The 72,089-nt window shown below is 43.4% G+C and overlaps 1 long non-coding RNA gene across 1 annotated transcript; it reads right to left on the bottom strand.

Annotated features, from left to right (window-relative positions):
• Positions 1–19,415: 19,415 nt before the first annotated feature.
• Positions 19,416–57,039, bottom strand: LOC147355515 (uncharacterized). Its single transcript, XR_015143983.1, has 4 exons — positions 56,951–57,039; positions 37,201–37,288; positions 28,757–28,823; positions 19,416–19,820 (listed from the first exon to the last, which is right to left on the bottom strand). It is a non-coding gene; the product is annotated as an uncharacterized LOC147355515 (long non-coding RNA).
• Between the last annotated feature and the right edge of the window lie 15,050 nt (positions 57,040–72,089).

Genomic DNA, 72,089 nt, shown 5'->3' with positions numbered 1-72,089 from the left:
AGGTGACATTGGAGGCTTCTGGGTGCTTGCAATATTTTTTTTTCCTTGCCCTGGGTGATGGTCATATGCATATTTGATTTCATTGTTAAATTGATCGTGTATGCATATTTTCTGTGTGTATGTTATACTTCTAAATTAAAAAAAAAAAGCAAAAAGTTAAATTTTGGCTAAAATATAAATTTGTCAGATGTACATTTGCTGTGTGCAGCTCAAAATTCTGACTAGCAAAGAGTGTGATAAAACAGAGAAAAGAGTGCGGACCTGCTTCTCTGCCTAAAACCTCAGGTTCACTCATGAGAATGATAGTTGACGATTTTGGAATTGCTGATATGTCCCAGGTTATCATTAGATGCTTTTTGTTGTTGTTGTGTTCATTCATTCATCTGTTCTTTATTTTTAAAACTTTTTATTTTGTATTAGGGTATAGCTGATAAAAAAACATTGTGATAGTTTCAGGAGAACAGTGAAGGGACTCAGCGATTCCTATACAACTATCCATTCTCCCCCAATCCCCTCTCCCATCCAGGCTGCCTCATAACATTGAGTAGAGTTCGGTTATCCACTTTAAATATAGCAGTGTGTGCATGTCCACCCCAAACTCCCTAACTATCCCTTCCCCTTGGACTAGGTGCTTTAATACACTCTTGTACATAAGCCAGAGAAAACCCCAAGTGGGTATGATGTCCATTTTCTGGACAAAGACACAATGGCTGGTTAAGTGCAGCTCCAAGGTCACACAACATTTGAGCCCAGTCTGTTTGACTTTGAACTTCCTCCATAGAAAAGCCCTTGGCACGGGGATCCTGAACATCAACAAGTTTCACCCATCTCCTGTGCTCTGGCTCCTCAGATCAAGAATGGGCAGCACCCAGGTCACCACCAGCACAAAAGCACCATTGTCCAGGCCTCGTTCTCACTGGGGAAGTGCCCACCGCAACCACTGGGGGACTTGGATAGGTGTCAGGCCCCCTGATGGAAGGCTCTCCGCTTGGCTGCTGGCTGTTGACAGGCTGAGTGGCTGCCTTGGCTGTGCCAGGTTGTAATAAAGCTGCCTGGCACCCAAGATCTGCCGACCAAGGGAGTGCAAGGACAGTGGAGACTGCCTCCGAATTCCAGAAATCACAGGGTGTTGATTCTGAGGCCAGCCTCCCATCGCCCACTGCACTGGACGCTGCTGCTGTCTGGAAGGGCTGAGTCTGGACAGAATCCAGGTTAAATAATAGTGTAATAAGGAGCAGGTCTCTGTTTTGAGTTTTGCAGATTAGGCCATTTCAAAGGGACAAGAGGGGTTTTAGGACCCTTATTGGGGTCTATTATAACATGACCTACTAAAATGTACTGGAGAAAAATCTCTTGTTGAAAAAGAAAGAGGAGGAGTTTTGCAATGTTTCTTTTGAGAAATTATTTAGCCTTATGACGGTACTTCTTTTTTCTGGGTACTAGAAAAACAGAATACTATGTTGTCATTAGTAACTTTGGGGGGTGGGGAACAAAGGGGGATGTTCTCAGTAATGACAATGCTTACATTGTCAAAACTCAAATCCATTACTGTCTTCCCACTGCTCTGCAAGGGAAGTGGGTCAGATATCATTAAATTAAAAGATGAAATTAGGCATTAAAGGGGATCTTTTCTAGAATTCATGTTTAGAGAGTAAATTATTTTCTCTTTGCTTCACATTCAAAATTGAGGAAGAACTTTTTAGGGAATCATGATTATGGTAAAACTAACATGTATACCACTGATATTAACATTAAGATGATGAAGATGGAGAACGGGAAAGGGACAGGGAGAGACAGAGAAGGAGGAGGAGAAGGAGGAGCAGGAGGAGCAGGATCGGGGGAGAGTGAGCGTAAATAACTGTGTGTCTTAAGCACCAACTATCTCATGGACAGAGGAGCCTGGCAGCCTACAGTCCATGGGGTCGCAAGAGTCCGACACGACTTAGCAACTAAACCACCACCACCATGCATGGTTTATTATTCAAGGCTCTTTCTTACCTAGTGTTCCCTTGGAGGAGTTGCCCTCCACAGTTCCAGAAGGGAATGCCATATTGTATATTGGCATATGTTGGCAAGGTGATTATATGTTGGACACCCAGCCCAGGTTGGGTCAGTCCAACTTCTCTGTCCTAGGAATTTGGAATCGGGGACTCTGAGATAACTGACTTGGCTCTGCTGAGACTTGAAAGCTGGGGGAGACTGTTAACAGCAAAGAATAGCCCTCTACAAAGAGAGAAAAGAAAGTAAGAGTTGTGATTGGAGATGTCCTGAGCACCCAGAGGAAAGGACAGTGGAAATCAGGCTTTGTGAGTCCCAATTATATTACTATGTGCAATTTGAGGGCTTTCTAGATCCTTCTCCTTTCTCCTCAGTTAATTTCAACGGATTTCTACTTCTTGTAACCAAATGATCATGGTATCATCTCTGAGTCTTTCACCACCTTATCCAAGTTTTACTAGCTGATTGAAAAAGTACCTGAAGCACAGAGTGGGTAAACTATTTGCTCAGCCACATCATCAGTACTGCAAAACGGAGGCAAGAATCAAGGTCCCCTACAGCCTGAAATCTTTTCCTTACTAAAGGTGAAGCTGAGGAAATCCATAGTCATCTGTGCTCATATCCTGGCCACTCTATTCAGGGCTCCTTTGGTTGCCAAAAAAAAAATCATATTCAGGGTCATGTGAAAATTTTTTAAGGAACATTTTCTCATATAAGCTAAGTCTATTAGTTCCAGCCATGATTGCATCCATAGGCATAAGCCATGTTGGCTGAATCTATTTGTCTCCCCCTCAGCTCTACTTCCTGCTAGCTGGCTTCATTCTGAAACAGACTGTCTTCACTGTGAGACAGATGGCTGCATATAAGCTCCAGGTTTCTATCTTTTCAGTTTATCAATTCAGGCTGGACCAAGAAAGAGGCTTTGCTCATTTTTTCAGCACTCTTCCCAGGAATGACTCTCATTGGCCTAATTTGAGTCACATGTCCATTCCTGAGCCAATCACTAGCCAGGAGGAGGGCATGCTTTGATTGGCTGGGACTAGGTCATGCCCCTACTCGAGAATACAGTGGTGGTAGTCCGCCCACATTTACCATACAACAGGAGAGGGGTGATAGGGACTATCCTGGTTGTCCAGTGGCTAAGATTCTGCACTCCCAGTGCAGGGGACCCAGGTTCAATCCCTAATCAGGGAATTAGATCCCACATGCTGCAACTAAAGATTCTGCATGCCACAAGGAAGACCGGAAGCAGCCAAATAAATAGATATTTTAAAAAGAGAGAGAGAGATGCTAAGAGAAAAACTGCTGGGTCTTGTTATGCAAAGAAAGGAGAATGGATAGTGAGTGGATCAAAGTGATAGACATCTAATACCTATGTGATCAATTAGTCCTGTGGTGGACCTATCATTATACAACATTATCTGGAATTCTCCTTTGGGTCAGTGGGCTTGGAGGGGGATTTTAGGAATTAGGCAATGGTAGATGTTTTGATGTTTTGAAATAGGTTAGCTCATAGTTGCCTTTTACAGCTAAGAAGTGAAGAGACCTGCCCCAGGCACACATCTGTTGGGAAAGAGGCAGGCTTGTTCCTGATACCCAGGCTGGGACACCCAACTTGGCCTCGTACCCTGGCGTCTTCCTTCCCAGGGCCACTTTGGCTCACCCAGCAACAAAGCATCTGGCAGTTTCAAGATTTCTCACCATTTCCCAGCAAGACTTCTGGCATTGCCTTGACCAAAAAGGATATTCCAGACACTACAACGAGATGATATCAGAAATCTAAATGCAAAACAGGCATTCCCATGTTCCCATTAGTCAATGTGACTGCATGTTACAAATCACTGCTTTCACATTTCACTGTTACCAACTAGTTCTCTTTTTAAAAAAACATACAAAGAAGGGAAGGGACGGGTGTAGTATCGATGAAACCGTTCTTTTGGATGTTAAAGGAAGAGAAGTCACCTAGACGTGTCATGAAATGAAATCTTGAAATTTTTTCTAAAGACCTTTGAAAAAAATCAACTATTATTTGCTTTTGACAGTTGAATCTTAGATGAGACAAAGATCTAGGGACAGAAAATCACTACATTTAGTAACATTGGCAAGAATTGGGCAGTGGGTCCACCTTTTCTGACAAGAAATAGTTGGTGTATTTTTCCACAGTTTCTACCTCTCCCTTCTTCATCATTACGCAGCTGAGTCTTAGTAGTCACGAATCATTACACATGTACTCTCAAAATCCAGAGACATTCATCATGGTAAATAAATGTAAAATGGTAAATAAAGGTAAAATAAAACATTGTATATGTATGGCTGAGCCCCTTTGCTGTCCATCTGAAACTATCACAACATGGTTAATTGACTATACTTCAATATGAAATAAAAAGTTTTTTAAAAATAAAAGTAAAAAGGTCATATAAAAAAAGTAAACATTGCCTCAAATTGTTGCATGTTTTATGAAAAAATGATAGAGGCCATAATTTCACTAACAGTAAAGAATGTTTTTTCTAAGTTGGATAGGCAGACCTATAGTCTTTTCTCACTCACTGTATTTGAGGAAGGTAAGTTCATGACCCAGTGATGACATGAGAAAACTGAGGCTCAGGGAGTAAGCAAGGCTTGATCAAGATTGTACAGTAAGCTAGTGTTGGCCACGAATGAGAACCTGGGCTTATTAACCCTGGGTTCCACATGCTTCATTATCTGGCAGTATGGGCCCTCATCCAGGAGATTTCCTATCAGATCAAAATTAATGGCACCTTTTGTAATGAACGTTCTGTAACCTCCCTTTACTAGGCTGGAATGAAAATGATAGATTATAAAAACTATGTATATAATTTAGAGATAACGTAACCTACATACACACATAATTCATACACACACATACATAACTGCAGTATAAATGAGAAATAGGACACAGAGGATGAATGACAAATAATCCTCTATGTAGAAGTGCTGTGAATGCAGTAACTACTGTGGCTGATTGCTATGAGTGTGTGGTGCTGCGCTGTGCAGGCAACTCAATTCCTATTAATGGCATTTCCATCTTGTCCTGAACGCAGCCAAGTTCAGTTTTTCCTTGGATTACATGGTAGTGGCAAGTTCAGAAAAATTCAGGATACATGGAAACTGAGAAAAAAAAAGATATGCGATTATATTTATAAAACAGAGTTAGGTTTTGGGCTCAGATAATTATTGACATGTTTTCACCTATGAAAATGTCTAGTGGTGGATTTGAAAGTCCTGTGAGACACAGAGTCATCTTTTATAGGGTTCTGTTTATTGCAGAACATCTCAAATCCCTGACCCTTGCCCATTAAATGCCAGTAGTGTACCCCGCAATCACTGAGACAGTTAAAGAGTACCCCCACAAACTTCTGGCACTCTTCTTAATTGGTAACATTACTATCATTGGAAACCACTGTTGTAGACCTTTCTCAGCTTTATTCTGGACTACTTGGTTGGATCTATACAGCTGAAGGGGCTTCCCAGGTGGCACAGCAGTAAAGAACCCACCTGTCAACGCAGGAGACTCAGGTTCGATCCCTGGGTCAGGAAGATGCCCTGGAGAAGGAAATGGCAACCCCCTCCACTATTCTTGCCTGGGAAATCCCATAGACAGAGGAGCCTGGCAGGCTACAGTCCATGGGGTCGCAAAAGAATCAGACATGACTTGGCGACTAAACCACCACCACCATACAGCTGCAGAGACGCCCCAAAGGATCATGAGATATTTTGGATCACTGGAAGCTATGCCTAATGACCCCAGTTCCTGGGGATTTGCCCAATCTGTTCAAATAAGGAGCATCCTACAGAGATTACTTGGGAATGGATTCAGAGGAAATTCTGGGACGACCTGGGAATAATATTTCAAATGCCCACATATGTACTCTCAAGCAAAAGCAAACTCTCCCAATGGAAACCAGTAAGAATGGGTGGGAATTGGGGGCCAGCCCTCAAAGCCTTTAGCATGGTGAGAAAAGATGATTCCAGAGGAATGCCAGGGCCCAAGAAACAGGTAAAACAGAGCAGAAGTCCTTTGCAACCAGAAGACAGCCAGGAAGCTGGGCCTGAGGCTATTGTTATGCAAATGAATGCACAGAAAAACCCCACGCTCCAAGTATTCCCTTGAACAGTGGCTTAAGAGAGCCCTCAAAGATGTTTTTACCACATGTGCAAGAAATTAAAATTAGGCTTAAGCTCATCTGAAGAGCCACTTTGACATTGCCATATGGTGGGAGCAAAGCTGCGTTTTGGATTTAGCAAACATCTTAAACTATTTTTCAAATGATTTAGGTTCAGCAAGACCCAAAATGTATTTTTTTTTTCCTTCAAGTACCTTTCCCCCTGATTTTAAACCCTAGGGTATTTTGAAGAAAATTCAAGCCACATGGTTGTGTTTCATTTACACTTAACTCATCAACATATTGTTTTGCAGGAGTCATTTGATGTCCAAAAGGACTTTGTAAATTATATGCTAAATGTATGTGTACACACACACACTTAACAATACTCTCCCGAGGAATAAGGAACTATGTTTTGCTAAGAATTAACACCAAAGAAACAAAGTCAGATGAATCCCTTCAAGTTCTCAACTTGGCAAAAGAAAGTCCCCCCGTCCAGCTAAAGGCAAACACCAAATGTTTGTGTGGCAGAACAGCCAAGTCCCCAGGGGCCGGGGAGAGTCCCATGACTGTAGGGTGCATGCATGCTCTGACTCTTGGCGATCCCACGGACTGAAGCCCACCAGGCTCCTCTGTCCATGGGATTTCCCAGGCAAGAATACTGGAGGGGGTTGCCATTCCCTCCTCCAGGGGATCTTCCCGACCCAGGGATGGAACCTGTGTCTCCTGCATTGCAGGCGGATTCTTTACCTTCTGAGCCATTGGGAAATCTGTAACTATAGGACCAGGACAAAAAGATGTAGGGAGACTCCTTGAGCATGGGAAGCCAGAGACTTTCCAGACTCTGGGAAGACTGTGAATGGTCTCAGCTTTGCAAAGAAGTGTTAATGAAGGACTTAGATCTATACCTTTATGGAAATCTATCCTGCCCATGCTGGTGGGTTGCTCTGAGATAGATGGATGGATGGACAGACAGACAGGAAGAAAGAATAGGTAGAGAAAATAGAGAGATAAATACATATAGGAAAGTGAAAGTGTTAGTCATTCAGTTGTATCCAACTCTTCACGACCCCATGGACCGTAGCCCACCAGGCTCCTCCGTCCATGGGATTCTCCAAGCAAGAATACTGGAGTGGGTTGCCATGCCCTTCTCCAGGGGATCTTCCCAACCTAGGGACTGAACTCAGGTTTCTGGCATTGTAGGCAGATTCTTTACCATTTGAGCTATCTGGGAACACATATGCATATATATTTATGTGTGATGTATATATTTATATATATTCACCATCATTATTGTCATTATCTAGGAGGGAAAAAAATCCTTCAAAAAATAAACAAACAAATCTTACAAGTTGCATCAATATAGAAAGTAGATGAAATCAGTATTTTTCATAGATTAAATTTATGGCATTCAAAGGTTTATATGTCAAACATAAAATCAGACACTGGGAAAATGAGACTGTTGTGATGAACCTATACAGTGAAATCAGTTATTAACTCTGACATTCGGAGTCTTGTACAAATTCATTCAACTTCTTACTGTATAGTTATTAGTTATCACAAAGTTACCAGCACACTATGGATTGAGAGATTGGGCTTCCCAGATGGTGCTAGTGGTAAAGTGCCAGTGCAGGCAACCTAAGAGATGCAGGGTCGATACCCATGCCAGTGTTCTTGCCTTGCGAATCCCAGGGACAGGAGAACCTGCTGGGCTACGCTCCATAGGGTCGCAGAGTAGGACGAGACTAAAGCGACTTAACACACACACAGTAACTGCAAATGGTAACATTTAATAAAAAAAGAATAGAATCTCAGGATGTCAAAGGACAGCAAGAAATTCACGCTTTAGGATTGCATCCCTAAAATGCTTAATGAGTATTTCTTGTATAATACATACAAGTTAGCTAAGAAGTAACTTAATTTACTTCTAGAGCAGTAAGCACCCATAATAAAATGCTGCCCCAATGTCATATGGTCCACATTCAATTTTTACTGCAACCCAGCATCTTAAGGCAAATCCTAGCCACAAGGATATCTCTACCCTCATGACAAAAACCAAATCAAACCAAACAGAACTCAAATGAACTAATATTACCACTGATTCATAAGGACGTGTTTCATAGAAGTAGCTGAAAAGTGGATCAATGGCAGCATAAGCAATTAAGATATTTAATTATCTCATGTGTTATTAATAAAGGCAAACACAAGAAAGATCACAGGATTGTTGTCTTTAAAAGAAGCACCATATATGCCTTCTACATTGTGAATGAGTTTATGTTTGTTTGCTCACATGAAACCTTCCTCCAAAGTGTGGATGGATTTGATTTGACAAGAAGATGACCAGGTATTACAACAGAGAGACAGAAAGGCAAGAAAACATTATCCTAACTGCCAACATGCCCCATGATCTGGCATTTGCAATTTAAATCTCGCTTCCCTTGCCACTCCACTCACCTGAGTCAGAGGCTTCACCCTCTGCGCCACCACCAACAGAGAGCATTCAGCTGCACCAACCAGGCTCCAAGTCTTTGCCTGAGCTGTTCTGTATGACACTCTTCTTGCAGATCCTGAAATCCAGCCTATCTTTCTGTATGCTAAGAACTGGCTCAAAGGCCTAATTCTCAGGAAGCTTTCCCCAATCCTCTACACTAGAATTAATCACTCTTTGAGTGTCTCCTTGTAACTCTACCATAATTACTATTACTCTTATTAATCATTGCCTTAGGTGATTTGATGACTTGTGCCAAAACCTGTGCGGGGAACCTCACAAACATTATGTCATTTAATACCCACAACAATCCACCGAAATCATTTCTTCTTCCTCCTCCCTGTTCTTCTCCTTCTTTCTCCTCCTCTCCCTCCCCTTTCCCATCTTCTTTCTCTTCTTTTTCCTCTTCTCCTCCTCTTTCCCTTCCTCTCCTCCCCCCTCCTCCTTCTCTTCCTTTTCTCCAACATCATCAGCATCATTTTCTCTCCAATCTCCTCTTTATTCTCCTTCTCCTTCCCATTCTTATTTATCATTATAATTCTAATTTTGTAAGCAAGAAAAGAGAGGTTCAGAGAGGCTTAGCAACTAATTTAAGCTCGCACATCAAGCTAAGTGAATGAACCAGGCTTTGAATCCTAGCTGGACGTGAACTGCTTCTGTCAACTTCTGCTGACCATTGTACTCTATAGCATCTCCATACTCCATGCTTTAGCCAGGCTTCACAGCTAACCATACACCTGCCATCTCCCTGCCAGCCTATCAGATATTTATGGGCAGTGATCTTTGTACTCTTCATCTTTAAGTCTCAGTAAATATTAACACTTATTTTAAAAACTAGTTTTGAAGGGGAAAATCATTCCTGTGGCTAAATACACACACACACAAGGTAAAATGGGAAATAGAGTGAAAAGTCTTTCATCCCTGACCACCCCCTCCCCCAGGCACCTGGTTCCCCCTGCTCTGACCCAATTAGTTACATTGACTTCTTATTCATCCTTGTAGAAATACAAGAAAGTATGTAAATACACCTCCTTCCTCTTTTCTATTTTTCAAATTTTATTATGATTATGCCACACCATGAGGCTTGTAGGATTTTAATTCCCAGATAGAACCCAAACCCTTGGCAGTGGGAGTGCAGAGTCGTAACCACGGGACCACCACGGAATTCCTTCTTTCCTCTTTTTTAAAACATAAATTGCAGTAAGCTGTAAACAGGGCTTCCCAGGTGACTCAGTGGTAAATAATTCACCTGCCAATGCAGGAGACGCAGGTTCAATCCCTGGGTTGGGAAGATCCCCTCGAGAAGGAAATGGCAACCCACTCTAGGATTCTCGCTTGGGAAATCCCATGGACAGAGGAGCCTCGTGGCCTACAGTCCATTGCTCTTGCAAAAGAGCTGGACATGACGTAATGACTGAACAACAACAGTGTAAATATCGTTCTGTGCTTTCTTGTTAACTACTTATTCTTGCTGTTATTATTAGTTATATTTCATCTTATTGACAAGGCTATCTAAAAAGAAAAAAAAAACTTGTTAATCTTTCCTTCTATACTGAGCATAAATATTTACTGAGGTCTGATTCAATTTGGAAGGAAAAGAAGAACGCTTTCTTCTAGTATCTTGGTGTGTTCATTACTATCCTCCCAATTAGACAGGAGCCCCTCTGGGCAGCCCTGGGATCTAGTTCACAGTCCTTTCTACCCTCTACCCAATTTGGAAACCCTCGTGTTTGCTGGGCTTCCCTGGTGGCTCAGAGGTTAAAGCGTCTACCTGGAATGAGGGAGACCCAGGTTCGATCCCTGGGTCAGGAAGATCCCCTGGAGAAGGAAATGGCAACCCACTCCAGTACTCTTGCCTGGAGAATCCCATGGAGGGAGGAGCCTGGTAGGCTACAGTCCATGGTGTCGCAAAGAGTCGGACATGAGTTTGTTAGTCTGGCCTAAACCCCAGAGGGAGGGACTGAAGGTCCAGGCTCCAACATTCTGAACGCGGCCAGAAGCACTAACTCATGATGTTCATGCCTTTCAGCAGGTAGGTCTGGGTAGCATGCAGTGGATTTGGAAGCTTGAAACTACACAGAGGCTCTTGGTCAATGCACAGCGGCTGCCCAGCTTCCGTATGGAGCTCTAACGCACCCTATCTTTAATCTTGTAAGTTCTCTCTAGTTTTACCTTTGATTGGCAGTCTCACTTCTACTTTCTGTTCCTATTGTGAGAAAGCCAGAGGGTCTCTGAGCAAATTGATGGCTTTCCCTTCCATTAGGTGGTCCCATCAACACCACTTAAGTTGAGGAAAGAAGCAAATGATGTGGCACCATTTTCTGCTTCTGGTAGAATATGCCTTCATCCTGTTCCCATGGTGGTTTTTCCAAATCCTTAGAATGTAGTGAGGTTGACAGCAAGGGAGGGGCAGGGGGCAGCTGAAGTACACAGGTTTCCAGCAACCGGAGAATAGTTTCCTTACACTTCTCTCCTTTCACCAAACCTCTTCTCTGTGTCTCCTCCAATTTTTAGACCTTATGCCCCTGTTCTACCACCCAAGATGCCTGGCATGGGACTGGCAGTCTCTGACTCAAGAGTTCATTTTTTACACTCTTTCTACCTCCCGAGTCCTAGCCTATTGCCCACACTAAAAACTGATTTTACCATCAGCCGCCTACTCAAGGTTACATTTTCCGGTGCAATTTCCTTGAAATAATCCCTCTCTCCCCCAAGCAATCCTCACGACTGGAGTTTACACCTCTTCTTTTCCCACCCCTGCCCGCTGGATCCCTCTCCACATAATTCCCCATTTCCCCTCCCCACGATGACCCTACTTTTCCTATAAAGATTTGCAATCTGTAAGTGTTTGGGAGAGCTGATGTCTAAGCTAGCAGCTTCTGTTAAGTAGGTTTTAAGGGCCCAGACATTTTTATATGAATTCAGATGGCTGGAACACCCAGCCACGAAGGGTTTTATGTACTGTTGGCATAGACTTCTCTGCCAACTAAACTTCAAGACGTTTATAGGTTTGGTAGAGTTACGCGGCCAGTCTTGGAAGGCTTTCTTGCAGTTATGTAATCATTGGAAGAAAAAAGAATGGTGTGGGGTGTGTGTGTTTCCTGCCTCCTTGCTTTTCGTCTTTAAGAGAAAAAAAAATCTTAATACAAAGGAATGTGTGAAAGGCCCAAATGTAAAAGCTTCAGGGCCTTTGGATGACGACTGAGGAGTGAAAGGCCAGAATGTGTTCAGCGCAATTGTCTACGTTCAAGCGCTGACAAGATGGAACAAGTCTTAAGGCTCCCCGGGGATTCTGGCAGAATAGCCTGCTAGATCATTCTCTCTCCTCGACTGTTTTAGAACATGCATCCCCACGTGTATTAATGAATTGATTCTGTAATGACTTTTTCAAGAGCTGCCTTTCCTGGAAAAACAAAAGCTTCATGAGGCTAAGATGTTTGTTGTTGTTCTTTGGTGCTGTTCAGTTGCTAAGTCATGTCCGACTCTTGTGAGACCCCATGGACTGTAGCCTGCCAGGCTCCTCTGTCCATGGGATTTCCCAGGCAAGAGTACTGGAGTGGGTTGTCATTTCTTCCTCCAGAGGCTCTTCCTGACCCAGGGATCAAACCCTAGACTCTGGCATTGGCAGGCAGATTCTTTACCGCTGAGCCACCTGGGAAGCTTGATCTCATGTTTAATCACTATACAGGCAGACCTCAGAGATACTGTGGGTTTGGTTCCAGAACATCACAATAAAGTGAGTCCCACAAAGTTTTTGGTTTCCTAGTACACATAAAAATTACGTTTACACTATACTATAGCCTATTAAGTGTGCAATAGAATTATGGCTGGAAAAAAAACCGTTTCCATATGTTAATTAAAAACTCTTTATGGTTAAAAAATGCTAATCATCACTTGAGCCTTTACCAAGTCATAATCATTTTGCAACAGTAACACCAAAAGTCGCTGACGGCAGATCACTGTGACAAACATAATACGAATGAAAAAGCTTGAAAATTGTGAGAATTATCAAAATGTGACATGAAGACAGGAAGTGAGCAAAGGCAGTTGGAAAAATGGTGCCGACAGACTTGCTCAACACAGGGTTGCTACAAACCTTTCATTTATATAAAAAAAGCAGTATCTTCAAAACGCTGTAAATCAAGGTGTGCCTGGATAGCAGTCCAGTAGCGTATGTGACATGCAGTAGGAGTCCCCCAAAATATCTGTCTGATGAGTGAACACATTTGGATCCATAATTACATTCCTAGCGTCCAGCATGCTTGGCACATAGGAGAAGCCAATAATATTTGTGAAATAAATGAGTGACTGAAGGCTTTTTTTCAGGTCAAACTGTTTTGTCTTTTGAAGGATTCTGTACTGTTGTCCTGAGCATTGTGACTGGCACATTCTGGAATTTCTGAACTCTTATTGTCCACTGAACTGTCCTATTAACTATAAAGCTCACACTTGCACAGTGGTTGATAGCTACAAAGAATTTTCACAATTTAAGAACTGTATTTTATTAAATTCCCACAGTGACACCATAGAGTAGGTTTTATTGTCATCTCTTTTATATGGGTCAAAAAACAATTGTTCAGAAAGTTAAAGGGAACTATCAAAAAATCAAAACAGCACATAGATTGCTAAGCATTAGGCTGGATGTTTGACCTTTTAAGTGCAGAATTTTTCATTTATAGTAGTTTGGTTAATCTACAGCTATACCAGGTTAACCAAAAGATCTCTGAGGCTTATCAGAATACAAGCTTATTTCTTGCCCATTTAAGTGACCAACTTCTCCCAGGTTTCCCAAAAGCTATCAGTTCCCAGAACTAAAAATCTTTGCACTCATAACTCCTTGAAGTTCAGGCAAACCAGGATGTTGGCCACCCTGTTCACTCAGTAATAATGCAAATTGGGACAGTTTCCCACCATTTTTAGGTACGCCTTCTGGAACATATGGCTTCTGAGATCCTAACAGGAGAAGAAAGGACTAGGGAACCACATGGAATATTTTTATGGGCTAGGTGTACAAATAGCTTACATGACTTCTACTCAGTTTCCATTGGCTAAAACTCAGTCATGTGATAGCAGTCTAGCTGCAAGGGATTCTGGGAAATGTCATTTTCCTGTATGTATAGGAAGTGTTTTTACTTTACCATACACTGTTGTGTCTCTCATTTGGCATTTTCTACAAGGTTCAATATGGTCTCTAGTAATCTGAGGAAGGTGGAGAAGAAAATGGCAACCTACTCCAGTATTCTTGCCTAGAGAATCTCGTGGACAGAGGAGCCTGGCGGGCTGCTGTCCATGGGGTCGCAGAGTCGGACACAACTGAAGTGACTTAGCATGCATGCAAGTAATCTGGGGAAGCACAAACTGTATGTTTTAAAATATAACTTTTATTGTATTTTGTGCTCTCTAATAATCAAACAATTCATGTTATTATGTGAAACATAGAAAATACAGCTAAAGAGAATAAAAACAAAATCACCCCAAATGTCATCATTGCCATAATATATTAACATTTTTTAATATCATTTTTATACTTTTTTCTATATATGCAACCACACTTTTTCCCCACCAAAGTATCATAGCATATTTACATTTTATATTGTTTTCTCACCATCTGTAACATTTTCTGGATTATCTTTTCATAGCTATATACATACTTTTTAATGACAGAACAGTATTTTATTTTATAGATGGACCATAATTTATTAAGAGAATCTCATTTTTAGGGACACTTTAGCTAAGTGGACAAGCTCTGGAGCCAGGGTCCCTAGATCCAAATGCTGGCTCTAATATCATTGTTACACTTGAGTAAAAGAAACCCATACTCTGACAAATATTATATGACTTACATGTAAAATCTAAAAAATAATACAAATGAATCTATATACAAAACAAAAGCAGAACTGTAGACATAGAACACAAATTTGTGATTACCAAAAGGGAGAGGAAGGGAGGGACATTCCTAAGAGTATGGGATTAACAGATACAAATTACTATACAAAAATAGACAAGCAACAAAGATTTACTGTACAGCACAAGGAATTAAACTCAATATCTTATAATAACCTATAATGGAAAATAATCTGAAATATATATATGTATATATATATAAAACAATAATATATAAGTGTATTGGTCACTCAGTCAAGCCTTACTCTTTGTGACTCCATGGACTATGGCCCACCAGGCTCCTCTGTCCATGGAATTCTCCAAGCAAGAATACTGGAGTGGTAGCCTTTCCCTTCTCCAGGGGATCTTCTCAACCCAGAGATTGAACCCGGGTCTCCTGAATTGCAGGCAGACTCTTTACCATCTGAGCTACTGACTAAACAATAATTCAGTGAGCAGCTTTTTAACTGAATATCTGTTCAAATCCATAATTATTTCTTTAGGGCCAAAAAGAAAAAAAAACCACATTTGCTAGGCAGGAAATTTTAGGGTCAAAGAGGGTGCACATTTGAAAGTCTTTTGATATGTTAATGAGCCGCTTCTAGAATTAAATTGGTTGAACATATTATTCCTTAGTTATAATTCCCTGACCATTGAGGGTTTGGACACTAAATTACCTAGGTTGTTAGTGACATTTCGAACTTAAAACTCTTAGCGGGAGAAAATAAGTCCATGAATGAAAAGCTGGATTAACCTACACAACAACTAATTAATAGCAGTCTGCTGGCCCAGGAAATCAAAAAGCATATAATGAAGGCAAAGGGAAAGCCCAGAACTTCTTTGGTTGACTGTGGACTGTGTTCAGTAAAGAGAACATTCTTTAGATCGCTTCCTGTTCTTGGAAAAGGCTGTGGCTGCAAGGCTTTATTCTACTCTCTCCTACCCCCTTCCCAGCTTTCCTCATCTGCCTTCCCACACAGGGGTTTTCATCCCGTGTGTGGAGGAATTCTGCATTCACTTTGCTCATCTTTCCCTTGAGAAATCACTACGCTTCTGTGACTTACCGTCAGCCCCCGGCAGCTGGAGGTTCAGAGAGGTGGCCTTGGCAGGTGGAGCTTTGGGGCAGGTGTTATTTCCTTTTGGAAATGAGCTCTGGGAAGGTGACAGAAGCCTATGGAGTGGCGTTTGGGGTTTAGTTTTACTCCAGAAACCCCAGGAGGACAATATATCTCATGCATTTTCATCTGACTTTTGGAATGGCTCATTTCCACCTGTACCAAGTGTGGGAAATAGGGAACACGTGAATAGAGCTATGCTGTTTGCCCAGGTCTGATCCATTCCTTCTCCAAGAAACTAATCTGCATGAGCTGCCTCAGTGGGCCCCTTGCCCTCTGGCTTCCATTTGGGTTTAGCCAGAGGGAGGCTCCAGCTGGAGAGGTGGAGGGAGTGGGGAAGAGGTTGATGTGTTTAACCCTATGACTTCCTCCTCCTTTCTAGGGGCAGGTTTGTCGTGGTTGCTTTTCTTCTCATAGCTCTCCTGCAGCTTTAGCTCTCACCAAGTTTTGATAACCTTGCACATGCAAGTTGAGTAGATAGCATCTTCCTGATTTTCCAGAGGGTTCTGCATCATTGCTGGTTCATTTTTCTTAACATTGTCCACAGGGTTATGAAGAAACACTCCCCTTCAGGGTATGGTGAGTCCTGCCAAGGCTCTGTTTGAGGCAAAAACTCTGTGGATTCCAGAAAGGGGCCAACTTGATGCTTTTTGCAGCACAGTCAAGGGACAAGAGAATTTAATGGTTAAGAGACTGGGCTCTGGAATCCAAGAGGTTAAAGTCCTGCTTCTATTACATTCCAGTTGTGTGGCCTTGTACATGTGAATTCATCTCCCTGATCCTCAGTTTCCTCATTGCTAAAATAGACACAATAATAATACCTACCTCCTTGGGTTGCTTTCATGAACCAATGAGATAGTGCCTCTTAAGTACATGGCATTTTATTGCTGTTGCTACTTGTTCCATTCCATTGATCCATGGTCAGGGAACTAGATCCCATGTCACAACTAAGACCCAGCACCATCAAATAAATAAATAAATATGAAAAGTAAGTCCGGTTCAAAGTTTCACCCTTCTAATTGTCTTTCTGGTCAACCTGTCCCTATTCTGAGTCAATGCTTAGCACAAACTCAGGTGTGATTCAGGGGCCCCATGTATAACAAAGACACCCCTATAATTAAGGAAATTCCAAAGATTTAGAGTCTCCAAACCAGGGACAAAGGTCAATCAAATTATTATACAACACACACATTATTTCATATAATGTAGAACATTTCTATAAGAAATACCATTTTGTGTACTTAAAAATGAAGGCATTATGAATATCCTAAAATATACAGGATATGAGCCTGAGCTTTCTTGAGCCCATGTTTTAATTTTTTTCTTACTATCCCCCAGTGCCTGCCTTTAATGAGAAAGCTACTTTGCCCAATTAAGTGCCTCAATGTTCCTCATCTCCAACGGGACAGTCGTGATTTTTCCATGCCAGGCGAATAGTACAGTTTAATGAGAGAATTTGATTTAATCCTTCTCTTTTTTTTTTTTTTTGCAAAGGATTCTGGGCATTAAAAGACTTGAGTTCTTGTCCCAATTCTGCCCATTAAGTACAGTTTGATGAATGGCTTTATCTCTCCAGGCTCAGTTTCCCCCAGAAAAACAAAGAGACTGGACTAGCTGTCTCAGAGAATCTTACAAGCTCTAACAGTTTCAGAACTCACTGTTACAAAACTCTCCAAAGTGGAGGGATCATTTACAGTTGGTGTGACCTAAGATAATAAATAATACCTTCCAACAGGAGAAGTACACTTTTGGACATTCCCTCTTTTCTTCATCTTTGCACAAATACTTTTGAGTACTCGTATGTGCCAGGGAGCCCATTAGATGTTGGGGATATAGCAAAAGAAAGGCAGGTATGGAGCTTACCCTCAAGGAATTAAAGACTGTTGGAGCCAAACATTAAACCAACCATTCAAAATGTGATAGACAAAGTGTAGTGTTTGGGGCACACAATAGGAGACCTAACTTCATCCAGAATTGGTCATGGCTTTCAAGAAGAAGTGGTGTTTAAACTGAGACCTAAAGGATTTGAAAACCTTAGCAGGTTTCTTTTAAAAAGAAGGTCAATCACTTGTGTTCCAGGATATTCCAGACATAGAAAGGAATCTCCATGAAGGCCAAAGGTTGGCATATCAAAGTTTTTGCTATAATAGAATAAGTGCCCAGCCTATAGTGGCCCTCGGATTTTCTGATTGAATGAGTGACTTCATGAATATATATTAATTCCTTAATTAAAATGTAATCTTAATTACAGTGCCAGGCCAATGAATGCTTTTAAAATCCTACAACCCAATGCTGGGAACACTTCAGTTTTTCAATAAATTTCATTTAACAAATAGATATTGGTGTCTATAAAAGCTAGTGGAGGGAGGAGGCAGAGCTTGAAACTGATACTCACTGAACACTTCCTATATTCCTAGCATTGTTCTAATTTCTAATATGATAACTCATTAAGTTCTAATAATCAACATCTATAAAATACCCAGGCACAGGGAAGCTCAGTAACTTCCCAATGTTCACAAAGTTATGAAATGCTAAAGCTAGGATTTAAATGCTGGCAGTATGCTCTTGGCTATGACATCATGCTGATCATGTTGGAAAAGAAGACAAGTGAGATCTCATTCTTCAGCTCAGAAGAATACCACATCCTCAGATATTTTGACTCTAAAGACCACCTGGACCAGATGCATTGAGCCAGACGGTAAAGAAAAATATCAGCTAACATTTTAAAAATGTGCTTATGTACCGGATATTAAGGAAAGGAAATGGTTAGTTTGCATAGTCTCACTTCATTCCCAAATTAACCCTAGATATAGGGGTTATTATTGTAAATCCCACTGAAATTGAGGTTCAGAGAGGGTGAGTAACTTGCCCACGCTCGCCCAGCAGAAGGGACAAGATCTAACTAGTCCACGTGAGTATAAGAGTCTAGCCACTCAACCGTTGTTAACGCTAAAGCCAGTGTAGACACAACCCTAAATGGGACACCATTGGAAACACGGCAGTGTGGCTCAGCGTTTCATATATTTTTAAGGACTGATGCTCACAGGAGATCTTTGGCTGGGTCCAGACACAGCCTGGAGCCACGAAGGTGTCTGCCTTCACTGATAAGTTCCTCCCAGCTCTTGTACAGACAGCCAAATGCCTCACACCCTCCCCTGGCTCCTGGAGGAATCACTTTCACACTCGAGGGAGGTGGAGATGGTTCTTATCTTGACACTTCAAAGAAAACCTTCCCCCTTGACATCTTCCTGCCCTAAACAGTGCTGATGTGGAAGCCCGGTGATGAAGGGTTTGCCTCGTTCCTTTGATCCTGGGGCCAGTTGGGTGACTCCTGCTCTTCCAGGCCTGAGGAATGCTGGGCCCCACTGACTTTGCTTTTTGTTTCCTCTAATATTTACAGCTTCCAGTGGCTCCTGTGCTTATTCAGTTTTGGCTAAAGAAAACAGGAGTTTTCTTTAGCCAAAACAGGAGTTAAGGACCAGATCTCAAATATGAAGAGAAGTATGTATTCAGTGGTAGAGTATGGACTGGTTTCACCAGTGGGAGAGTTCGGATGTTGCTAGATGCTTCTTAATACTCACGTTCCCATTCTGCTTCTGCTCTAGCCAATGGTTTGTAATTTGTGTATCATGCATCCCCGTGATAATCTATTGAGAGCTATGAAGTCTCTTTCAGAAAAACCTGTAGGCAAACAGGGAAGTGTGTGAATGTTATTTCAAAGGGCTCACAAGCTCCCCGACACAATCAATTGCTGGTTTCCTTGGCGGGGTTGGGGGCGGAGCAGGTCGATGGAGTCAAGTTAAGAACTTTTATTATTTATTTATTTATTTTTAAGATTTTTTTTTTTTTGACCTGGACCATTTTCAAAGTCTTTACTCAGCTTGTTACAACATTGCTTCTTTTTTATAATGTTTTGGTTTATGGCCCTGAGGCACGTGGGGGCTCAGCTCCCTGACCAGGGATTGAACCTGTACCCACCGCACTGGAAGGTAAAGTCCCACACTGGTTCGCCAGGGAAATCCCTAGTTAAGGACTTAACAAAACAAAACAAAACACCACTGCCACTCTGAACAGGGCAGTGGCTGAGCAGTCTATCCTGGTGTTAGGCGAATCTGAGTTGAAATCCACGTTGTGACCAGTTCTTCCCACTTCAGTCAAATTATCTAATCACTTTGACCCTTGGTTTCTCTGTCAGTATCTTCTGGCCCACATCTTGTATAGTTGTGAGGATTACAGGAGTATGGTGGAGAAGGGGGCAGCAGAGAAAGAGATGGTTAGATAGCATCACCAACTCAATGGACATGAATCTGAGCAAACTCCAGGAGATAGTGAAGGACAAGGGAGCCAGGCATCCCACAGTCCATGGGGTCACAGAGAATCAGACGTGACTTACCGACTGAACAACAATAATTAATATTCACAAAATTCATCAAGTGAAACCCATATTCAAGGATTCTTTCCCTTGATTTCTTGGAATAAGAGGATAACACAGATATAAAGGAATTCCTTTAAATTTCAAAGGTGAGAGAGACAAGGACTCGAATATTCATTGAGCCAATACATGTATCTGACCCCAATTCAGCACACCTAAACAGCTCAAGAGAGGGTTACAAAGAGAAGACACTGATGAAGAAAGAAAAAGTGATCCATAGAAGGAAGACACTTTGATTCCCAGAATGTCCCTAGCATCCATCCATTCCCCAGTGGATTGATGGTGTTTTGAATGACAAGCTCTATCGCAGACCCTGGAGAAACCAGGATAGTTTCTTTAAGGCCAGGCTGTCCTTAAGGCTAAGACTCTGGCTTGACCTTAAGGAACTGCCAGGATAATGAGAACACCAACAACCATCAAAGTCAACATCGTGTCCCGCTCTTTACGTGCATCCGTTCACTCAACAAGTATGTACCGAACACCTCTTATGGGTTGGGTGCTGATGTCAACCCTTCTTTCCCTGGCTTCCTTGATGGAGTCCTTTTATCTTTGGCATGAACACATGAGGGACGATAAAGATGAAACCAGACAGAGAGGCACTGAAAAGCCAGCCAGGTGAGGGGGAGAGAGGGAGCTGTCAGCCAACAAAATTTAGAGGACTCTTGTCCAGCCAGTTCCATGAAGACGTAGTTTCGCCATCCGCATCATTAGCAGACAGTTGCATGCGGTTGTGGGCTAATTTATGACCTGAAGATTGCTGCCTGTGGCATAATTTACTCAGGGAAGTAAGGCCTAGGTCAATATATGTCTAAGTAAAAAGGTTCTGGAAAACCCCCAGGGTTCAAGCTGGGAAAGAGCCTCCGATTGCCAAGAAAGAAGCATAGGTGGAAAGGACAGCAGGCAGGCAGGCAGGGAGGGAGGTGAGAAGCACTGAGGCTCAGTAAATACAACTATTTTATGCCCAACTGCTAGTTCTGTAGCCACGTCAAAAACTAGAGAAGCCGAGGAAATGAACTTGGACTTCATCTGCACCCTTCCTTTTGTTTAATCTATTTAATGCACTAATCTATTCAACATGTTTCCACATAATAGATTTAATATACTTAAGAAATTGATTGTGTATCTAAGAGAAGAGACAATGTCACGCGTGCATGCTGTGTGCCAAGTTGCTTCAGTCGTGTCTGACTCTGTGACCCCATGGACTGTAGCCCTCCAGGCTCCTCTGTCCATGGGATTCTCCAGGCAGGAATACTGGAGTGGGTTGCCATGCTGTCCTTCAAGGGATCTTTCTGACTCAGGGATTGAACTCGTGTCTCTTATGTCTCCTGCATTGGCAGGCGGCTTCTTTACCACTAGCGCCACCTGGGACACTCCAAAAATATCATATATATAGATATATGCAAATATATGTATATACATCCTTATCTATCTATCTACAAACAGATACACACTACATTTACAGGATCAACAGTATGACAGAGATTCTGTATTTACTATTTTATTTGACATTCTTTTAGTTTTTATTTTAAATTTATTTCTAATTGTAGTATAACTACTTCACAATGTTGTATTAGTTTCTGCTGTACAACAATGTGAATCAGCCATATGTATACATACATCCCCTCCTTCTTGAGCTTCCCTCCAACCTATTTCCCCACCATGCCACCACTCTAAGACATCACAGGGTGCCAGGCTGGGCTCCCTGTGTTATGTGGCAACTTCCCACTAGCCATCTATTTCACACATGGTCGTGTATGTGTGTCTCTCAATTCATCTCCCCCTCTCCTTCCCTGACTGTGTCCATAAGTCCATGCTCTGTATCTGCATCTCCATTCCTGCTGTGCAGAGATTCATAGGTACCATTTTTCTAGATTCCATATATATGCATTAATATACGATATTTGTTTTTCTCTGACTTACTTCACTCTTGACAGATTCTTTAATGGCTAGGTTTCAAAGGGATCTGAAAATGTTACAATATTTATTTACATTTATACACTACTTATGGCAATTAAGGCAGTTATGCATTGCATGGTGGCTCAGATGGTAAAGAATCTGACTGCAATGCAGGAGACCCGGGTTCAATCCCTGGGTCAGGAAGATCCCCTGGAATAGGAGACGGCAACTAACTCCAGTATTCTTGCCTGGAGAATTTCATGGACAGAGGAGTCTGGTGGGCTACAGTCCATGGGGTTGCAGAGAGTCAGACATGACTGAGCGACTAACACTTCCACTTTTCACTCCTTATGGCAATTAAAGCAGTTGCGAATTGCATTAAGAGGTGTATCTGTATTACAACATCTCATCCAAGTGCTGAGGATAACCCTGCAAAGGTGTAGAGTTAGCCCCATTCTATAAATGAGGAGTGAAGATAATGGTGACCTCCTTCAAAAGGTCCCACGTACACACTGCTGCACTCAGTGCCCCTGACCCTGCACTAGGCCACTGCTGACCCACACCTCTGCCGCAGGTGAGCACTCACCTGGAGCCAGACATCCTGGAGTGTGAAGTCAAGTGGGCCTTAGGAAGCATCACTACGAACAAAGCTAGTGGAGGTGATGGAATTCCAGTTGAGCTATTTCAAATCCTGAAAGATGATGCTGTGAAAGTGCTGCACTCAATATGCCAGCAAATTTGGAAAACTCAGTAGTGGCCACAGGACTGGAAAAGGTCAGTTTTCATTCCAATCCCAAAGAAAGGCGATGTCAAAGAATGCTCAAACTACTGTACAACTACTCTCATCTCACACACTAGCAAAATAATGCTCAAAATTCTCCAAGCCAGGCTTCAACAGTATGTGAACCAAGAACTTTCAGATGTTCAAGCTGGTTTTAGAAAAGGCAGAGGAACCAGAGATCAAATTGCCAACATCCACTGGATCATAGAAAAAGCAAGAGAGTTCTAGAAAAACATCTACTTCTGCTTTATTGACTACGCCAAAGCCTTTAACTGTGTGGATCACAACAAACTGTGGAAAATTCTTCAAGAGATGGGAATACCAGACTACATGATCTGCCTCCTAAAAAATCTGTAGGCAGGTCAGGAAGCAACAGTCAGAACTGGACCTGGAACAACAGACTGGTTCCAAAGGAGTATGTCAAGGCTGTATATTGTCACCCTGCTTATTTAACTTATATGCAGAGTACATCATGCAAAATGCCAGGCTGGATGAAGCACAAGTTTGAATCAAGATTGCCGGGAGAAATATCAATAACCTCAGATATGCAGATGACACCACACTTCTGGCAGAAAGTGAAGAAGAACTAAAGAGCCTCTTGATGAAAGTGAAAGAGAAGAGTAAAAAGTTGGCTTAAAACTCAACATTCAAAAAACTAAGATCATGGCAACTGGTCCCATCACTTCATGGAAAATAGATGGGGAAACAATGGAAACAGTGAGAGACTTTTATTTTTCTGGGCTCCAAAATCACTGCAGATAGTGACTGCAGCCATGAAATTAAAAGATGCTTGCTCCTTGGAAGAAAAGCTATGACCAACCTTGACAGCATATTAAAAAGCAGAGACATTACTTTGCCAACAAAGGTCCATCTAGTCAAAGCTATGGTTTTTCCAGTAGTCATGTATGGATGTGAGAATTGGACTATAAAGAAAGCTGAGTGCTGAAGAGTTGATGCTTTTGAACTGTGGTGTTGGAGAAGATTCTTGAGAGTCCCTTGGACTGCAAGGAGATCAACCCAGTCAATCCTAAAGAAAATCAGTCCTGAATATTCATTGCAAGGACCGATGATGAAGCTAAAACTCTAGTACTTTGGCCACCTGATGCAAAGAACTGACTTACTCATCAGGAAAAGACCCTGAAGCTGGGCAAGACTGAAGGCAGGAGGAGAAGGGGATGTCAGAGGACAAGATGGTTGGATGGCATCACTGACTCAATCGACATGAGTTTGAGCAAGCTCTGGGAGTTGGTGATGAACAGGGGAGCCTGGCGTGCCACAGTCTATGGGGTCACAAAGAGTTGGACACAACTGAGCAACTGAACTGAACTGATAGATGAGGAAACTGAGGCTCAGAGAGGGGATTTTTTCCACTTACATCCCTTGCCTCTTCATTTTTCCCCATGAAATACGGGTTTAACCCTGTCTGCCCTCATGTATATTGCAGCTCCTTTTAGATTCATAGCCTCATCTTCTCTAAAATCAGAGTTTGAATGGTGCTAATCAGTTCAGTCAGTTCAGTCGCTCAGTCGTGTCCAACTCTTTGCGACCCCATGAATCGCAGCACGCCAGGCCTCCCTGTCCATCACCAACTCCCGGAGTTCACTCAAACTCAGGTCCATGGAGTCGGTGATGCCATCCAGCCATCTCATCCTCTGTCGTCCCCTTTTCCTCCTGCCCCCAATCCCTCCCAGCATCAGAGTCTTTTCCAATGAGTCAACTCTTCGCATGAGGTGGCCAAAGTATTGGAGTTTCAGCTTTAGTATCAGTCCTTCCAAAGAACACCCAGGGCTGATCTCCTTTAGAATGGACTGGTTGGATCTCCTTGCAGTCCAAGGGACTCTCAGGAGTCTTCTCCAACACCACAGTTCAAAAGCATCAATTCTTCGGAGCTCAGCTTTCTTCACAGTCCAACTCTCACATCCATACATGACCACTGGAAAAACCATAGCCTTGACTAGACAGACCTTTGTTGGCAAAGTAATGTCTCTGCTTTTGAATATGCTATCTAGGTTGGTTATAACTTTCCTTCCAAGGAGTAAGCATCTTTTAATTTCATGGCTGCAATCACCATCTGCAGTGATTTTGGAGTCCAAAAAAATAAAGTCTGACACTGTTTCCACTGTTTCCCCATCTATTTCCCATGAAGTGATGGGACCAGATGTCGTGATCTTCGTTTTCTGAATGTTGAGCTTTAAGCCAACTTTTTCACTCTCCTCTTTCACTTTCATCAAGAGGCTTTTGAGTTCCTCTTCACTTTCTGCCATAAGGGTGGTGTCATCTGCATATCTGAGGTTATTGATATTTCTCCCGGCAATGAATGGTGCTAAGAAATGAGCAAGTACAGCCAGGCTCTAGACTTGGTTGAGGAGTAAGTGAATTTTGCAAGAACTCACTGCCCTTTGTTCAAGGAGCCATATGATGCAACTAAACATTTGACTTTGGGATACCGCCAGACATTTATCTATTGGGGGGTGTTAACCTGGTATAATGGCAGCAAAAGTTATCATGTGTCTACTGCTATCCAGAACCAGAAAACAGTCCTTTTAACTCCCAGTCTGGAGACCTATTTTTCAAAGGTTAAGTAGAGAGGTTGGGGAGATAAGGAGGAAGTGTGCAGGTATTATTACCCCACTTGACAGGACAATATATTGACGTAGAAAAGTTTCAGCATTTTGAATTCACAAGCTGGCATGCCCTCCAGATCTGGCTACTTAGCTGCATCCCTTGGAACTTAAACACCTACAGATCTTCTTTCCATCTATCTTATCTACATGAATCTTAATGCCCTTATAATTATGGGTGGTTCTGGCTTCACATTTTTGATGCTCTGTATCTGGGTTCTTTTTTCCAGGAGTTTCTGGAATTAGGCTCCAACATAATGCCTATCAACCAAAGTCAACGTTTATGTATAAATACCCTTCCTCCTTTAATTCTAACCTATTGTCCTGGTAAATTTTGGAAAACTGAACTTCAGCATGGCTGAGCTACTGTGAGAGGATGTTGCGGGCTTCGTGTTCACTACATGAAAAAATGAAATCCTAACTGCCTTAGCTCTGCAAAGGAAGCCTGGAAGATGGGCCAAATGTTTTTCCAGATCCACAATTGGAGACACAAATCTGGCACAGTGCTAGGACTGAATGATGTAACACGTAAAACTACAAGATGCTGGGTAAATTTAAATGCAGAGAAATGATGACAAATATTAGTATATCTCTTGTAATACTGGGGATATACTTGCATTAAATCACTTTTTTATTTATCTAAAATCCAAATTTAGTTGCATATTCTGTAGTTTCTCTGGCATTCCCAGTTGGATCCAAAGCTTGAATGTTGGTGTGAATTTAGAAGAAATTATGAAAGAATGGTAAATTATAGCAAATGGGTAGGCCCAGCCCAAATAGTTCATGTTAGAATGTTTGTGGCTATCTTGAATATGAAACCAACACTGATTGAGTAATTCTAGGCAGGAGTCTCTAAAATAAGCATGTTACATGCAGGCACTCGGCAGCTGACCACAACTCCACGAGAGGGGAACAAACAGGGCCCCCATTTTGCAGAATGGAAGACCGAGGTCTGCATAGCTTACAACCAATAAGTGGATTTTTACTAAAGCTAGAGCACTTTAGGGATCCAGAGGCCCAGACCCCTTGGTATGTCTTATAGATCACAGAGGCACAGAGACTGAAGGTCACTTGTCCCTGGTCCCGCAGTAGTCTTCAACAGAATCAGGGTTCTGAGTCTGTCTGTGTACTTTACCAGTTCTCTCTTAATTCCTTCCAAATCCATACCAGCTTTGATCCAACTCAAGTTCCATTCAGCCAGCTTTAGAGAAATTGAATTTCCTTAATAGGTTTTCCTAGACAAATCGCTTGAGAGCCAGGAAAACTCCAGGAGAGAATCAGGGAGATGTTAGGAGTCCTCCATTCTATTTCTGGCTCTGCCACAAACAGGCCGTGCAGACTTGGGACAATTGCTTGCTCTCTCAGAGGCCGTGTAGGGTCTGGCAAACAAAGGGGGTCCTACCCAGGGACCCACAAAGTCCCTTCTGCAGTGGCAGGCTGCAGTTCTAAGATGCCCAATCCCTGGCAAGCTTCTGCACTGGAGCCCAGCCATCTCACGCCCAGCATCTCAGGCTGATACAACAGACAGCGGACAAATCCCATTACAGACCACTCTGCAAGTCTCCACTTTGTCACTGACTGTTATGTGACCTTAAATAGGCATTCTCTCCTAATCTCCCTGGGCCTGGCCTCTCCTATTAGCAGCTGGAGACAAGGATATTTACCTGTAATAAAGCTCTTTGAGCTCCTCAGATAAAGAGCTTTGCATTAACAAAGCTCAAATCGGATTTTTTTTTTTTTTAATGGACCAGCACACTGGCTTTGTTTGTGTTTTTGTGTTTCTTTCCCCCCTTACACTCTACAGAAGTGCAAAGTCGTGTTTGCCTTCCAAATTCTCTCCGGTTTAATTCATCTGTCTGCTTCTAGGTTTGAATAGGTCTTTTTTCCTAGACCAGATGTTCCCAAACTTTCTTGGTTCATAGTATCTTGGTAATTTTTTCATTATGTCCTTCACAATTGTGTTTATGAAGTTATTCACTTCAAAAAAGTTAGTATGTGCGCCCTAACAAGTTAGTATCTTTTAAAAAAATAACACTCATGAATTTAAAGAAAAAAAGTATTATTTCATGCTTAAGTAAACCCAATTACTTACTAATGGGATATGTATGCCCGTTGCACCCTACTACAATTTCTCAAACCTTGGAAATTGATCACTGTCAATTTCATCTTCCACATTGATTATCTGTGAGGTACCTGTTTGTTTGGTTTTGTCTTTTAACATGGTCAGTCTCAAAAACCCAGCTTCTCAAAGACATGGAATTGTTGAAATTAATATAGTGAGTGAGACAAGAAAGGGTAAGCTCGTCCTCCACTCTATTACCAAGCACACCTAATTTTAAAAAATATTGCCAAAGAAAATTCTTCACATACAAAAGAAATGACAAGAGAAAGAAACTTGGAGAATCAGCAATAAAGAAATGGCAATAGAAATGGTAAAAATCTGGGTATATATAATAGATTATTCTCCTCTTGGTTTTCAAAACTGTGTTCAATGATTGAAATATGGTTTACTGTGGTCCTCAACGTACATATCGGTTATATTTACAAAAACTACTACTACTACTACTACTACTACTACTACTACTAAGTCGCTTCGGTCGTGTCCGACTCTGTGCGACTCCACAGACGGCAGCCTACCAGACTCCCCCGTCCCTGGGATTCTCCAGGCAAGAACACTGGAGTGGGTTAGCATCTCCCTCTCCAATGCATGAAAGGGAAAAGTGAAAGTGAAGTCGCTCAGTCGTGTCCAACTCTTCTTGACCCCATGGACTGCAACCTACCAGGCTCCTCTGCCCATGGGATTTTCCAGGCAAGAGTACTGGAGTGGGTTGCCATTGCCTTCTCCAACAAAAACTATATTATAAAGAGAAAAAGGTAAAGGTACATAACTGGTAAGATTTCTAGGTTGTGTTTACTGGTAGTCATAAACTGTTGATACTAGTAGACTATTATATACATACACATTATAGAAATGCTGAATATATAAGATAATATATTCACTTAAAATATGAGTATGATGTAACATATTAATATATTTCATAAGTATAGTATCAATATTAATATATAACATATTCAAGATTATAACATATTCTATGAATATTGAATATTACATATATAAAAATTCATAGAGCAAACACTAAAAATTAATACAAAGAGATACAAACAAATACTATAGATAAAAGTAGAATACAAAAACATGTTCAAGTCCTGCAGGGAGATAAGCAAAGGGAAACAAAGGAGTCAAAGATGAAACTAAGCACTCAGTGAACATCATTTGAGTGGATGAATAAATGAATGATCGCAGGTTTTGGTTTATCAGGAGACTGCTCTTAAATAAGAAAGGTGTTTTATATGCTACATTATTAACCGCATTCCTATAACATCTTCTATCTAAAAAGGTGCTTTTACCACCACTTACATTTCTATGTGGATACGATGCCAACCTCGGATGTATGCATCATCAACACATCTTCTGGATAAAAGAACTGAAACAAAAGAAGACATATAAACAACAAGATTTTGAAACATCTTAAGTGAGAGATTCTGGAACTTATTCTAGCAAGACATTTCATTTTAACAGAAAACACAGCGTATTTTAAATATTTACATCTAATGCATGAAAATATTTATACAAATAAGCAACACAAAACAATCATGCTATATACAAAATAACCAATCCTTACGTACAGCCAATGTTTAGAAAGGGCATCCTTGTTTTAAGGTTATATGGAATTATATGAGGTGTATATATGTGAGTCTACGTTCAACCTCATGTGAAGATAATGTCAAAGCCCCAACTGGAGACCTCTGTTTTTCTAACTGAAGTATAATTACATCTAATAAAATGCACATATCCTAGGTTTATAGTCTGATGAGTTCTGACAAATTTATATATACATATAACTAACACCCCAATCAAAACGTAGTCATTACTGTGACCCTACAAAGTTTCTTCACAACTCTGTTCTGCCCATCCACTCACTCCCTGCTTCCAAAAAGCAATTGCTATTCTGGTTTCTGTGCCCATAGACCAGTCTGCCTGATCTCAAACTTCATACAAAACTTCAGTACAAAAGTACTGTTTTGTGCTGATTTCTTATATACTGTGCTCAATATGTCAGTTCAGTTCAGTTCAGTCGCTCAGTCGTGTCCGACTCTTTGAGACCCCGTGAATCACAGCACGCCAGGCCTCCTTGTCCATCACCAACTCCCGGAGTTCACTCAGACTCACGTCCATCGAGTCAGTGATGCCATCCAGCCATCTCATCCTCTGTCGTCCCCTTCTCCTCCTGCCCCCAATCCCTCCCAGCATCAGAGTCTTTTCCAATGAGTCAACTCTTCGCATGAGGTGGCCAAAGTACTGGAGTTTCAGCTTCAGCATCAGTCCTTCCAATGAATATTCAGGACTGATTTCCTTTAGGATGGACTGGTTGGATCTCCTTGCAGTCCAAGGGACTTTCAAGAGCCTTCTCCGACACCACAGTTCAAAAGCATCAATTCTTCGGCACTCAGCCTTCTTCACAGTCCAACTCTCACATCCATACATGACCACAGGAAAAACCATAGCCTTGACTAGTACATATATATAAGGGCTTCCCTGGTGGCTCAGAAGAATCCACTTGCAATCCGGTTTCCATCCTTGGGTCAGGAAGAGCCCCTGGAGAAGGGAATGGCTACCCACTTCAGTATTCTTGCCTGGGAAGTCTTATGGACAGAGGAGCCTGGTGGGCTACAGTCCATGGGGTCGCAAAGAGTCAAACAGAATTGAGCTACTAAGCACAACTTTTTTGAGTCTTCCCTGGTGGTTCAAATAGTAAAGAATATGCCTGCAATGTAGGAGACCCAGGTTCAATGCCTGTTCTAGAATGGTCCCTGGGTTGAGAAGATCTCCTGGAGAAGGGAATGGCAACCCACTCCAGTACTCTTGCCTGGAGAATCCCATAAACAGAGGAGCCTGGTGGGCTACAGTCCATAGGGTCACAAAGAGTTGGACACAACTGAAGTGACAGCACACACTCATTCTGTTTTCACGTTTACAAATTTCTGGGATATGAGTCAACATGGACTTAATTTAAAATAATGTGAAGTAAATTATAGGATAGGTGGTGTACACATGATGGGTTGTTGTTTGGGAAATGTTAAATTCTGGTGTGGTAGTTAAGAGTGCAGAGGCCACGGTCACAGTTCCCTGGGTCCCTGGGTCTCACCCATTCACTAGATGAATGGGTAGTAAACTAAAAGCCTCAGTTTTCTCATTTGTAAAATGGATATGATTTTACTAATCCTCAGTGGATTGTGGTGTGAATAAAGCAATATTTTAAAAACTTAACTCAATGCTTGGCACAGACCAGTGACTCAATATGTGGCAGATCTTATTAGATTCATGATGGTTAGGAGGTTAAATTTTAAGATTTTCTTTTTAGCCTTAGGGCTAGAACCATTTGTAGAACAACTACAGACTACAAATTTCTTGGCTACCTCTTCTTGCTTTCCTTTAGGATGAGCTCCTAGCACCTTCAACTGGAAAATCAGAGCAGCAGTGGTTGCTCCAGTATTGGCGGCTGCTCCAGCGCTTCTCAGGGGTATAGAAATTCCCATTTCCTCAATGACAGGCATCAGTTTCACACTCGAGCTGTGAATTAAGAAGATATTTGGGCATAATGTGCTTTTCTAGTGTTTTACTGTGCAGGTCAAATTTCTCACTCTGGCTGGAAGCTGGAAATCCAGCCTCTATTCTCCTTTATATCAGAAGATTCTCTCTCAGCATTTCTCTTGTGCACATGCTCACCCTTACTGTTTCAAATCCGAGTCTTGACATTTGGAATAATGTAGAAGCCCATCTCGATGTTAATTTTGCCTTCTGATCTTCCCCACTACGATGGTATGAACTGGGTCCACATGCAAAGCTCATTGGTTCCTTCTTCTACTGAGCCTCATTTTAGGGTCCCAGAAAGAGCCACAGCCTCATGTGGTACCCAGAACCTGTCTGGGGCTGTCTTTCTGGGCTCATCTCCCATCACTCTGCCCTTTGAATTTCTTTCTTTTTTTTTTTTTAACTTAAATTTATTTATTTTAATTAGAGGCTAATTATTTTACAATATTGTATTGGTTTTGCCATACATCAACATGAATCCCCCAAGGGTGTACACATGTTCCCAATCCTGAACCCCCCTCCCACCTCCTTCCCCATACCATCCCTCTGGGTCATCCCAGTGCACTAGTCCCAAGTATCCTGTATCCTGCATTGAACCCGGACTGGCGATTCGTTTTTTATATGATATTATACATGTTTCAATGCCATTCTCCCAAATCATCCCACCCTCTCCCTCTCCCATAGAGTCCAAAAGACTGTTCTATACATCTGTGTCTCTTTTGCTGTCTCGTATACAGGGTTGTCATTACCATCTTTCTAAATTCCATATATATGTGTTAGTATACTTATTGGGTGTTTTTCTTTCTGGCTTACGTCACTCTGTATAATCGGCTCCAGTTTCATCCACCTCATTAGAACTGATTCAAATGTATTCTTTTTAATGGCTGAGTAATACTCCATTGTGTATATGTACCACAGCTTTCTTATCCATTCATCTGCTGATGGACATCTAGGTTGCTTCCATGTCCTGGCTATTATAAACAGTGCTGCGATGAACATTGGGGTACACGTGTCTCTTTCAGTTCTGGTTTCCTCGGTGTGTATGCCCAGCAGTAGGATTGCTAGGTCATAAGGCAGTTCTATTTCCAGTTTTTTAAAGAATCTCCACACTATTCTCCATAGTGGCTGTACTAGTTTGCATTCCCACCAACAGTGTAAGAGGGTTCCCTTTTCTCCACACCCTCTCCAGCAATTATTGCTTGTAGACTTTTGGATCGCAGCCATTCTGACTGGCGTGAAATGGTACCTCATTGTGGTTTTGATTTGCATTTCTCTGATAATGAGTGACGTTGAGCATCTTTTCATGTGTTTGTTAGCCATCTGTATGTCTTCTTTGGAGAAATGTCTATTTAGTTCTTTGGCCCATTTTTTGATTTGGTCGTTTATTTTTCTGGAATTGAGCTGCAGGAGTTGCTTGTATATTTTTGAGATTAGTTGTTTGTCAGTTGCTTCATTTGCTATTAACTCCATTTCACTCTCCATCAGTATTGAGCTACGTAGAGCTCCTTTTACATTTTACTTCTTTTCTTTATCTCCTTACATATGCTGATTCCTCTGCATAGGAGCCTTTCCTTCTTGTCTGTTCGGCAAAGGCCACTTCATCTATCACAACTCTTTTCAGGTGTAACTTCTGCGAAGCTTCCCCCCCCCACTCTCTCTCCTTCATTGCTGACTGCTTCTATTAATACTTCTATGGGTTCAGCTATTGCAGCATTTGGAGTGTCTGCCTCTCCACTGATATTAATAAAAATTAACATTGAGCGGTTACCAAGGATTAGGAACTGCGCTAACCACTTTATCATTTTGCCTTATTTATTTCTCACAGTATCGATCTGGATTGAATTGGTATTACTATCACTCCCATTTCACAGATGAGAAAACTGAGTGAAGCCACTTCTCCAGGGCTCCGTGACTTGACAGTGAGCTCCGTGACTGGAGAAATATAATAAATACTGAACCCCCACCCTTACAGATGGGATCAAGATGGTTGGAATGTTGGCAAGCCTTTCGACTTCTGTTTTCTTTCTCTTCTGCTTCTTTTTTGGTATGATTGGAGGAAAGACAGCTACATGTCTGGACAAACCATGTATGGCTCCTAATTCAAATTTCACATTCAGTCTTCCTGGGCCCTGAGGTCAGAGGCTAAAATGAGAGTTCTTGGTCTCAGCTCTTCTAGCTATAAGCTGGTAGGATTGCTAGATTTAGCAAATAAAAAATAGGATGTCCAATTAAATTTGAATTTTAGATAAGCAACAAATACTTTTTTAGTATAAGTGCTTGTGTACATGCTAAGTAGCTTCAGTTGTGTCCGACTCTTTTCAGCCCTATGGACTATAACCTGCCAGGCTCCTCTGTCCATGTGATTCTTCAAGCAAGAATACTGGAGTGGGTTACCATCCCCTCCTCCAGGGGATCTTCCTGATGAAGGGATTGAACCGGTATCTCTTATGTCTCCTGAATTGGCAGATGGGTTCTTTACCACTAGCGCTACCTGGGAATCCCCTTTAGTGTAGGTATGTTTCCAATATTGTATGAAACATACTTAAACTAAAATTAGTCATCATTTGTCTGAAACACAAATTTAACTGGATGTGTTGTAATTTATCTGACATCCCTACACTTGAGATAACATTACCTCCCTGGCTGGCGGGGTGGGGGGTGGGGTGTGTCCCAGTAGTCACTAGAGGGAGGGAACCTAGTCTCATTCTGTACCTGCTTTTTGCCAAGTATCTGGCATTAAATTCTACATTCATGAAATTAATCCTCCTAATAAATCCACCCTCTTGGGTGGGTGGGTTGGTAGCTATTAACTGCTCTATTTTATAGATGTTTTTTCTAAGTAAGAGTTATCATTTACTGGCTTCTTATGTATCTACAGGGCTTCCTTTGCTCAGCTGGTAAAGATCTGCCTGCAATATGGGAGACCTGGGTTTGATCCCTGGGTTGGGAAGATCCCCTGGAGTACGGAAAAGCAACCTACTCCAGTATTCTGGCCTAGAGAATTCCATGGATTGTATAGTCCATGGGGTGGAAAAGAGTCGGACATGACTGAGTGACTCACTTATATATCAATGAGACAGATTAAAACGAATACAAATTCTTTGACATTCCTTCTATTGAGAGGTGGGGGCTTATGACTATTCCCATTGAATCCAGAGAGTGTAGTGGTATGTTACTGCTTTGACCAATAGATTATAGTTCAAAGGACACTTCCACTTCTCATCTCTTGGAACATTCATTTTGAGGCAAACCAACTATCCTGGTAAGGAGTCCAGTGACTCTACACCACTGTGTTGTGAGGAAACCCAAGACAAATGCTGAGGATCTGGAGGATGAGATACCATATGGAGAAGGTGAAGTGTATGGGAGTATAAAAAAGGCATCTTGAAAGTGGAGCCCCAGCTAATTCCACATGGATCATAGGTGAACCACCCAGCTGAACCTTTCCCAAATTCTTGCCTATAATATCATGTGCAAAATGAGGCGGCTGCTTTAAACCACTGAATTCTGAAGTTGTTCATCATGCACCAATAAACAATAGGACTGAACCCAAGATCACTGAATGAGTTCTGGACATACCATTTATTAGCTCTGTGACCTGGGTCTCTATTTCCTTGCCTATAACATGGGGATACTTTCCAGTCTGTAAAAGAAGCAGTTGAGGCTCTGAAAAGCTTAGTAACTTGCTGGAGGTCACAGAGCTACCAAAAAGATCTGGAAAAGTCCTCATGTACCCAGATTCAAAGTTTGGCTAATATGTCTCCATTTCTTCCCCCTTCATACTAGCTTTGAAATCTATGCCTCAGTTTCCCCATCTGTAAAACAGGGATGCTAATAATACCTTCTTTACAAAGTGTATTAAAAAAAAAAAAGTCAAGTGCTTAGCTTAGGGCCTGGCACATAGTAAGCAGCCAGTAAACATTCACAGTGATTATTATTTTATTATCTTCTCTGCCGAGGCTGACAGCAAACATCTATTCTGTGCCTGCCTGCTTCCTCCAGGTCTCTAACTTGTGGGAAGCCTCATCAGAGGGCATCTTTAACTGAACAATCCAGAGTGCTACCTCTTAATATTTAATGAATTCCTGAGACTCTCGGAAAGCAATGTGAGAAATATCCTGTAAAAATCTATTCATGTTAATAAAACACCACCCAACAGGTTGGCCATTACCAAGCAATTCAAATTTTCAAGCAGGTCAAATAACTCCTTGCAATGATTTGTGCGACTCCCTTCCCCACTCACCTTTCTTCATTTTTGGGGACGCATGTATTATTTCCATAGTTAAGGTGCTGGACCTTGGGCTGTCCTCCTTCCCGATTCCAACCAGTGGTTTCAGACACTAACGAGGTGTTAGTGTTCCCTGCTCATCCATCACAGATGTGTGAACTTTGAGCTCCAAATAATAGCTGAGAAATTCAAAGTTGGCTGCCAAAAGACAGACCTTTCCAAAAGGAGCTCTCTTACCTTTCCTGGGATTTTTTTTTTTTTAATATGTATTTATATGGCTGTGTTCAGTCTTAGTTGGGGCATGTGGGCTTAGTTGCCCTATGGCATTGGGATCTTAGCTCTGGACCAGAGATCGAACTTGCATCTCTTGCACTAGAAGGCTGATTCTTAACCACTGGACCACCAGGAAAGTCCCTTTTCTGGACTTCTTAAGGTTGAGGGAGGCAGAGGAGGAGGAAACAAAGTACTGTTCCCTGATGAGAGGAGAGAAGAAAATTCATGTTTCTCTGGTGGTTAATACATGCCGGGACCCACAGTAGGTACCATCACATGCATCCCTTATAATATCTTCAGAATAAGACAGAATGGCTTTATGGACTCATTTGCCAAATGGAAAAATAGAGGTTCAGAGAAGTGAAGCTCCTTACCCTAAGGTCACACAGCTAAGCAAGGGTTATGTCAAAACTGGAACCTGGGTTTTTAAGATCCTGAAGCCTCCAACAGTCATTAACTACAGGCGCTTTTCATAATCATCTGGGGAGCATTTTTGACATTTGTGTTTTCAAGCTTTTTCTCTCCTCTCTTTCTTCTTCTCTATCTCCCTGACTTTCCCTCTCCTCTCTTCTTGCCTTTCACATATCATTTTTCATCACATTGCATTAACTGAAGTCCTACTATGTGCCCACATTAGCATCCAGGTAAGGTCCTTTGGGCTTCCCTGGTGGCTCAGATGGTAAAAAATCCACCTGCAATGCAGGAGACCTGGGTTCAATCCCTGGGTTGGGAAGATCCCCTGGAGAAGGGAAAGGCTGCCTACTCCAGTATTCTGGCCTGGAGAATTCCATGGACAGAGGAGCCTGGCAGGCTATAGTCCATGGGGTTGCAAAGAGTCGGATATGACAGGGAAACTTTTACTTTCAAGGTCCTTTGGTCAAAAACTACATAAATCAATTTCAGCTAGCTAAGGAAAAATAAAAGACATTTGTTAGGATGACATGGAGGCATCTCAGGATGTCAGCATATAGCTGGACAATAAAGATCCAGGAAGGGAAGGGAAAAGGGTAGCTCTTGGGTCTTCATGGAGGCTCATGGACCTTTACCCCACCATGCCACCGCTGTCATGCCTTGCCTCTCACCAGTTACTGGTTTCCAGGAAAGACTCTTATTGGTGACTGCCCCTGGACCTGATGAGCAAGGTCATGTGATGCCTCACCTAGGGTATATCTGGAAGGAAGGCAAGATGTTTGCTCCAAGGAGAGAATCACCAAGAAGCTGCCATTCACTTCAAAAGGTGCCCACAGGCATATACTGGGCTGCTGGGATGGAAGTGAAAGTCTGCCTTCAGGGTGATGAGTATCTGGCATAAAGGCAGCCACAGGTTGGGTCTTAAGCATCCATGGTCACTCTTCATTCATTCAAGCGAGAGCATATGCAGTCCCCAAAATGCAAGCTCCTTTAAGTCCATGAATATGACTCTGACTCAAGACTGTGACTGCTGGGCCTGACTTAGAGCCTGGAGTATAGCTGGTACTTATATTAGTTAAAGCATGCTAGGTTCTTCTGGATTTTTACACATACCACTTAACATTTGTATCTTTTCTTTTTCTTTTTCGCCCATGCATCATGTGGAATCTTAGTTCTCCAACCAGGGATCAAACCCATGCCCCCTGCACTGGGAATGTGGAGTCTTAACCACTGGACCACCAGGGAAGTCCCTAACCTCTGTGTCTTAAGTTAACAAATATTCATTTCTCACACATACTTCCTGTCTGTTGCAGTCGCTCAGGGGTCCATACTGTCACTCAGGGATCCAAGTTGAAGGAAGTTCACCACGTGGAGTTCCTTGGTTTCTGCAGCAGGACAAAATAAACTGTATAGTATTAATTCTAGAGAAGTTTCCTTGCAGTAACATAGGTCACCTTTGTCAATATTTGTTTGGTCGCAACTAATCACATGACTCTTTCTAATTGCAAAGAGGCTGGGAAGTATAGACGACTACAGGCACACCAGTGGTAAGAGAAATATCTGTCACAGTAATCAATTAGTATTTTCTCAACACCAATAAAAGGCTAAAAATAGCTGACATTTTTGAGCCTTTACTATGCCCACACATTGTGCGGAATGCATGACTTATCAACTGTCTCCTTTAATTCTCACATACAACCCTGGGAGTTAGTGTGGTTATGGTTCCTATTTACAGATGAGCAACTGGAGACATAGAGAACTAGGTCAATTACCCAAGTTTACACAGACAGAAGTAGAGGAATGAGGCTTCAAACCCAGGCCATCAGACCCCAGAGCCTGCTCTCAACAGCAAGTTACCCATTTTAATGACTGGGCAGGCATACTGGCTATTCACAATACTGGGAGGCAGAATGTTGCAAGTATGAAAGAGGCCAGGGAAGAAAGGGTGAAGAAGAATGGGGTTGGCTTTTCCCCAAGGAGAATGGTCATGGAACGAACTGGATGTGTGGGGAGTCAAGGTCTTTGAGCTGGATTTCGGTTCTTACAGGAAGAACTCACCAAGCAGATAAATGAGAGAAGTATATCTAGTGTGAGAATGTCCACTCCACTGGGTCAAGGTTTTGCCATGTTCACTGCGGCATCCCCAGTGCCTAGACAGTGTCGGTCTAACGCAGAGACAGGACTCTGGCAATACAGAATCTGAACTTAGTACACACTCATCAAACACTTGCCCTTGGTGAGCCATGAATGGAATGAAATACAGCATAAGCTCTTCCGAGTTCCAGGTTGCAACTGTCAGGGAGAGAAGGGGGAGCTCGAGCCATGGCTAAGCAGGGTGCAAGAAGCTGTCTTTCTGGAAGAGGTGTGGAGACTTCCCTGGGGGTCTGGTGGCTAAGACTCCACACTCCCAATGCAGGGGGCCTGGATTTTCTCCCTGGTCGGGGAACTAGATCCCACATGGCTCATGTTCGCATGCTGCAACTAAAGATCCCACATGCCCCTACTAAAAACATCCAGCATGCTGCGACTGGGGTCTGGTACAGCCAAACAAACAAAACAATTTTTTAAAAGCCTCTGGAAGAGGTGCAATTTACATGAACGGCAATCTCAGATTCCTGGGCGGGTGTCTTTCTGAGCTGGAAGAAAGCAAGTCAGACAGGTCCTAGGGGCATCCTGCTCTGAAGGCGCAGGGTTTGGGAAGCACCCAGATGTTTCTGATCACGACTGAGCTGGGGATCTGCCCCGTCAGTGTCCTCCTGTTTGGGAGACAAGAACAGATGAACGGAATGCGGAGGATGGACGTGAGCAAATGTCATGCTTGCAAAACAACTGCTGGAGGGTCACTGAGATGGGAGACTGGAACTTCATCTCAGTTAAAATCCCACTGAGTTTTTCCCAGATTAGAAAAGGGGCTTTCTTTTCTTTAGAGGCTTGTTTTGCTAAAGTTTGCCTTCTCGGCTGGTGACATTCTATAATAATGGTAATAAAAAAGGGAGTGGTGGTGGCTATCTCCCATCCTCTTTTTTAATAAAGGAATTTTTACGACATCATTTTAAAATATGATCTAGTCATTGGGTCACTGGACTTTGAAAGTCTTCCCAGGAAAATTAGTTGTTCTCATGTTGGTGTCTTGATTCACAGTCCTCTTTTGGCAGGTCTCTTATGGGTAATGTAACAGATTAAAAAATGTGTTCAAAGCCCACACATGCCATCTTCTGAACCTGATTTCTCAGACTCACAAACCTTTTAGATCTGTGGTCCTTGATGATCTGCTTCCAACTGGGCCCTACCCAACCCCATGAGCTGGACACTAAACTTTTGTTTAAGCTGTTCTTTTTATTTTATGTCTGAAATCTTCCTCTCTCCATCTTTATATATGTCACCTAGCAAAATCATTACTAATCTTTCATGTGTGCCTCAGTTACCATCTCCTCTGAGCAGGTGCATATCTAAAGGTGAAGCGACAGAACCAAGAACCTTGAAGCCAAGCTCCTTCTGTCACTCTACATCGCAGAAGAGTAAGAGAGAGAGCAAAGCAGAAATTTGGCTGCGGTTTTCTCATGATGTCACCTAACAGTATGGAACCCTATGTGCCAGGCACTGTGGACGAGGTTAGTTGGCGTGGGGTGACCAGACAGCCTGGTGACTCGGGACATCTTATACTCGATGTCCCAGGGCGATTATTTATAGTTCCACCTTTCCCTCTCAAAATTTCCCTGGTTTACAAGAAAAACTGCAGGTTCTCCTGATTTTTCAACAATAGCTTTGTGAGGCAGATGTTATTATTAGTCCCATGTTACAAAAGAAGAAACTAGGACTCAGAGAGGTGACGTGACTAGCCTAAAGTCACACGGCTAGGAAGAGCTAGAACCCAAACTGGAGTCCTGACAGATTCAGCCCCTATCACGGGAGGTAGAATACTCTTCATCTCCAAGAATTAAAGACGAGACGGCGATGTGTCATCAGAAGCCTGGGAAACATTTGGACACTGTGAATGGCTCTACAGAAGTCAGGGTTGGATGTGATCCTTTCATCTATTCATTTAATATGTGGTTATTGGGCATGAGTGTGTGTTAGCACGCAGGTGCAGAGTAGTGAGTCTGCACACACACACACACACCCTCTCTGCCCCTAGCAAGTATGAATTCTGGAGGGGAAAACAGATGAGTGACCACACTCATTACCCTACCAGAGCTTTCTCCCATAGTCCCATTTAATTTTTAAAAAGAGGCCGAGGAACTTCCCTGGTGGTCTAATGGTTAGAACTTCACTTCCAATGGTGTGGGTTCAATCCCTGGTCTGGGAGCTAAGATCCCACATGCCTCATGTCCAAAAAACCAGAACATAAACAATATCACAACTAATTCAGTAAAGATTTTAAAAATGGTCCACATCAAAAATAAATCTTGAAAAATATTATGAAAAAAACAAACAAACAAACAACAACAACAACAAAGGCCCAAACAGGTGTCTTTCCAGACAATTTTTTTCAGTGGCTGTGCTAATATACAGCCCAGGTTCTTCCATGGCAGGAACTGGTTGAGGGCAGTAGCAATCCTTTAAATGAGAATTATACTTTAGAGCTTAGCAGAAGCCCCATCTGGGTCACAAGAATCTTTATGTCACCTTCCTGGTAGTTTACAATTAGTTTACAATTTCCGTTTACATGTAGCTTCTTCCCTAAGTTTTCTTGTGGACTTTTTTCCACTTAGGTTTTAAATATACTTGTTTAATGAATTTCCTATTTATTCTTAATATGTTGAATTCTAGGTATTTCTTTTTTTTTAATAGCTCTGCTTTTTAAATACCTCTGAATTCTTGGCATTTTTTTTAATAGCTCTGGTATTTCTTTTTTAAAAAATACCTCTGTTTATGCTGCTACACCTTACATGATGTCCAAGGCAGACATCGCTAATCAATCAGGACCCTCCTGCCCATAGAGCCTGAAGAGGCTCCAGTGCTCATTGCTTTCCCCGCAAAGCTCCAGGCAGCCACTACAATCAATCAGGAATGGAATATACAATGAAACCCATTTATTTTTACTATCTTTGCATCTACTCAAATGCCTTAAAGGCTGAGATGTATATTTGATTCTTCTTTACTTATCCCCTGTCCCTCAAGGCAGGTCTAAGGCTGAGACTTTCCTCGTGCAGTAGGGGAATTAACTGTTCTGTGGGAGGCCAAGTCTGAGCCCATCTGTCTGCCCACAGGGCTCTACTTATTGGGCTTTGGAAAAGGGGCCAAGACTCCTGAAGCTAGGAGAAGAGAAAGAAGAAAACAGCTCCAGTTAAGTGTCCCTTTCTCCTTTTCTTCTCTCTCCTCTTGCAAAAAGAAAAGAACAATACCAGCCAGCTGAAAGCTCATTAATGCACTTGACCTTCTGAAAGAAAATTAATTCCAACTTCACACCTACCGGCTGTGTTGCTCAGCTTTGTCAAAACGTTGGCATCATTAGAGAGGAGATGACATGGCTGGAGGGCTCCGAGAGTCTGCCACCTCCCTACGCTGGGCTGAGTGAGTAGGAGCTGGCAGGAAGCACGCGGAGGCGCCGGCCCTGTCAGCTTTTCACTGTGGATTAAGCTCTCTGCTGTTGGCTCTGGAAATTGTTATCACTGTCGAGCTGCCCCAGTGATTCTTACCAGGCTCCCTGACAGCACAGGCCCACAGAGCAGCAGCCTTGAGGGCCTTCTGTTGGAGGGAAGGCAGACTGTGTGTGTGGGGGGGGGTGGGGCGGGTTGTAGGAGAATGTGTGTCTGCATGTATCAGTGTCAGCGTGTATGAACATGGGTGCGTGTGTGTGCACATGAGGATATGGGCATCTGTGTGTGTGAATGTGCATGCATGTGCATGTATGTGTACAGCTACACTCAAGTGGGGACCTAGAAGAGCGTGCTCGGGTATCTGTGTCTGTGTGTGTACATCTGTTGTTGTTTAGTCGCTAAGTCATGTCCAACTCTTTTGTGATCCCACAGACTGTAGCCCGCCAGGCTTCTCTGTCCATGGAATTTCTCAGGCACAAATACTGGAGTGGGTTGCCATTACCTTCTCCTGGGGATCTTCCCGACCCAGGGATCAAACCCACATCTCTCCCATCTCCTGCACTGGCAGGCGGATTCTTTAGCAATGAGCCACCTGGGAAACTTGCATGTACATTTAGGTGGATACAAATGTCATCCTATGCATTGTGAGTACATGTGCCTTGCCAAGTGCATACATACATGTGCATAAGGGGACACATGTGCAAACATGTTCAGAATGTGTGTGCTCACGGATATGTATATGTATGTGAACAAAGCAGAGAGACTGGGTGCAAGTTTAAGGGTGAAACTGTGAACATGTGTGAACATGTGATGGGGTGTATGTTTCTACGTGGACATGTCCACATTCACGTGTACAGGAGACTGTTTTCAGTGCTACAAGATCACCTACAAGTGTCAAGGCATGTCTGAGTATGAGCAAATCATAGACACCAAATCCCTCTCTCATTTTTTAATGACGCTATTTGATATTGAAAAAAGTTAAGGGAATTATGGTGACAAGTGCCAGAACTTCTTAGATTCTTAGACTCATTTTGATTTTAAACGATTATTTTGAAGTTTAGGAGAGCTGGAGAGAACATGTCTTTTCATTGTTTGGAGCCTAATCTGGCCCCAATGAACACATGGGCTGTGACATTGTACATGAAAGTGTGTACGTGTGTGTGTGTGTGTGTCCGCACGCATGCAAATCCATATTTGTGTGAGTATTCATATAAGAAGTAACTGTTGCCTGTGTAGGTAGTTCTCCATCATGTTCTGGTTCAAGTTTCAGCTGAATTTATGTATGAATTGGAAATATATGCACTGTTTCATCTCTATCAGGTACCATTTCAGGTGCAGGAGAGAGAGACTGAGAGAGGGAGACTGAGAGAGAGAGAGGTAAAACCCTGTTTGTGTCCTTGAGAAGTTTCCTCTTATTTTCCAATTCTAAATATTTACCAGGAGATCCTCGTGGCTCTAGATGGAGTTGGATTCTGAGGACATGTCCAGGCTCATCAAGAAGCTGTTATTGATTAGTGATGTCTGCCACAGACGTGGGATGTGAGGTTTGTAGCAAGTATGTCATTTGCCAGAGAATCAGAATATCACACCTAATATGGCTCTCTGTAATCCCGGGTTCAATGTCTTCATTTTATAGCTGGGTAAGCCACGGCAGAAAAGGAGAGGGAGTTGCTTAAGCAGCGCTTATAGTGAAGGAAGCGAGGCGCCTAGGCTGCAGAATTTAAGGAGACACTCAGGTCTGTGCAAATGCTCCCCTCACCTGCCTGACCCTGACAGTGAGTGCCTCCTTAAATGTGTGCCCTAGATGTCTCATTTGTTTCACCTTAATCCCAGCCCCGGCTCAAAGTCACATTGAAAGAATCACCACGTGCTCTATTTGGAGACAAAGTTCAGTGACTCTACTTACAAGAACTTGTCTGACTGAAAGTAACAGAAATCAACTGAAGCTTAAGAAAAATGGGAATGGAGTGTCTCAAAGAACCCAAGAGCAGAGGTTTAAGTAGGGTGAAGAAAGGTCTAGAACCGGGACCCTGGACAGAATTCGATCTCTGTTTCTTACACTAGTTTCCATTATTCTTTCTGGGCTGAGTGGCTTTCCCTGCTCCACCAGTTAGCAGTTCTGTGCATGTGGGAAATTTTCTTGCTTTTTTCATCTATATAATGAGAATATTATTCATCACTTCCTTACCTCCTTACCTGATAGGACTGTAAGGTGTAATATATGTAAATCATCCAAGTGGCTGACAGACTAAGTGATATCAGTCATCCTCACCCACCTCATCACCTCCACCATTACCACTTTGTCTCTTCCTCCTCACCATCACCACCATCATTGTCATCACGTCATCATTACTAACACAATCATCATCATCATCATCATTGCTTCGTGGAAAAGCACTCTGATTTATCCACACTGGGCTAATTCTGATCCAGTTAATTATGGCCACGTTATATATGGAACTTCTGGGAGCCAATCCCTGTTGAGTGTTGGCAGCTGGTGGTTAAGGGTATGAACAAGGCAAATGCTCCCAAGTTCTGGGGTAGTCTCTGGTTTGGTTTTGTTAGAACAGCACAGTAGGGGGTTCTCTGCTGTTCCATTTGGATCTGTTGTTCACCCCTTCCCCTTACCTGCTGAAGATCCCAATAATGGTTCAATCTGCTCTACAATCATTCCTGCCTAGCTGCAGGTTTTGAGGTTTAAGTCCATTAATTAGTCCATAATTGATTCTAATCTAGGGGATGCCACTGAGTCCGCTGGATCCAGGGCAGGTAGGATTTTGTGATGCAGGGGTGGCAGGGGTGAAAGGACAGTAGAACCAGGGAAGGTCTGAAGCTCTGGGTACTGCTGAATCTTGATGGAGGTGGGGGAGAGGAGAAATCCCAAGTAGAATGAGGACCCAGAAAAGGAAGATGGCAACAGAATGTGGAAGGGAGTCTTGAGTACAGTGGCTCTGTCTGATAGAAAAGAAGAAGAAAAAGAAGGGTGGGGGGCGGAAAGGAAGGGGAGGAAAAAGAAGAAGAGGAAGAGGACGAAGGAGAGGAGTGAACAAAAGCAGCAGCAGGTGTAGCTGATGAGAAAAATTAAAGCTGCTGCTGTTGATACATCAATGAAACTGATAATGATGAACATGAAGATAAGATGTTTCTGAGTGACACTCAGCCTCGGGGAAGCCAAGTTCTAATTAACACAGACTTCTGGAAATGGCCTCTTTCTCCCTCATTATGCTCGGATCTGTAATGCACACCTGCCCTCTGCGCCATCCCCCAGGTCCCCCTAACCCAAGAAGAAAAGAAAGAACCCTGAGGGCTCCCCTCAACAATTTCAGAGTTCTGGTTCAAAGGAGGGTGCTCGGGCTTGGAGAGCTCTGCCCTGTGGTGGAAAGGGGGCTTTGAGGGCAGCTAGTAAATCATTTACCCAAGTGGCTGGACAGAGGAAATTGCTGATCCCATATCACCAACCCCTGGAGGCGGAGACGAGGCCCCCGTAACACAGGCTTGTCCAGGGGTGGAAAACAGGGTAGTGGCCTTGCTTCCAATGCTGATATGAATAGATTTCTTTTATCCAAAAAAGCCGTGGAGACAGTAACTAAACCAACTTCCGTGTATTGAGGGATCATCATTTACTGGGTGCTGTCTTCCGCTTTTACATATCCTTTGATCTTCACATGAGCACTATGAGAGTGTTGTTTTTTTATTCAATTGAAGCTTATGAAATTGCTGACATTCAAACATTGCTGAAGTATAAAACTGGCAATTTCATATGATTCAATCTATTGTTGTTGTTGCTACTGGAATCTCAGAGGGGTGAAATAATTTACCCAACGTTACCCAGCTCCAGTGTTAGGCTAAGCTCCTTACCCTGATTAGGAAGTTCACATGTCCTGGATACTATTACTTCCCCAGCCTCCATTCATAGCTGCTTCCCTCTCTCCGCTTCTTCGAGTCTCCATTTCCTCACTTGTAACTGAGGCTGTGACAAAGAAACTGCCATTTGCTAAGCATTTAGTAGGTTCCAGCACTGTGCTGAGTACACTACCCTTGTCACCTGATTTTCTGCTCCTAGCCCCTCTGTGATACAGGAATTGCTCAGAGCCGATGCATGCATAGGCCTGAGCTCTGTGTCTGCAGATAGTAGAAGCCCAGCTAATGTCCATATTCTTATGACCCCTCTTTCAGGAGCCACAGCATCAGAGCAGGAGGGAAGAGTACACCCTGTGACCAGGAATTAAGCCACCTTCCTCCTGGAAGCCACACCCTCCTGGCCAGGTGAACACATGCCAGGCATGCAGAGGTCCCTCCTGTGGGTTCATTCCTGGGAAGTGAGAGGTGGGAGAGGAAGGCAAGTCTTCCAGATATCTTATCATGAAACACTGACACATCTCAGTGGATGTGTCATGTAGATGACCCCTCACAGTGGGTGAGTTTGATGAGATGTTATGCCAGATCCCCTTCCTACAGCACCTGTCTAGGAATGAAAGGAGGGGTCAGAAGGAAGCAGACACTTGTCTTGCACTTTTGGGTTATTCGGAGCCCTTTGTTCTATTGTTGGTTCTTTGATCAAGCCATTCATTTGCTAACCATACAAATGAATGTTGTACCACTGTTCTAGGCATGTTCACGAGCTTCTGATCTCGCCGCTTGCAGATTTGTGTGTGTTTGGCTCCCTGAAGGCTGTAGCTTTAAACAGTCCCCCGGCAGCCACTCTGCCAGCAGCTTGGTCCAGCTCCCTGTATGCTGTAGGTGCTTTGACGCTGACGGGTGAATTAGATTGTGTTACACTAAGGAAGGAATGGAGTAATACGCCTGACAATGCAGGAGACACGGGTTTGATCCCTGGGTCAGGAAGATCGCTGGGGAAGGAAATGGCAACCCACTCTAGTATTCTTGCCTGAAAAATCCCATGGACAGAGGAGCCTGCTGAATTACAGTACATGGGGTGGCAAAGAGTTGGAACAACTGAGCGACTTGCACACATGCAAGGAAGGAATGACTATTCGCTCCAGTACTTTTGCCTGGGAGATCCCATGGACAGAGGAGCCTGGTGGGCTACAGTCCAGGGGGTCACAAAGAGTCAGACACGACTGAGTGACTAACACGCACACACTAAGGAGCACGGTACTGACCTCTGTGTTTTAATCCACGCACATCATAGGCACACTGAAATATCCAGATGAATATTTGTCAGATGGAAGTGAATTGGAGCATAGATGTTCACATTTCTTCCCCAGTCTGGCTGGGGTTTGGGGAGAGGTGGGGTAGGGCCTGTTTTTATTTGCCGTCGCTTTGGTTTGATTTTCACCATATCGACTTCCCTGGAAGGGAAGGGGCCCCTCAGGTGAATGGCGAGGAACCCCAGATCAGGTCTGGCTTATATTCTCATAACTTTCTCATATTACCAGCTCGGGATACCACCACACAGGCCACCTCATTGTGTAAAAAAGTCCCCCCAGATTCCTGCTGGACCGTGCGACCATCCTAACTTCCCCCAAAACAAATCCCCTAAGCATAACCGCCAGGAATTCCCTAAAGTGAGTGACCCTCAGGCACACAAGAGGTGCACCAGAAGCAAAAAATAATAGACGGCCTTCATTCGCCTGAGGCCCGTGATGCAACGCCATAAAGCATATGATTTAGGATATTAAATGCCGTTGGTGATGAGAACGTCGTGTAAGATTTGCTTTGCGACGTCTTTCTTCTCAAAGTGTCATTAAAAATGATTTATAGGGGAGCCTGAGTCTAAGAAACAACACGATTAGAACTGAGGGTTGGGGAGATCGGGTTTCCCAGGCAGTCCTGCCATGCTGTCCCAGGGAAGAAAAGCCTGTGAGCGACTGCAACCAAATGCTTCAAAGTCGAGTGCATGCGTGCAGAAGGAACACGGGTTCCCTGCTGAGGGGAAAACAATGAAGCCTTGTGGGACACTGTAAAGTGCTTGTTTCAAAAGGTGAATTCCAGAGGGCCAGCCTGGAGGAGGCTTCTTTGCAGAAGCCTGGGGAAGTGAGGTTTCACCCAAGACCACACTGGCCGCTCTCCAACCTGGACTTGGAATGCTGCTGTCAGCTTTTTACATAATAAGGACATAAAGGTCGCATGTGTAGTTTATCTTTATTACGTGCCTGGCACTTGACTCAGCAACCCTAGGAAATCAAATGTTATTATCATTCCTATTTCACAGATGAGAAAACTGAGGCCCAGAGAGGTGATGTTTCTTGCTCACAGTTGCCCAGTTGGCATGAGAGGATTTTAACACAGGCAGCCACACTCCAGAACCCAGAGGCTTAACCCTCCATATCCACAGAGTCATAACTTCTAAAGTTATGCCAAATATCCCTTTTGCTTCACTCTGTCCATATCTCTGTCTCCCCAAAAGTTGCCATTAACTAAGCACCAACTATGGGCTGTTCCCCTGGGTGCTTGCTCTATGTTATGCTTGATCTTCATTACAACTCTGCCAAACTGGAGGTGTGCTTGACCCTGTTCCACAAAAACTTGAGGAGTAAAGTCCCATATCGAATAAGTAGCTAAGCAGGGAATAAAATCAAGTTAGCCTGATTTCAAAGGAAACTGGTTTGCCTGGAGGCTGTGTTATGCAGAACGTCACAAGGCGTCATTTTGGGGTCTGAGGGTTAGTATGCTTCTTATAGAACGGAGTCTTCTGACCTGTAAGAAATCTCTAAGAAATCATGGCAGGGTTTAGAAGAGTGGGTTTGGGGCTGGGAGACCTTCTGCAGCCTGTCTGCTTTGAGGTCTGCATTGCCTCTGCCTGGTGGACCAAAAAGGTTGTGCTTCTCTGGTTGGGCTAGTTGTCTGAGGATAACCTCCACTATCTTACAATTATGGTTTCACTGCTGTTGCTACTATGGTATGTTAGAGCAGTTTTCCCTTACAGAAGTCTCCATAAATGTTTGCTGGATGTACCAAATGAAGAGAGCTTATGACAGAAGGAAACGTTTGAAGCAAGGAAAGAGAAAAAGAGGAGAAAAACAATTCATCCAAAATTGCAAATCAGAGAAATGGCCACAGACTTGTTTTGTGTCATCCGTTTGGTGTTTGCATCAGTCATGGTAAGTTTGATTATACTGCAGCAACAAATAGCCCCCACATTTTTGGAGCAAAATAACATTTACTTCTTGCTCTTGTAACATGTTCATTGTGTTTCTGCTGGTGGTGGGGTCAGTGGTGGTTCCTTTGCTGGTTTATTATAGTAACTCAAGAACTGAGGCAGACTTCTCAGCACTCAAGTGCTCCCATTGTAACTGAGGCAATGAGAAGAATCTGGAGCGGATGCTGCACTGGCTTTTATAGTTTCCACCCGGCAGTCATGGGAGATTTCATTGGCCACAGTGAGTCACATGACCGTGCCCAACTTCAAGGGCACGTCCATCTTGTTCCTGGGCAGGGCCACCTCCAGAAATATCTGCAAATGGCACCAGTGAGAACCCCAACATTTATGCAGTTTTTGGTGGTGGTGGTGTAGTCGCTAAGCCGTGTCCAACTCTTGCAACCCCCTGGACTGTAGCCTGCCAGGCTCCTCTGTCCATGAATTCTCCAGGCAAGAATACTGGAGTGGGTTGTCATTTCCTTCTCCAGGGGATCTTCCCAACCCAGGGATCAAACCCAGGTCTCCTGCATTGCAGGCAGTTTCTTTACCAATGGAGCTACAAGGGAAGCAGTGAAGGGCATTTGTAACCAGATATTTCTATGAGCTCAGAGATCTAAGAACTGGGGAGTTTGGCAGCAGTGACCCAAGCCGTGGTGACCCTTAGAAGAGGCATACATGCTCCATGTTGCTGCTGGCCCCACGTGGCCCACTTCACTCATCTTGGTTAGGTGCCTGGCTCCTGGGAGCATTTGCCGTGCAGACGTCTGGTTTGGAAGGATGAAAGGTGCCGCTCCAAACTCGCTCTGCATTTCATTCCCATCACCAGATGCGCTTGTAATCTATTCCCACCCCAGAGATGAATAACGCTAATACCCTGGAGGTGCTTTGCACAGTCCAGGGATAAGACCTGCTGGCTGTAGCGCTCAGGTTTGTTGGCAACAGTGGGATTGCCTAAGCCCATGAAGGGTGTGTCTAGGGGATTCATGAAGTTGGGGGAGGGAGTATGAGGAACTGCAGAGCCCACACCCCTGGTGAGGCCATATCCAGCCAGTGGGAGCTAAAGGGGACAGCTGCTTCTCCTGGAAATCTCCTGTTTCCTTTGAGCTTCTGCTGCCCATACAACTCCTCTGGGTTCCCTGCAGCCCCATATGAAAGAGGTGCAAGAACCTTTCTGTGCAGTCAGCAGCGTGGGGTTGAGCCAAGTGTTGTGTTCTCACCCAGTAGGGGTAGAGGTAGAGGGACTACAGTGGGAAGATGTAAGGTTGTACTCAGCAAAAGAGAGGACATTAGTCAGGGGTGTTGTTGTTGCTCAGTCACTCAGTCATGTCTCACTCTTTGTGACCCCATGGACTGCAGCCTGCCAGGCCTCCCTGTCCTTCACCATCTCCAGGAGCTTGCTCAATCTCATGTCCATCGAGTTGGTGATGCCATCCAACCATCTCATTCTCTGTCATCCCCCTCTTCTCCTACCTTCAATCTTTCCCAGCATCAGAGTCTTTTCCAATGAGTCAGCTCTTCACATCAGGTGGCCAAAGTACTGGAGGTACAGCTTCATCATCAGTCCTTCCAATGAATATTCACAATTGATTTCCTTCAGGATTGACTGGTTTTATCTCCTTGCAGTGCAAAGGACTCTCAAGAGTCTTCTCCAGCACCACAGTTCAAAAGCATCAATTCTTTGGCACTCAGCCTTCTTTATGGTCCAACTCACACATCCATACCTGACCACTGGAAAAACCATAGCTTTGACTAGATGGAACATTGTTAGCAAAGTAAAGTCTCTGCTTTTTAATATGCTGTATAGGTTGATCACTACTTTTCATCCAAGGAGCAAGTGTCTCTTAATTTCATGGCTGCAGTCACCATCTGCGGTGATTTGTAGGTTAGATTATGTTGCAGTAACAAACCACCTCAGAATCTCAGTGACTGAAAACAACTAGAGATTATTCTCACACACTACTTTCACTTCACCTGACATATGGATCTTGGGTCAGCAGGACCCAAGCCACCTTGGCTCCATTTCTGGTAGCCACTTATAGTAGGATAATGAATTAGCCACCATCTTCAAAACTGTCAGTCTCCCTCCTAAAGTCAGAGAGCTCTGGAGGGTGCCAGTTAATCAAATCTCCTGTCCAGAAGTGGACAGGGAAATCTCCTCTTCCCCGCTTCATATACCCCACTCAGGTACTAGGGGGCCAGGAAATACAGAGATTCAGATATATTTGCTTAACAAATTTGTGAATGACCACCACATTGGGAGGAGAGGCTATTGCTTTAATAACCACTACTACTAAAAAGACAGTATTAGACAAGGTTTTAAGTGTCATCAACAATTCAATGCATCCATCATCAAGGCCACCAGACCTCTGTACTCGCGGGTCCAACTGCGTAGACCACCACTCCCTCTCCTCTTTGATGTGCTGCTTCTCATCATGCAGGCTAACTGCCATCATCTTGTAGAAGGCCTTCCTGATCACTCTGTCTCAACTGACTCCTCTTTGCAACCGCCCCCGGCCCCACCCCATCCCACACATCATGTTTGAAAATTTTTCTTTATAGTCCTCATCACTCTCTGGGCTGATCTTTCAAAAAATTCATGTGTTTGTACATATTTATTGTCTTTGTTCGTTCTCTCTCATGAGAATGCAAACACCATCAAGGCAGAAACGGGTGGTCTTCATGGCTATATTCCCATCATCTTGGGTAATGGCCAGAACATGGCAGGTGCTCAATAAAGCCCTGTGAAATAAATTAGAAAAAAATACATACCCCCTAAATATGCATGGATGAATGTAGGAACGACTGTGACTCACAGAACGCGTATTTTTCTACTCTCCTCATTCACCTCACCAGGCAAGCATTAGGATCAGTCCCATTCTGCAGAGGACTGAAACTCAAAGAAGCAAAGTGATTTACATGAAACCAGAACTAGAACACGAGAGAGTCTATATTTAAACCAGGGCTTGCTGAAGCTTCTGCCATTTCTATTGGGCTGCCCTGGCCCTCAAAAGGCAGCTATTTATGAAGCCTCCAGGGTTTTAGGCCTGGGGCTAACTGCCAAGGGGAGGGGATAAATTCTAACCCATGGTCTTTGCCTTCTTTTCAACAGAATTCCTCTTTACTCGCCTAAGGTTTCAGTGATTCCCTTTATTTAATATTTGCTATATGGGTAGTAGAAGGTTGAAAGGTGGACCTCTAGAAAGATACATCCACATCCTAACCCTCTTACAACCCATGAGTGTGGCTTTACTAGGAAAAAAGGGTCTTTTTTATTTTTCTGGTGGAGAAAGAGAAAACTAGGGAAGGGCAAAAATTCAGAAACTAAATGAAGAAAGGAAAAAGCGATCAACTGGAACAAATGCTGAGAGGTTTGATTAAGATGAGGCAATGAGAACTGACGATGGGTCTGATAGGATGTGGATGTTGGTAGCGACGGGTGGGGGGAAAGGGTCTTTATCAATATGAGTAGGGCTTCCCAGTAGCTCAGTTGGTAAAGAATCTGTCTGCAGTGCAGGAGAGCCAGGTTCGATTCCTGGGTTGGGAAGAGTCCCCGGAGAAGGAAATGGCAACCCACTCCAATATTCTTGTCTGGAGAATCCCATGGCTGGAAGAGCCTGGCAGGCTACAGTCCATGGGGTCTCAAGAGTTGGACATGACTTAGCGATTAAAGCACCACCGCCACCAATGAAAGAAGGTTCAAGATCTCAAGGTGTGGACTTTGCTGGTGGTGCAGAGGTTAAGACCCAGCACTTCCACTGCAAGGGAGTGGGTTCAATCCCTGGTTGGGCAACTAAGGTCCCACATGCCATGTGGCATGGCCAAAAAATAAAATCTAAAATAAAATAATAAATGCTTTTTAAAAAAGTAAAAAAAAGAAAAAATAATTAACAAAATAATATCTCAAGGTGGACTCATCCTGGATTACCCAGGTGGACTCTAACCTCAAGGACAAGTATCCTTAGAAGAGAAGGATGAGAAGAAGATGAAGACACAGACACAGAGGAAGCTGGAGGCAGAGGTTAGGGTTACGTAGCCATGAGCTAAGAAAGCCAGCAGCCACCAGGAGCTGGAGGAGGCCAGCAAGGCTTCTCCTCTAGAGCCTCTGGAGGGAATCCAGCCCTGCTGACACCTTGATTTTTGGACTTCTGGCCTCCAGACTAAGAGAGAATAAATTTCTATTAGTTTAAATTAAAGCCACCAAATTTGTGGTTATTTGTTACAGCAGTCACAGGAAATTAATACAGTTTCATATCTCAGACACGATAAAGCTGTATAATTTGGACACTGGCTTGTATTCATTAGAAACATCAGCGCTCCAGCCCTTTGCCCATGTCCTCAGGTGCCCCTTGCCCCACGCTCACTCATGTTTCCATGTCCCATGCCTCCATCCAAGACCATGGTCCGGCAACCTCATAACAGACCTGGTACTATGACAAAGCCCTCTGTAACCTTCCCTGGCAGTTCGCATTACTCCCCCCAGGTATCTGTGCTCTGTTGGAGTCCAGCACCGTACTCACAGTATAAGATAGAAGCAAAGTGCAGAGAACTTAGAATACAGTGACTGTTTTAAATCCCGGATCTGCTGTTCACTGAGTCTTGGTTTCCTTTCCTGTAAAATGGACTCAATCTTAACTTCATGGAGTTGAGATTAGGCTTCAGTGGGCAAGTGTCTTTAAAGCGCTAAGCAGAGTGCTGGCATTCAATGCATGCTTGCAATTATTGCTATTATGGGACCAATTTGAGAAATATAATTATTGGAGAGCTATGTGAACTCATCCGGCTCAATTGAGTTTAATAAACTCTGCTGAGATGCTGTGGGGATGCACAGTGAGGTAGGATGCTGCATGTGCTTCGGAAGAAATGGCTGAGGTGCTCATCATAAAGTAATTACACTGGGCTAAACGGTTCGGCTTAAGGAAGGGCAAGAGCCCTGCCAAAATAGCCAAAGAGCCTGTCTAAGGGGAAAAATCTGAGTTAGAGTCCAGTTTAGTAAAAAGGAAAAGACCACATCTGAGATTAAACCCTGTAAGAAGCATATAGAGAGTAAAAGTACTTCCATATTTCTGTTCAACAAACCAGATGGCAAGAAATGTAAAATCAAGCTTATTAGGAGAAGACAGAAGAAACACATTTAAATGACTGTTTTCATCTACGCACAGCATGACATTGATGAAAATGCGAATTACAGTTGTTAAAAGGAGGATCTTTCACCAAGAGATGTCTTTGGTTACATGGTTCAACATTCTTTTTTTGGTCTAACACTAGAAGCAGGTCCATGTGACATGTCAGTGTCTCGATCAGTCTTTGAAAATTAATGGTCGAATCAAAGGCTGTCAGAAGGCCCTCTTCTCCTCTTGGCCTTTAAAAGAAATATATTAATTTGCACATCACGTTGTTCCCCAGCATTCCAGCTGCCATCTACCATTCTCCCATGGAAAAAGAATTCTCCAGAATGCCCACAAGTGTGAGCGTCACTGTCATTTCTCGTTGGGTTTTGTTTGTTTCAGGCCGTACATGTCCAGGCTGTGTAATATGGCTTCAGTGCCTTCTCATTAATAAACCCAGCCTTCAGCATGTGGCAGCTTCCATTCTTGCCATCCTCGGCACTATTCAAAGATGCTTTCCACTCCTCTGATTGGTTCACATCGACCCTTCAACCTCATTAACCTGAATCCCGTCTCTCTTCTCCCCAGGGGGAGGAGAAGCACGCCAGCCCTTCATCTTCCCCATTCCTCTTCCTCTCCACAGGCTGGGACAAACTCTCTGGAGAAATTCTCTTGTGTCAGGCATTGCAATCACCGGTTTCCTCAAGCAGAGTTCTGCCTGAGATGATGGGGGTGTGTTTTTCATTTGAAATGAGTCCACATCTGGGACTCACTTAACTTGATTTGGGAAGACCTGTGTTTCTGATCCAAAAAAACAAAACAAAATTTTCTTTTGGTGAAAATAAGCCTGATTTTTTTTTTTTTTCCTTTTGGTGTGGATTGATTTGTCTTCCATTAGATTTAGCTTAGAAGGAAAGAAAGAAGAGAAGGAAAGAGAGAGAGAGAGAGAACAATGAACACTGAATCGACTTAGCTTAAGGACTGCCTTTCCTTGCTGGCTGATGAGGCCTTACGTCTGTGGACTGATTGAATTATCCACTTCCATTGAAAGGGAGAAGGCAAGGACGGAATCCTCTTCCTGATTGCTGTCCCTTTGGGTTTCCTGCCCAGAAAAAAGTGGTGCAGGATGAAGGGAAGGCTATTAGAAACCACAAAGAAGAAAAATCAACTTGTGTATTGGCTAGCCTGAATTACCAGGGTATATATTTCGAACTTTATTCCATAGTAACTGCAGAGCCCTAGAGGATATCTGGATATCAAAAAGTGTAATAAGCCCCACCCCCTAATGCATCTCTTTACTAAGACATATAGAGGATGCACCCAATATGAGAGAATCCAAGTGTGAAAATTAGATGCATGTGGGGGATGTGAAATGACATACCGAGATGATGATTTAACATAATAAAAAAATCATTTTCCCCCACGAGAATAACTGTAATTTAAAAAGTTAGCTAAACCCTCTACTTAAATTTTTATCTAATTTACAAAGAATGAGTGCTATGTATTTTTTCACTATAGTGTCTAATACCTACATCCTCTACTTAAATTTTCATTTAAATTTCCAAAGAAATGGGGCTTCCCAGGTGTCTCAGTGGTAAAGAATCTGCCTGCCAATGCAAGAAACATGGGTTCTATCCCTGGGTTGAGAAGATCCCACATACCAGGGAGCAACTAAGCCTGTGTGCCACAACTATTGAGCTTGTGCCGGACAGACCGTGCTCTGCAACAAAACAAGCCACAGCAATGAGAAGCCTGCACACCGCAACCAGACAGCAACTCCTGCCTGCCACAACTAGACAAAAGCCTGAGCAGCAATAAGACCCAGCACAGCCCCAAAATACATAAATATTTTTTTAAAAATTTCCAAAAAATGAGTGACACATATTCTTTTAATGTAAGTAGTTCAGCTGGTAAAGAATCTGCCTGCAATGCGGGAGACCTGGGTTCAATCCCTGGGTTGGGAAGATCCCATTGAGAAGGGAACAGCTACCTGCTCCAGTATTCTGGCCTGAAGAATTCCATGGACTCTATAGTCCACGGGGTCCCAAACAGTCAGATAGGACTCAGCGATTTTCAAAAAGCCTCTACTTAAAATTTTAATTTTCCAAAATTATGCATAGTTTTTAAAGAAATTCACCTAAAGTGGACATGTACCTGTAACTCTCAGCAACTAACTTTTGATTAAAAACAACAACAACAACACAGAAATATCATACATGTGAGAAAAAGATACACACACACACACACACAGGCACACATACACATTTTAGGTATAATCTGCCAAAACCGTGCTTGTCAAACTTCCCACTACCCAAAAAATCACGGATAACTTTGAATATGATATTTATGTATTACTGTAGCACACAATAATTGTTTAATTAAGATTGTATAAGCACAGTGGAGGGGGGAAGTCTGGAAATACACTACAAGCTCTGGCATCAGCCAAATCTGTGTTCAAATCACTGTTGTATCAATGACTACCTCTATAATCTTGAAAAAGTTAATCAGTCTCATACAGATAATAACATCTACTCTACGGGCTTTTCCAAGGGTGAAATGAGCTAAGATCCTTAACACAATAACTGCTGCTTGATACATTTTTAAAAATGGTTATTTCAGAATCAGAATTATGATTAAACATTATTAAATAATGTATTGAAGCATTTAGTAGAATTCCTGGAACTCAACAAATATTCAATAATTTTTAAGGACCTGGCCAAAGAAATAATCAACCCAGACATTCTTGAGTATGTTTAATGGAAAACAAGGGTGACATCAGCTGAAGCCTATAATTAGGACAGGAAATAGCAGTCTTTAAGCTTCTTCACCAAGAGAACTGAATTTGACTTTTGTGGCAGAACCAAAAATTCAAACTGAGTTAAATCAGCTTTGGGAAGAAAATCAACCAGTTACCATGTCATAAAGACTCTCCAAACGCTTTTAGCTAACATTTGTTAAATGCTTAACGTATATCTGGCTGTGGTTCCAAGCTCTTGATTGGTATTAACTCAGTTAATGCTCACAAAAGCCCTATGACGCAGATACTGTTATTAGCCAATTTTACTGGTGAGGATGCCAGAAAACACAAAAAAGTCAGTTACTTTTCTGAGACCACACTTAGCAACTGTGCTAGAATGGGCCCAGGAGACTGAGTTTAAACATGACCTTTACTTCCTCTCACAGATCTTCTCTATGACAGATTCCACCCAAAGAAAGCCCTCTATCTAAAGATAAAAGATGCAAATACGGTAAATCGGCATTCTAAGCAACTGAAAGGAAGAAAAAGAGATGAGAACTTACCTGGGAAGCCATTGTGGAAACGCTGGTTGGAAGCACCGGCGTAAGCATCTGTCAGAGTGGCCAACAGGAATGCTGCATACTGAATGGTGGTCAAAAGGTCCAATAGGAATCCTCCATACTGAAATGGTAATCTAAAAAGTCCAATAGGAGTGCTGCATACTACCTGGGTCAAATCAAACCAATTGAATGATCTCTTGTAGAACTTTGTTTGAAAATCCTTAGTGACTGAAAAGAAGGCTGCTTATTTGAGCTCAAATAGCTGTTGTTATGGAGAAGGAAATGGCAAACCCACTCCAGTATTCTTGCCTGGAGAATTCCGTGGACAGAGGAGCCTGGTGGGCTGCTGTCCATGGGGTCGTACAGAGTTGGACATGACTGAAGTGACTTAGCATTAGCATCTGTTGTTAAAATGGCCTCCCTGGCTCAGTGGGAAAGAATCTGCCTGCAGTGTGAATGGGGCGGGGGGAGAGGCGGGGGCAGGTGTTTCAATTCTTGGATGAGGAAGATCCCCTCTAAAAGGAAATGGCAACCTGCTCCAATATTCTTTCCCGGGAAAAGCTCATGGAGTTTGTAATTTGAAAACTTTTTCAACTATGTAATTGAATTTTGACAAGTGCGTTTGAAAGAGAAGTCTAGGTTACCATAAGAGTGTAAATATCTGGATGTGATATTCAAAATATTTAACAACCAGTATAGGCTACCAACAGCTTCCCTGGTGGCTCAGTGGTAAAGAATCTGCCTGCTAATGCAGGAGACATGGTTTCAGATCCCTGGGTCAGGACGATCCCCTGGAGAAGGAAATGACAACCCATTCCAGTGTTCTTGCCTGGGAAATCCTATGGACTTACAGAGGAGCCTGGAGGGCTACAGTCCATGGCGGGGCGGGGGGGTGGGGGGTGTCTCAAAAGAGTCAGACACCACTTAGCACACAACTTAGCGACTAAACAACAACATAGCCTACCAACGGTTCTGACTGATATAGGGCTTAAATAACTCATATGCCGGGTCAGAGTGGGTCCCTTTTAGGTAGGACTACGCTGGGCAGCAGAGGACGCAGAGAAATCTCTTGAGGAAGTGAGTTCAATTTTTGTTTGTTTGTTTAGTCCCAAAGCTGTTTCTGACTCTTCATAACCCCACAGACTATAGCCTACCAGGTTCGTCTGTCCATGGGATTTCCCAGGCAAGAATACTGGAGTGGGGTACCATTTCCTTCTCCAGGGGATCTTCCCAACCCAGGGATCAAACCTGTGTCTCTTGCCGGTGATTCCTGCACTGCAGGTGGATTCTTTACCTCTGAGGCACCAGGGAAGCCTTTTATTTTGACCTAATTGTAGAGTCACATATGGTTGGAAGAAATAAGACAGAAAAACCCTGTGTACACGTCACCTGGTTTTCCTCAATGGTGACATCTTTCAAAACTACAGTACAGATCACCACAAGGGAGTTTAAATATTTTTTAAAACATTAACCTGAATTTTGAGTGAGTTCTGCATGATCACAGAATGGAAGTTAGAGTTTACAAAACGGGGGGAAAGCGAGTCTTCTTTCCTCTGTCTTCACACACACATTTCTTCCTGGAGTCAGATATTTCACAGTGGCTTGCATGTCCTTTCTCAAAAATTTGATAAATTTGAAAACATTATAATCTTGCCTGTGTATTTTTCCATTGTACAGTGTACTATATCTACATTTTGTGCACCATGCTTGTTTTGTGTAATATCTTGGTGAACTCTATCATTAAGAAATGAACCTCAGCGACTTCCCCAGTTGGCCAGTGGCTAAGAATTCACCTTGCAATGCAGGGGATATGGGTTCGATCCTTGGTCAGGGAACTAAAACCCCATAGCTGCGGGGCAACTAAGCCCCTGTGGCATAACTAGATAGCCCAGGTGCCATCAAGAAAGATCATGCTAGCCATAACTAAGAGCCAACATAGACAAATATTAACAGAAAAAAAAAAAGTGGACCTTCTAGAATTTGAGAAATCTAAAAAGTGTGAAAAAGGCTTTCCTGCTAGAGGAACAGCCTTTAGCCAAGGATAAAACGACACAGATGCTTCAAGAAAGAGGAAGGAGGCCACTGTGGGTGGAGGAAAGAGAAGAGGGAGGGTGGTGGCCAGATGGAACTCTGATTCTCAGACCATGGTCTGAAGAACTTTGACCTAGTGTGTACTTTCTCCACGTGGTCTGTGTTCTGAGGACCAAAGTCACCTTAAGGCTAATGAGGATGTTTCCCATCTCCTATGACAAACTCCCATGGCTGCACATCGACTCCTTACTGCATGGACCTGCCTGATGCAGCGAGGCTAGTTTCCTCCCAAGGTCTAGAGAAGTCACCATGGGACCTACTGATGTTCTCAAAATCCTACATTCATTCTCCAGTCCCTCTTCAGGACTTTCCCCAGCCCCTGCAGGTCTTCTCAAACAACCAAGACAAGGCAAAAAAGGAGGGATAGGAGACAGCTATTCTTGATTTTTTTTTTTTTTTGCTCCAATTTGCAAGAGACAGAAAGATGGAAAAATGTGCCTCTGATTATGACCCCTCTGTGCTTCCTAAAAGCTTCTTTCTGAACTTTTAAGTCTCCTCAAATTTCAAGTCCTCTCTTTTTCTTTCCTCTGTTCGTTTTTCCTCTATTTAAACTAATCTAAAAAGCTATAAAAAGCCTCCGACACTATAAATTCCCCTGTAAACCTTGGTTTTATAGGTTTAATTGCCCCTTTTTACAACACTGCGTGCCTGGGTCCTGAAACACTTCAGTTTTGCAAGACAAGTTCAAATTCATAGCAAGAGTCTGGGCCACCCTATGATGGGGTTTTGAACTCTGGGAGCCCACGAGGCACCTGGTTCTGGCCTTGGCTGAACAGTTTCTTTGCAGGCAGCTCCAAGTTGCCCCAGTTACCCAAAGGAGGCTTGTTCTTAAGTGAGAAAGTTGCCCCCTCCGTAGAGAATGCCAGGTCCTCTGAAGTCCCCTGAGGGCCCAGAATTGGTTCTCGTTGGAGAGAACTCTTATAAAAGCAACATCAATAAACAGAATATTTACTATAGCCACACAAGCAATCACTATTAATCGAGTGCCAGTAACTGCGCGAATGTCTTTTACGAGGGTAACCCTCACTACAGCTCTGGAGGTTGGGACCACCATTACTGCATGTACTACATGAGAAGACATCGAGGATCAGAGATGGAAGTTATTTGCCTGAGCTCACACCACAGGCAATGGCAAATTGCCATTCTTGTACAGTCTCTAAGTCATGTCTGACTCTCTGTGTCCCCATGGACTATAGCACACCAGGTTCCTCTGTCTTCCACTATCTCCTGGAGTTTGCTCAATTTCATGTCCATTGAAGAGGGAGGCACTGATCTTAGACACAAAATTTAAGGGGCACCAAAAACCTCAGTAAGCAAATAAGAGTTTAGTGTGATATTTTAACAAAATGAAACCGACAAACTACGTCCTGTAGACTGCCTGCCAGATTTTGTAAATAAAGTTTTATTGGAACCAGGGCCAGGATTATGGTGAGTCAAATGAGGCTGAGTTGTACATGAGTAGGGTTGGATCTGGTCTTTACTTAAACTTTTGAAATATTTTTCATTGTGGGTCCTTGGCATTCATTTTGATTTTTGAAATACTGCACTAAAATATTATTTATCTCCATGATGGCTTTTTTGACACTACCTTAAATTTCACACCCAAGGTGAGTGCCTTGCTGTCCTTACTGTAGTCCCAGCCCCGTTACACAGTGAGAAGCACTGATCCCAGTGTGGCAGTCTGTTCATCTAGGTAACTTTCAAGGTGATTAGGTGTTGTGGCCAGGATGTTACAGTTTCTCTCTAGTGTAGTCACTGCTGATTTGAGCAGTGGCACTAAGTTGGAGCAAGTCTTCCCTGTAGACTTCACCTGCTCAGGCCAGAGAGGGCCAGTCAGGAATACCCAGAAGCCTTCAATGTCAACTGCCCTAATTTTCCCTTGTAACACTGTGTACTCATCAATACCTTCAATCCTGAAGGGGGAGGTGGGAAGACCTTCAAAATACACTTTCCCATCTCTTACATTGGCAGGGTCCACATTTTAGATCTGTTTGCATTTTTCCCCTCTGTCATTTATTATATTCCACGGAGGAGCCAGGAGCCCTGGATTTCAGTTCTAGAGTGGCTGTTGATTTCTCCTGGCCTCATCTGTCAGCTTCCCTTGTCCAGCCCATGCAGGTCCTGTTCTGGGCCCTCATACATTCTGCCCCTTCCTGCCCCTCAATCTTTACATAGACCATTCCCTTGACCTTGAATGCCTCCACTCCATCACCTGGCTCCCTCCCTTGCACACTTCTGTTCATGCATCTCCCCCCTCAGGAAGGCCTTCCTGAAAGGATCCCCACTATACCCCAGACAGGGCACCCCTGGCCCCTTGAACTTCTTCTTTGCTGCCCTGTGCACCCTGATACAAGTTTACTTCATTCTTTATTATAGTTGATTTAATCTCTGCATTTCCTACTGGCCAGTAAGCTCCAAGGGGGCAGGTCCAGGGTCAGATCTGTTTATCACCTCCTCACCACTGCCCATCACAGACCTGGAGCCCAGCTGGAACTCAATAAACACTTGTTAACTGAACAGGTGACTCTATGGCCTGTGATACTGCTCTTAACCTCCCTGAGCTATAGGATCCCACATATAGAATGAGTGTCATTTGATTTTAAAGGGCCTCTGTCATTCTACTGGAAGTCTGTGATACCATCGGGGGCTTAGTTAGGGAGGACACAGTACACTGGAGTCTGCCCAAGGCCTGGGGCTCCCATGGTTCGTGTGAGATGAGATGCATTCTTACTGACCACTGAGCCAGGGAAATGGGTCTCTTGGTCTGGTCTTTTCATCTCAGTTAAGAGATAGGAATCTCTGACAATACCAGAGATTATCCACCCTCCCTGATTAGTCTGCCTCAGACTTGGGGCCCAAGGAAACAGCTTGAATATTACCCCAATCCATGGAGGCTTCCCTGGGAGTCACTTTCCAACTCAGAGCTTCATTCTGCTTTGGGAAAGAGGATGATGTCATTGTTAGGAATTAAAGGCATTGAATGATAAGCACTGATATACATGAATGGCTGGAAATAAACTCTGTTCACGTTTAACAATATTTCAGTACGGAGTCACCTAGACTGATAGGCTGAAGGCTCACAAACACTTATGAGCAAAGCTAGTTTGTGAGGGGTAGAACATAGGACCCTGGATGAAAGGCTTTGATGTTGGGCCTGGGTCCCCCACCACTGTTTTCCTGCCCTGTCTGTATTTCAGTGGGAAAGAACAAACATACAGGGATTTCCCTGGTGGTCCACTGGCTAAAGACTCTGAGCTGCCAATGCGGGGGGCCCAGGTTCAATCCCTGGTCAGGGAACTAGATCTCACATGCTGCAACTAAGACCCAATGCAACCAAATAAATAAATAAATATTAAAAAACAAACATACACCCTCAAACACTCTGGTTTAGTGTGTAAGGAGGCAAATGGCTACTGGGAACCCAAGTCTCACTCAGGCCTTCTTAAAGACTTTGGTTAAGACTTTTATCTTCTCCTGACCTCCCACCTGGCACCATTTGTGAAGTGCTTTGGAAAGTCTATGGGCTTCCCTGATAGCTCAGTTGGTAAAGAATCCACCTGCAATGCAGGAGACCCCGGTTCGAATCCTGGGTCAGGAAGATGCCGCTGGAAAAGGCATAGGCTACCCACTCCAGTATTCTTGGGCTTTCCTTGTGGCTCAGCTGGTAAAGAATCCACCCGCAATGCGAGAGACTTGGGTTTGATCCCTGGGTTGGAAAGATCCCCTGGAGAAGGGAAAGGCTACCCAATCCAGTATTCTGGCCTGGAGCATTCCATGGACTGGATAGTCCATGGGGTTGCAAAGACTTGGACACGACTAACTTTCACTTTGGAAGGTCTATGGGAGAAACTCTGTAGTGTTTCTCTGCAAGCTTAACCAAGATGCCAATTCTTATTTTACCTTTAGAGCTGAGGTATCATTCTAATCAGACACCTAGACTTGTTCTCATGCCAGAATACAGACCTGGGGATATCTCTTTTCTTAATTTATTTTTTAATTGGAGCATAATTGCTTTACAATGTTGTGTTAGTTTCTGCTGAACAGCAACGTGAATCAGCTGGATGTATACATATATCCCCTTTCTCTTGAACCTCCCTCTACTCTCCCTGCCCACCCTTCCAGGTCATCACAGAATGAGGATACCTTTTAAATACCATTTGGGAGTTCCCCATTTCCTCTTCTACAGAAGAAGGCCAACATGGCTCATGCTAGGGTCCTGTGACTCATAAATGGGTGAAAATAGGCAGCCTTGGGTTGAATTCTGGTTGTGCTGCTTACTGACCCACAACCGGTTCCTTATGTCTCAGAGTCTGTTTCTTCAACTACCCGCAAGCATGATGATGACAACTGCGCCTGCATCCCAACGTCTGCTGTGAGAGTTAGGGCAGTTGCTGGGCATTGGGACCTGGCCCCTGATTAATATATATCAGCCCTTATAATTGCTATTTTCCACTGTCTGTTTCTTATTTCCATGCTCTGCTACTATTTTCTTCCCTTCCTTCCCTAGACCCCCACGCCCATCCCATGTGCCTTTATCCACGACGACTCCATTCCTACACAAGAGCCGAAATCTACCCCCAGAGTGCCTCTCCTTATTCTGTAAACCCTTCCTGATGTCTCAAAGCCCAGGTCTGAGACTGCAGTGAAGAATAAGCAACATGGCACTTGTTCAAGCACCTGGCGTGTATTAGGAGCTTAATAAATGGTTTGCTGAAACTTCTGCCTCTGAATTAAATGCCTTAAAAGAAATCTGTAGCTATAAAAGGTTGCATTTCCTGTGTCTTCCTGCAGCACAAAACTCGATTTTTGGAAATTCTGCAGTTAAAGATTCGTTTCTTTGGGAGGAGCAAATACAGGATTAAACACAAATGCTGGTTTACGCTCAACTCCTAAAGTTGCAAAGTGTGTTAAGCTGTCTTTTGTCATCTGCACCCTCGTTAGTTTCTCCATTTCTCCTTAGAAGGAGCTGAGGTTCAACTTTTACACTGTGGAATGTGGGGAAGGGGGAGGGAGGGCAATAGAGAATTGAGAAGTTGGTGAGGTGAAAGGGAGAGAAATCAGGAGGCTATAAAAATGTGCTGAAACACGAGGTAGGAAAGCCTTAAGAACAAATTTTCCCATTTCACAATATGGTGAAAATTTAACTCATCTGTTTGTTGAATGAATACCCAATTGCTTTTAAACTTATGTCTGTATTTTCAGATCAGCTTCCAACCTGGTGGTTAGACTTTTTTGTTTTCCTTTGATTATGTCAACCTGCACTCCTAGGTTTACTGTAAGTTTGTCTGAGTTCCATTTAAATTTCCCCATCTGATATAAGCCCCCGAGAGCAAGGGAGAAAGTATGTCCTGTTCACTTTCGTGAACTCAGCCTGTCACAGGGTGACTGTCATGTATATAATTCAACTCAATATTTGCTGAATTCAACATTCAACTCATTATGCCACCAACTTACGTTGGAGACCTCCACTTTAAAACTCGGGTCTTCTCCTGTATTGTTGTGCCAGCTCTTCCAAATCAGCTCTCCTTACCTACTGCATCTCAAGTCTAGCATCTGCTGGCTTAAAAGTGAATGATGCTTCTCAACATATGTTTTCTGCCATGTCTTCAAAAACTTCTGCTTGCTCTTACAACTATCTTTCTGGTTCTGCAAAGAATTTCATGAGTTAGGGCACCTTCATTATTTGATATTTGATCTGACTTGTTCCATGAGTTTATAGTTGATGGGGGCTTTGCATCTCATTTTTCTCCTCTCAGGAACAAGAATAGAGAGAGTAATGGAAGGCCCTGTTTGAACAGTTTGTGAGTTTGTTTGTTTTTTTCTGTTGCCCACATCTCAGTAGGATCCATGTTCCCATGTTCCTTTTTTGGTACTTTGGGTGAGTTCCTTTCCAGCAAAGCCCTGAACACCTGATCAGGTAAGGATCTGGCAGGATGAGGTGTAATTTTGACCAGGCTGTGAGTGGGGAACCGAGCTGCTACTACTTTAGAATTTGTTCATTCGATGAACATTTATGGAACATCCACTCCCAGCCAGGACCTGGACTGCATTCTGGGGACAATGTATGAGGGAACTGCTTACAATCCCTGCCCTCCAAGAGCTTACTGTCTATGGAAGATGTCAGAGAGTTAAACAAGCGATGAGATGGACTTCCCGGGTGGTCCAGTGGCTAAGATTTTGTGCTCCCAATGCAGGGGGCCTGGGTTCGATCCCTGGTCAGGGAACTGGATTCCACATGCTGCAACGAAGAGTTTACATGCTGCAGTTAAGACCTGGCACAGCCAAATAACTAAATTTAGGGAAAAAAAGAAAGACGTTATGGTAATATATCATGATGAATGGGATGGCTCAGGATCTTAGAAATCTCCTAATATACTGAGTGCCCACTGGGCACCAGGAATTGAATTCAGTACTTTGTGTCTGTCTGTCTGTCTGTATGTAGTTGATTTATAATGAACAATATGTTTTACAGTTTCTCTGATTTAAGTTTTCTCATTTGTCAAATGAGGGTCCCCATGAGGCTTATGTCATAAAGTTGTTCCCAGAAATGAAAGAGTTTTCACTGTAAAGCACTTAGAATAGAGCCTGGCACATTAGTGCAGCTAGCTCACCTAATTTATTGACAACACAGTCCCATTTCACAGATGCAGAAACTGAGGCTCAGAGCACTCAAACTGTTGGCCTTGAGTCCCGAGGGCATCTGAGAACACAGGAGCAATCTGGGAGATTTCCATGACCCGCCTTTACATGATTCAAGCCTGAGGGGATTCTTTGGACTCACAATTTGTGTCCCAAGATCTAATTTCCTCAGATCAGACTTGTGGAAAACTACTACAGAACTCACGCTTCAGGGACTGTGGAAAAAGTCAAATTTAGTCCAAAGGGGAAAAAGTAACTAAACACAAGCTAATTTCAACACCAGCTATGTTTTCTTTTTCTTCTCCCCTCCTTCTCCTGAGCTCTCTTAACTTTGAAAAACCAGAAAACCCATTTACTAATAATAGATTTTCTTCTATGATTTCTGGATACAAGGTAGGTAGGAAATAGGAGAGAAATAAGTGATTCAGAGTCCCTGAACACAGTCATTTTTGGCCTGTGGTCTGCAGAGGATTTAACAGCTGTGAGAGAGACCGCAGACTCCAGCCAAACCTGAATCCTGCTTGCAGTTTGGCGAGACCGCAAGTGCAATTTATCTGAAAACACGGCAAGAAGCCTCTTCTTCCTCCTGCCAACTGGGACCCCAGCAATGGAAATGTTGAGCACTGACCTGATCTTAACTGCACTTCCAATCATGCTCACCTTGCCACGAAAAGCAAACAAACAGGAAAATAAAAAGTCCGATGCCTTCGGTTCCCCGATGACCCTTTCAGCTCTCCAACAGAACAAAATAACGAAACCCAACGAAACCCTTCTTACAGAAGCTCTGATTCCAAATAATGAAATAGGAGGGGCAAGAATAAATACCCAGATTAGGAGAGGGGCTGCTATTAGGCAAAATATTACATCCATATGGTAGAATATTGAGCTCCTCCTGAACTGATCTTTAAAAAATGCTTCTGGTGTAATGTGAAGTTGTAAATAAAAAATGGCAGAAACTTGGGTGAGGTCAAGCACATAAAGAAAATAAATACAGATGGGGAAAAGCGACCAGAAGGAATTATTCTGAGTCATCCCTCCAGAACATTTGTCTTTGGGTGGGATGAGTCTTGGTGATGGCATTATTTATCACCAATTTGATGAACTTCACTGCCCAGCTCTTCTCCCAGCAAAAATATGCTGGGAGTAAATCCCTACAATCATAGAATCATTCCAGTTCTTAACAGCATCTCAGTAATGATAGCTGACCTCAGGGAGTGGTCCAGGTGAGAAAGAACTTCCTGTGAAGGCTCCCCTTTCATCTTTACCCGGAACGACATATCTGATGCAAATTCTCATGAGTTATGATATTGCAATTGTATTTCCCAAAATACAATTTACAGCTATGAATTCTGGGAGATGTTCCCTCCAAAAGAACAATCCAATTGGGAATTTGTCAATCACTGGACTGTCTGCTGTTTTCCAGTCTTGAAGGCTCACTCATCAGGCACCGTGATGATTAAAGGCTCTGAGAAGTCCTGCATTAAAGCTTATTTACTTTGGTTTTGGGATTTTTAAATATTTTAATATTTATTTATTTATGTGGCTTAGTCACAGCACACTGGATCTTCGATCTTAGCTGCAGACTGCGGGATCTTTAGTTGCACCATTCAAACTCTGAGTTATGGCATGTGGGATCTAGTTTCCTGCCCAGGGATGGAACCCCGGGTTCCCTGTATTGGGAACTTGGAGTCTTAGCCACTGGATCAGCAAGGAAGTCCCTTATTTACTTTGTTGAGACCAAATTTTCACAAATTCTTTGATCACACATTCTTTCATACCCTTGTGTCCCTATTGATCCTTTCCTGGGACTAGAGTTCCAGGGAATGACAATGGGAAATAAACTGGGTTAGACTGCAAAAATGATCACAATCTTTTTCCTTTCCCAGTATCCATGCTCTTTGTAGTGTGACTGTGCATTTCCCAGCAAGCACTGGAGAGTATTTCCCCATCTTTGAATCTAAGCTGGCCTGGTGATTTGCTTTGAACAGTAAAGTATAACAGAAGCTGACAAGGTGGCAATTCTTGACCAAGGATTCAGGAGGCCTTCTATGCCTTCACTTCCCTTGGAAGGCCACCACCACAATGAGAGTGAGCCTGAGCTACCTACTGGAGGGTAAAAGACCACTTGCAGGACTGGCAAGGAAGTCCCAGCAAAGTCCCCTGGACCAGCCATCATCCAGCCAACTCAGAAGCTGACTCACACATTTGTGAGTCCCCCACAGACCAGAGGGAGGTGGCACAGTGGGAAAGAATCTGCCTGCCAATGCAGGAGACACAAGAGACGCAGGTTCGGTCCATGCGTCGGGAATGAGGAAGTTGCTACCCACTCTGGTATCCTTACCTGGAAAATTTCCTGGACAGAGGAGCTGGTGGGCCACAGTCCAGAGTCAGACATGATTGAGTGCACGTACATACACACACACACACACACACACATACACAGGCTGGAAGAACTACCCAGCTGAACTCAGCTCAAAAGCTGAGGGTGGGAGGAATTGAGAGAGCAGCACTGAAACATAGACATTGCAATGTGTAAAATAAATAGCTAACGGGAAGTTGCTGTATAAAACAGGCAACTCAACCGGGTGCTCTGTGACAACCAAGAGGGGTAGAATGGGGTGGGGTGGGGGGCGTGGGAGAGAGGCTCAAGAGGGAGGGGATATATGTATACCTATGGCTGATTCACCTTGTTGTATGGCAGAAACCAACACAACATTGTAAAGCAATTATCCTCCAGTTAAAAAAATATATTTTTTTAATTGAAAAGAAAAATTGACCAGAAGAATCATAGACTAAATAAACACTGATTTGGGTAGTCACTGAGTCTGGGAGTAGTTTGTCATGCAGCAAAAGCTGACCTATACATACTCTATAATGGGGATCGCCTTGCATTAAGGAAAGTAGATTTTTCTGAAAGTAAATAATATGCAACTTTTAGGACTGTTATAACAGAACCTAATTCTGATACACACATGTGTGTCAACCAGTCTGTGATAGAGAATCTACTCTTAAAGACACATAGGTGGGGTTTGGGCCACATTTATGCTTTTTCCAAGGAGAATAAAAACCCCTGTTTCCTATGTATGCCTGCCCACAGGGCTCCCTTCCTAATCCTCATCTCAGTCAACAGTCTTCTTTTTTACATTCAGCTTCATGAGTTCCTGCAAGTCAATTCTCTGTCTCCCCAGATGGCAAATTCACACTGTTTCACCAGTGTAGCTTCATAGAATGGGGAAAGGAGCAGAAGAGGATAAAAGTGAGGATTTGCCAAGGGCAGGGCCTGAGGCTGGAGCCAGGAGTGGGAAAGGAGGCTGTCCAGAGCTGTGGGAAGCTGGAGTGAATAAGACAGAGGCAGCCAGTTGCTGAGAGATCTGGAAGGAAAGTTATGTGAACAGGCAAAGAAACTCCCGAATGAACTGGTGGTTGATGGAGTCAATCTCACACACAGCCCTGCCATCTTGTAAAAAGCCTTTTATTTGTCTTTTTTCTTTTTTTTTTTGTGAGAGCCCTGGGAAGCGATCATTAAAGGAACAGACCCAAGGCAGTCTGCGCAGATCTGGGGAGCCTGTGCCTGCCCCTGCCTGGCCTCCCTCCGGCCCCCACCCCCCACTTTTACAAGGGCCAACTGGGTTGCAAGGTTAAAGCCAGAGGGGACCAATTGGTGTTGTGGGGCTTTTTTACAAAGTGCAAAGGATCAAAGTAATTAGCAAAGGGCGAGAGACCAGGCCTGTTAGAGAAAGAAGCCAGCCACCCAGCGCCTCCCAGCAGCATGGCTCAGTCTTTCCCAGGTCTGCTGTTAAAGCCTCCATGTAGTGCAGGGCAATGACACATTGCAGCCATTCTGGGTGCTGGAAGGGACTCCTTTGCAACCAAATAGAAATTGAACCCAGAAGGAATCAACTCTGAGCCAGGAGAGCATTGTGGGGGGCCAGGGATATCTCTAGGTAGTCTGCAAGGAAAACGTGAGCCTTGAGTGAAAAGTTCTTGAGGATTCTCTCTGAGACACTCCATTGCTTCTTTCCTATTTCAGATGGAAACTCACATGGCCAGGGCAAGACTGGCTATGTGAGCACTTCCAAAGCTTATCAGCTGTGATCATGGCAGGGCAAGACTTATCGAGCAAGGCTTCATTCACAGAATTATTTTAAGTGGCCCATAGACAGGATTATAAATTATATAGACTCAGCAGACAGCTCCCTCTTTCCCTCCCTCCCTGCCTCCCTCTGTTCCTTCTTCCTTCCCTTCCTCCCTCTCTGATTCTATCAAGAAGAAAGTCTCTGTTTGGTGCTAGTATTCAGGGGTAAGCAAAATAATGACCCCCTCCCCCAAAGAAATCCATGGCAGCAGAGAATGAGATGGTTAGGGAGCGTCACTGACTCAATGGACATGAATTTGAGAAAACTCTGGGAGACAGCGGAGGACAGGGGAGTCTGGAGTGCTGCAGTCATGCGGTCACAAAGAGTGGGACACGAATGAGTGACTGAACATCAACAACAAAGATGTCCACGCCTGTGAATATGCTACTTTGCCTGTCAAGAGGAACTTTGCAGGTATGATAAAGGTTAAGTCCTTTCCGATGGGGAGACTGTTCTGGATTTTCCAGGTGGGACGAATCTAATTCCATGAGTCATTACAATCCAAGAACTTGCCTTGGCTGTTGAGAACCAGAAAGACGGCAGCATGATAAGGATCCAGGGGTCATGAAAATTAGGAGGACATGTGCGAGGACCAAACAGGTTTCCTGTAGGTAACAGTGGTCCCCAGCTGACAGCCAGCACACAGATGTAGATCTCAGTCCTATGGCCAGGTGGAACTGAAGGGGCAAGGAAGAGATTCTCCCCCGAGACTCCAGGAAAGAACGGAGTCCTGCCCCACCAGAGGCTTCTGACCAGCAGATCTGTAATATAAACATGGTATTAATGAACATGCACCCATTTCTCACAAATAAAAAAGAGAGTGAGAGCCAGTATGAGTGAGAAAGGTCCCCCCACTCAAAGCTTCAGGAAGCTTTAAATTGCAATTCCCAGCTAGGATTTTTTTTTTTTTTTTAACAGAGCCACACGGCTTGTGGGATCTTAGTTCCCTAACCAGAGATTGAGCCTGTACCTCCTGTAGTGCAAGCACAGAGTCTTAACCACTGGACTGCCAGGGAAGTACCCCCAGCTAGGATTTTATACCATTGTAAGGTGTTCATTGTTTTCATTTCTAGACTTCATTTTGGTTTGTGGTAATGGTTTTATATTTATGGTACTGATTTCAATTTTCCTGTTTTGGGGTGAATTTTTTTCAGTTAAGAAAAATCAAGTTTAAAAAAATTAGTAAGTAACAATGCAGATTTTATGAATTGACTTGTTTAGTCGCTAAGTCATGTCCGACTCTTTTGTGACCCCATGGATTGTAGCCCACCAGGCTCCTCTGTCCATGTGACTTCCCAGGCAAGAGTACTGGAGTGGGTTGCCATTTCCTTCTCAAGGGGATCTTCCCAACCCAGGGATCGAACCCATATCTCTTCTGTCTCCTGCACTGACAGGCAGATTCTTAACCACTGAGTCTCCATGAATTGACTAGTGGTATTTAAATATCTGAAAACTGGGAAATACCAGTTCAGAATTTTCTGAAGAGCCCCTTGGGGGTTCAGAAAACTGACAGGTAATTCTGCATGTGGTTTGCATATATTTGCATTCATTATATTGACCCACACAAGGGCCAGTGAGAGGCAGGGCAAGATGGCCTCCATGTTCTTTCAGCGGCTACAGTCAGTGATCACTTATCTCTCAGCTGGCCCTTGGTACTGGGACCAGAAGGAACAAAGTGTTCCAGGCAGCCAATCAGGTAAGGCTTTGTAGCATGGGTTAACAACCTGACTTTGGAACCAATCAGCATTTGGCTTTGAATCTTGGCTCTGCCCCTTAACATCGTGTGACTTGGGTCAAACACCTTGACCTCTCTGAGCTTAGTCTCCCTATCCTAAGAAAGAACCAGGGAGAAAGCTCTCAAGAGATGAAGTAAGGATTTAAGATGGTACTATTTTTAAGGAGCCCAGATCATAACGTATAGTAAGCAATATCATCCGTTGTTATCATTATTCTTAGCTACCCTGCCAGTGGCCAGCCCATTCGCTCATTGCTTGTGATCTCGGCCTCTGGCTTCCCTGAGGGGTGTTCTGGGCAAGGCTGGGCAGACAGTCTCCAGGCACGCCAGGCTTGGGCTGGTCTCTGTCACCCTGACATGCAGAGAAAAGCAGAAGGAAGCAATCCCGCAGGGCCCTGTGAGGCTGGGTGGCCAAGGCTGCCTGCAGACTCTCTTTCCCCTTCACACAGAGGCTCTGGCCCTTTTCAAGGACAGAAGTTGAAGAGAGAACATGCCCTGTCTGGGAACAGGGTGATGCGAGGCTTCTCAGCCCTGGCCAGGG

Source organism: Bos grunniens, chromosome 17, assembly GCF_055505025.1.
Source record: "Bos grunniens cultivar Pamir isolate PY7600 chromosome 17, Bosgru_T2T1.0, whole genome shotgun sequence".
Taxonomy (NCBI): Eukaryota; Metazoa; Chordata; class Mammalia; order Artiodactyla; family Bovidae; genus Bos; species Bos grunniens.
Note: the sequence above shows the minus strand (reverse complement) of the source record. Positions and strands in the feature narration are given on the sequence as shown.